Below are 72,089 nucleotides of genomic sequence, written 5' to 3' on the forward strand. Positions count from 1 at the left end.
ATATAGCCCCCATACAATAGGTACCTCCCGATTTTCGGTATTTTGAACGTTGTGGCCTCAATATTCCACCAAAACGGCTGAAATTTGGTATTTACCCCCAGTTTTTGTAAAAAAATTTATTCTTCTCACACGAATTGTCAAATTTTGTGGATCGATTTACTCGCTTTAGCGCAAATGTAGAGCGCTGATTTTTAAATTAGGAATTCTTAGCTGTATATGGAACGGGTATACGAAAAATTAGGTATGTATGTCTTCTGGAGGTTGAGCTATAGATGCCTAAATTATAACGAATATAGACGAACGAACAAAAATAAGTTACAAAAACAGGGGGTTAGTCTTCAATGTGACATAAAACTGTTCGCCAGAAATATGTCTGTACAGGTCCACGCTTTCATATTGCCCCATTTCTGACTAAAATTCGTTGGTATAGGTCCACGTTTCGATATAGCCCCCGTAGAACGGTACCTCACGATTTTCGTAATACTGAAGATTGTGACGTCAATATCCAACCGAAATGGCTGAAATTCGTTATTTCGTCTTCCAAGAGTTATAAAATATTCCAGAAGAGTATTATCAGTATAGGTCCACGTCTTCCTATATCCGTACTTCTTGATTTTCGGTATTTTTTAGTTTTAGCCACATTCTCTAACCGAAATATAGGAAATTTGGTATTTAGTCTTCTTTGAGCCTAAAAACTTTCCGTCAGAAATTTGTCGGTATAGATCGACGTTTTGAAATAGCCCCCATAGAATGGTGCCTCACATTGTTTTACCGTTCTTACATGTTTTTTGTTATTTTGTGGATTTTAGCTACATTTCTCGACCGAACTACCTGTAATTGGAAAACATCTCCTTTAGCGGCACCTGGCGAGGTGTATAGCATTTGAAATGTATACTCCCCGACATAAAGGCCTCGAAAATTCTTCTATGGACAAGTGCAAATCTCGGAAATAGGGGAAAAAATTCTTTTAATTTGTAAATTTTTCCATAAGTAGCAGGCCTCCGGCCGGAGATTTCAGTCTTTCTCCTATGGACAGGTGCAAATCTCGGGTATGGCAACAAAATACGTTTCCGGGACAAAAAGTATACATCGTTGGACTCAGAATAGAAAGAGCTCCTGTGGTGAAAAATTGTCTTTGTACCTTAGGTAGAAAGGACATTTAAGCCCTATAATTTGACATTTGAGATTCCAAGTGATCACATAACTTCTCTTTAAAAATTGTCAAGGTGGGTTCATGTTTTCATAATATACCCCATATAACGTCATCTCCAGATTTTAAGTACTTTCATATTTTTACCTGTAATTTAACATTTGAAGTTCCTTACGGCACCGCCCCAATTTCAGGTGTTCAGTAGTGCGATTCTATAACACAGTTTTTGAGTTACCGAAAAAATCGGTAAAATTAAAACGCAAACTTATGAAGGAAAAATTCAAATAAAAGTTGACAACATTCTTGCTATCGGTAAAACTTTACGACTACTTTTTATTCGTCGCTAACTTACCAAAAAATATCGTTAATTACCGAAATTATAAGCATTTTAATTTTACCGATTTTTGTCGGTAACTCAAAAAATGTGTTAGAGAATCGCACTACTGAAGTTTTTATCGACGTTTTAGGTCCACGTTAACTGTAGTATGACATTAGGGTTCACAGTGGTCAAAACAGAGATCCACCATCTTATCCAAAATATTTGAATCAACGATGTTTGATGATTAATTTTTTAAATTCCCGCTAATCCTTCAAAAAATATTTTAAAAAATTCTTACTAGTGGAACAGTTGCACCTTTTCCACTGTAGTCGATCTTTAAAAACATATTTGTTCAAAAATTGTGTCTGTTCTCCCCTTGAAAAATATTCTTTAAAAATCCAAAAATAGAACAGTAGCTCTTTGTTTTTTACTGACTTTTGGTCGTCTATAAAAACACTTTCGGATTGGAAATTAATGTGCGAGACAATTGTGGTTGTGTCTCCGACCTTACTTACTTATTTGGGACCAAAAAACTTGACCACGCCCACTTTTTTAAAATATGTTACATCTACAAAAGTACTGAACTGATTTTCTTTAAATTGTTAGGGAATGTACAGGGATGGCCCCCGAAACAAGCTACATATTTTATTGAATTTCAGAGAGGGCTCGGCATCTTCCCTATGCGATATTTTAAAAAAAAAAAACGCTATCTTTGCAAATAATACGAATGTACCGGTTTAAAAATTAACGAATTAATCTTTGAGGCCTAAAGACCCGACCACGCCTGCTTTTAAGTTTGTCATTCCGTTTGTAACACATCGAACCAATTATTTGCGACCATATAAAGTATATATATTCTTGATCAGGATAAAATTCTAAGACGATCTAGCCATGTCGTCTGTCCGTCCGTCTGTCCGTCTGTTGTAATGACTCTAGCGTCTTCAATAATTGAGATAGAGTGCTGAAATTTTGCACCCGAGGGTCTTTTTTCCATAGGCAGGTCAAGTTCGAAGATGGGCTATATCGGTCCACTCTTTGGTATAGCACCCATATAACGGTACCTCCGGATTTGAGGTAGTTTGACGTTCTTCGCCACATTTGCAGACCGAATTAGCTATAATTTGGCACTTAGGGTTCCTAGTGACCAACAAACTTATATCCCAAAGGATATGGGCATAGGTCCATGTTTTGGTATAGTCCCCATATAACGGTACTTCCCGATTTTCGGTATTTTGAGAATTTTAGCCACAATTTTTAACCGAACTATCTGCAATTTGACATTTGAAGTTCTCAGTAGTCATAAACATCTCCACGTGACATCGTCAACATAGGTCCATGTTTTGGTGTAGCCCCCATATATCGGTACCTCCCGATTTTCGGTATTTTGAGAATTTTAGCTACAAATTTTTAACCGAACTAGCTGTAATTTGCCATTTGAGGTTCTTAGTGGTCATGAAATATCTCCACCAAGCATCGTCAACATAGGTCCATGTTTTAGTATAGCCCCATATAACGGTACCTCCCGATTTTCGGTATTTTGAGCATTTTAGTTACAATTTTTAACCGAACTAGCTGTAATTTGCCATTTGAGGTTCTCAGTGGTCATTAAATATCCCTAACAAACATCGTCAACATAGGTCCATGTTTTGGTATAGCCCCCATATAACGGTACCTCCCGATTTTCGGTATTTTGAACATTTTAGTTACAATTTTTAACCGAACTAGCTTTAACTTGAGATTTGAGGTTCTCAGTGGTCATGAAACATCTCCACCAAACATCGTCAACATAGGTCCATGTTTTGGTATAGCCCCCATATAACGGTACCTCCCGATTTTCGGTATCTTGAGCATTTTAGTTACAATTTTTAACCGAACTAGCTGTAATTTGTCATTTGAGATTCTCATTGGTCGTTAATTATCCCCACCAAACATCGTCAACATAGGTCCATGTTTTGGTATAGCCCCCATATAACGGTACCTCCCAATTTTCGGTATTTTGAGAATTTATCTACAGTTTTTTTACCGAAATAGCTATAATTTGACATTTGAAGTTCTCAGTGGTCACGAAATATCTCCACCAAACATCGTCAACATAGGTCCATGTTTTGGTATAGCCCCCATTATAACGGTATCTCCCGATTTTCGGTATTTTGAGAATTTTAGCTGCAATTTTTAACCGAACTAGCTGTAATGGTCGGTATTTTGAGAATTTTAGCTACAATTTTGTCTATTCAAAAATAATCGTCAATATAGGTCCATGTTTTGGTATATCCACCCATATAACTGTACCTCCCGATTTTCGGGAATTTTCAGTGGTCACGAAATTTCTTCACTAAAATTCGTCAACATGGGTCCATTTTTGAGGGTCTACATTGTTTTGATGAAACTACCCTCAATTTGATTCTTGAAGTTCCCTGCAGCTATAAAACTTTTCCGCCGAAAAATTTGGTGAGTATATTATGAACCCCGAAGGACAGATCCGCCATGAGTCGAACATCCGCGTTATGGCGTGATGAAATTTTTGTTAGAGACCCTGTGGGCCATCAGGAATTACCGTTATATCTTTGTTCACTGTTGCTTAAGTGCTATACAAAAACAACAATAAACAAAGATATAATGCTAATTGATGATGGCTTACTGGGTCTCTTGCAAAAACTTCATCACGCCATAACGCTGAAGTTCGACTCACGGCGCATCTGTCCTTCGGGGTTTTTAATGTACACACACCAAGGGCTTTCATCTCCAAAAGGAATTATCTCTGCCCCAACATTTGTGTTCACAGTGTAATTTAAGCAATAGTGGGCGGAAGTAGGGTTCTATCCATTGTCGAAAAGTTGTTCCACCTAAAATTGTAAAAGGATCCTAATTATTCCATTTTAATTAAGATTATTTTATGGTGGGGGGTATAAAAAGTTCGGCCCGGCCGATCTTAACGACTTTTTACTTGTTTAAATATGTTATATCTCCATTACTACTGAAACAAATTCCAAAAGCTCAAGGTTGGCCGTTGTTATGTATACTATATGAATTTCGGAGGAGGTGGGGTGCCTTCCCACGTCTTTCTTTTAGACGCTATATATAAGAAAAAGCTATGATTATTTAAGTTTCAGCACAAATTTTGGGAGACAACACTAGGTACATATTTGGAGCGAAAATGCCTGACCAAGAGCTACTTCTGAAGGAAAATAACAGACGGCCGGGGAAAGAGGGTGGTTCGTTACAGTCCTTCCTTCCGACTCCACCTAAACGACAAAAAAGACAAAAGACAAAAATTTATATTGGGACTTCAGTAATGTGTAAAGATCTACTTTTGTTGGTAACAAAATTTTCATACATTTTGTTATTTTTAAACACATTCTCACTTTTTTAGTTTTTTTTTCTTCCAGCGAAACCTTAAAATTCCCAGAAAATCCACAAAATTTTCCAAACAAATGTTACCACAATATTACCACACTAACTGCTCTCTAGCCCCCAGACCACATACTAAGCCATAAAATTATGCTGTAAAATCTATGAAAGAATCTAGCACATCATACATCATGACCACATATAGTTTCCTAACTCTGGCGTAAATGAATAATTACCCTTGAATAAATCTTCTTATTTTATTGAGGCAAAATTCTACTTCTAAGAGAGTCCTAAAGTGTTTTAAATCCTTCAAAATGTGTCTAAGACTTGTAAATAATTACTTTATTTTCTGGCTGACTTCAGAAGAACTCCAACAGTTTTGCACTTGTCTTTAAGACGTTTCAAACGCCAAGCAAGCCACCAGGCAAACAAAAATAAACCACATTCACTTTTCGTAGGAAGGCCACACACAAAGAATTGGCAAACAAGCAGCATCGTAAAGGGATGCTGTGGTGAGCAGCTTCAAATGGACCAAACACGTAGCATCTAGAGTGGCAGGTATCAATCGCTCATTGTGTGCTCAATGGTGGTGATGAATAACTTTTGTTGTTGTTGCTGGAGCAAAGGCGATTGTTACCATTCAGCAAACCTGCTACAAATGCTTGGGTTTTACAACACATCATCATCCTCATCATCCCAGCTAAATTGTCAATTATGTTAGGTGTGCGAATTTCGTTCACTTGCTGTAGGACTCCCAGATGTACGTTAAAAAAAAAAACAAAACTCTAGTGGAGGGTGTCTAATAAATAATTACTTTACGGTTGTTATTGATTTCTCTGGGTGTCCAGCCAGACAGACATCTTTGTTAGGTTCTGATCTGAAATTAATTGCTACCCCTACGCCCATCCATCCTTCGGTGATGTTAGGTCACTGCTACACATTTTGTTTCCGCCGGAATTAAATGTGTTTAAATTAGATGTTATTTGAAGTCATTTTTTGAGGGATTATCTTTTTTCGCTCGCTTGTCTGTTGATCGTTTGATGAATGCCCTGAGATCTTTATTTGGTGAACGTGTGTGTGTGGCCACCCAGAAACGCCAAAAATTGAAACAGGAACAAATTAATACATCACAAAGATCACACAAAGAATATCGGCAAACGATATTTAATTTGTAAGGTGCAGACGGAAGTAATTGTTCAATTTAGGATGTTTGGAAAAAAGGATTTGGAAAAATAGGCAATTATGAAAGGAAATATGTTATGATGTCAATTTTAGCATGGACTATTTTCTGATATTAAAAAATAAAGTCAAATATCCTGCCAAATAAAAAAAAACACAAATTACAGTGGGCAACAAAATGGAGGTGAAAGTCTGGGACACGGAAAATTCCTCTTGGGGAAGAAAGGCCTTGGTGAGAATATTAAGAACCCTTATTAGCTTATTTTTGAGATGACATGTTTTCAGTCAACTCGAATGAGGATTATTTTCGTAGGGCACTTCGACCTTCTAACTTCTTTATTTTAGGAGCCGCTATAAAAGTACCATAAGATGACGTTTTTCAGCTTCGAAATGTTCTGCAAAAATGTCGCTCAGAAAATTTTAGTTACGGCTATCATTGACAACTAATGGACCTACAGTTAATCGCCGATTTGTAGAGAAGTTTTACATGGCTGAAATACTCAGGAAATGTCGCCAACATTACTGAGGGGTATTTTGCCACCGTTGAAAAGTGTTTTGATGTTGCCTGGCCGGGGAATCGAACCCACGGCCTTATGTGTGCAAGGCGGGTGTGCATACCATTGCACCACGGTGCCACCCAAGGTCATATCTCAGCCAATTTTGCTCCGATCGACTTGAAATTTTTTGCGGCTACCTGTACTTCAAAATAAGCCAATAACATATTTTCGATTTTTTGAAATTGACAAGTAGGGATAACCCCTTAATACGAGAAATATGGAAGTTCGTTAAGAGGAAATCCCTAAATAAGTTCATTGTCGACGAATGATGTTTTCATTACACGACTGTATAATAGGTCACAGGCCATTACAAACTTTTCATATCCCTCAACCATTTGAGTTGATTGATTTCTTAACAACAATCCTAATTTGAACGCCGAAAACAGCCTAAAATCACCCTCAAATAATCGATTCATTATTGAAAATCTTCTAACAAATAGTTAACAAAAAACACTCAAAGAAGCTCTAATGTCCAAAATCAACACCAACATACATCTAAACAGTTAACAATGAATCAAAGATTATTGAACAATAACTACCGCCTCTGTCTGATAAAGACCGCCTTAGAGGTGGCATGTTTTTCCAAGTGTGGAAATATCACAACAAGGGCCTCCCTTAAAGCTTCAACAAAACAAACAAAATTGTCATGGTCTCCCAAGCACAGTTGTTTGAATTGTTTTAATTATCACAACTAACAAAACAAAAAAACAGAAGAAGAAGACAAAAAAAAAACAACACCAAACATACAAAAACAAATAACTGAACAAAGCAAAAACTTATTTTAATTTAACACATCTTTTTTCGATGTGAATGCAACATTGATTTGAAGTTAACAACTTCAAAAAAGTTAACTTCAAACCAATGATGCTAATGATGACGATGATGAAATTACTTTAAACAACATCAACAACAACGATATCGGAAAAGCAACAAAACAACCTTCAAATCAAAATACGTCCAAAACAAACTGTTCAAATGTGAATTCTATTATTTAAGTGTGGATTGCTCATTTGATTTAATTTGGGTTTACGTTAGGAGGCTACTCAGGAGGCAACAGAAAAGTTAGCATTTTTAAAATGTGGAAATAATGACTACAAGACACCCTAATATCCAATAATGAGAGAAGGCCTTCTTCAGCTTTTCTGTCAATACAAAACCTACTTAATATCCTCTATAGACAGTGTACTTTTCAAGGTTTTCAACAAATAGAACACATTGTACAGATGCAGTGTTCCTGTTCTCTATAGGCAAAATATATAAAAAGACTGAAGTAAATTTCACTCGACTGTAGCAGGCCTTAAAAAGGTCTTCTGTCTACATACAATATATCCAAAAGATTTTTTGTTTGCAGATTACAAAATATATACCGCCAAAAGGAGTCCTTCCAAACGCTTTCAGTCAATAGACGACTTCCAAAGGTCTTCAATAAAAGTTATATTTAGGAAAGGGTCTATGGAAGCCAATATTCGAATATTTATCATGCAAAACGGTTTTAATGTTTTTCAAAGTATTCTCCAGCATATTTTATACACTTTTTTATGCGCTCAAGCCAATTATTGAAGCACTTTTTCCCTCCGATTCAGAAACAAATGATCATCACCAATTTCACGATTTGTCCTGTCAAACAGGCGCTGGTTTGAAACGATGTGTGAGAGCCCACATTGTCTTCTCTCGTTTATTTTTGAAATTCTCATTAGACTTCAGGCACACAAATTGTAGTGTGCCACTCAAAAGTAACGGTACTACGTTCCTCAAGTCGTGTAATATCCTCATGGTAAGTTTGGTCGAAGAAACAGGCGACCATTTGCTTTGAGTGGTTCTTCAATGAACAACTTTCGTAAGATTTGGCTCGCCTTCGAAAACCCCCACGGTCGATTGCTGTTTTGTTTCGGGCTTATGCGCATAGATCAAAGATTCGTCGATGACGATCTTATAAACGTCGATTGAAGCAACGTGATCGTATTTATTGACAATTTCGTTGCACAAATCGACAAGAGCCTCTTTTGAGGGATTGTCAAATTGTGCTGGATCAACCGAGAAAAAACCATTTTTGCGGCCAGGCGTTCATGCAATGTCAAATATTAGTTGGTGGAAGAAATGCCCAAGGATGCCTCTATTTCACGGTATATAATGATCTTGCGTTATCCGTTCACGCACGGCTTAATTTTTTTTCTGTCACAACGTACAAGATTTAATTTGATTGATGTTGTCTGTTCGTCCACGTCGAAAGTTGTGAAAAATGATCGGATGAAAATTATAATAAGTAAATTTCATTTTTTTCACTGTAAACAACACAAAACATGATTGTATGTCAACTGTCCTGAGTACGCCTACGCTTAAAACTGTCAATCTTTCAAAAAAACGTCATTCAAAGCACTCTTCATTTCAAAAGGTTCTCGCAACGCACCCTTTTCTTTATATGGGGCCTACCAAAACAAACCTTTTTCAGAAAGTATCTTGCGAAACATTCTTCCTTTAGGAGAGGGTTTATAGAAGTACCCTTTAGTTCAGATAGGGTCTGTAGAAGCATCCTTCCTTTCAGGAAGAAATGGGTCTAAATTTCTTTCAGAAATGATCTATAAACGGCACCCATTCCTTCAGAAGGGGTCTATAAATGGCACACTTTCTTTCAGAAAGGGTCTATAGGAGCACTTTTTCAGAAAGGGCCTATAGAAGCACCCTTACATTCATAAAGTGTCTATAGAACTACCCAATTCCTTCAGAAAGGGTCTATAGAAGTATCCTTTTTATTAGGTATGGTCTATAGAAGAAACCTTTCTTTCAGAAAGTGTCTATAGAAGCACTCTTTCTTTCCGAAAGGGTCTATAGAAGCGCCCTTTCTTTCAGAAAGGGTCTATAGAAGCACTCTTTCTTTAAGAAAGGGTCTATAGGTGCACCCTTTCTTTCAGAAAGGGTCTATAGGAGCACCCTTTCTTTCTAGAAGGGTCTATAGGAGCACCCTTTCTCTCAGAAAAGGTCTGTAGAAGCACCCATTTGTTCAGAAATGGTCTGTAGAAGCACCCTTTCTTTCAGAAAAAGGATCTATAGGTCTGTAGTCTATAGAAGCACCCTTTCTTTCTAGAAGGGTTTATAGGAGCACCCTTTCTTTCAGAAAGGGACTATAGGAGCACCCTTTCTTTCAGAAAGGGTTTATAGCAGCACCCTGTTTTTCAGAAAGGGTCTATAGGAGCTCCCTTTCTTTCAGAAAGGGTCTATAGGAGCACCCTTTCTTTTAGAAAGGGTCTATAGGAGCACCCTTTCTTTTAGAAAGGGTCTATAGGAGCACCCTTTCTTTTAGAAAGGGTCTATAGGAGCACCCTTTCTTTCAGAAAGGGTCTATAGAAAACCCTTTCTTTCAGAAATGGTCTTTAGGAGCACCCTTTCTTTCAGAAAGGGTCTATAGGAGCACCCTATCTTTCAGAAAGGGTCTATAGAAGCACCCTTTCTTTCAGAATGGGTCTATAGAAGCACCATTTCTTTCAGAAATGTTATATCGAAGTACCCTTTCTCTCAGAAACGGTCTATCGCAGCAACCTCTCTTTCAGTAATGGTCTATCGTAATTCTCTTTATTTCAGGAGTAGTCTATTGAAGTAGCCTGTCCTTCAGAAAGGGTCTTTCGAAATACCTTCTCTTCAGAAAGCATTTATCGAAGCACTTTTTCTATAAGAAAGGCTCTATTAAAGTACTCTTACTTTAACCAAGTAAAAAAGTATCAGTCGGCTTTGCCGACAGAGATATACCCTCAGCCTGTGTATATTGAAACAATTTTTTTTTTCAAAAAACGCAAGTATTTAGGGAGTTTTAAAAATTTTGGGCGTTTGAACTGACAAAAATGTTGATTAGGATTTAATATCAAAAGTTTTGCGGAGGAGATACTAAAAAGAATGGATCTCCAGCCACTACATATGGTACCATAGGGGTTCTTTAGAACTTCAGGGATGTTTGCTCAAGAATTGAGGCAGCAATGCAAGTTGCTTCAACAAAAATCAAAGTGATTCGAAAGCAGGTCTTAAAGTGAACATGTATCCGAAATTTTGAGTGGGAGGTACCGGATGGAGTGGACAAATATAGTCCATATTTGAACCTGATCTATATCTGGTAGATATATTAGGATGTGTAAAGTATGGACCAATTCGGCCACTCTCTTCAAGAGTTATTGTACGCACAATTTTTCCGAACATTTTTGAACTTTTGTGGGGGAGGTACCTGAAGGAGTGGACCGATATGGCTTATCTTCGAACTTAAACTATGTTTGGACAAAATATTACTAAGGCCAAACTTTGGACCGAATCGGCAGACCTGTTCGAGAGTTATTTTGCCCTCCAACCTCCTCACACGGTGTCATAGGGGTTTTTTGCAACTTTCAGGCTATTTTCTCAGGAAGTGTGGACTTGCCCCTTATGAAACTTATATCGTCGTATGGAGGGCAGTGAATACAAGTTGCTAAAGCAAAAATCAAAGCGATTCGAGAGATGTTCCTAAACAGAACTTTTCCAAAATTTTGTGTGGGAGGTACCCGGCGGAGTGGACCGATTGAGTCCATATTAAAACCTTATCTAAGTCTGGTACACGCTCCACGATGGGCAAAGTATGGACCAAATCGGTTACACCCTTCAAGAGTTATCGTACGTACAAATTTTCCGAACATTTTCGAACTTTTGTGGGAGAGGTACCGGAAGGAGTGGACCGATATAGCTCATCTTCGAACTTAAACTAAGTTTGGACAAAATATTACGAAAGCCAAAATTTGAACCGAATCGGTTCATCCCTTCGAGAGTTATCGTGCGCTCCAGCCAGCCAGACAGACGGACGGACATTGCTCAATCGACTCCAAATTGTCTGAAACACATTTCGTCCAAACATACTTGGGGTCTAAAACCATTATTTCGATGAGGCACATAGCCTAAAGGCTGAGGGTATAAAAAGGGTCTATTGAAGTATCCTTTCTTTCAGGGGTCTATCGAAGCACGCTTTATAAAAACATATTTCTTCTATTTTAGAAAGGGTTTATAGAAGTACCACCCTTTCTTTCAGAAAGGCTCTGTAGAAGCACCCTTTCTTTCGAAAAGGCTCTGTAGAAACCGCCTTTCTTTCAAGATGTGTCTATTAATGGCAATAAAGGGTCTATAGGAGCACCCTTTCTTTCAGAAAGGGTCTATAGGAGAACCCTTTCTTTTAGAAAGGGTCTACAGGAGCACCCTTTCTTTCAGAAAGGGTCTATAGGAGCACCCTTTCTTTCAGAAAGGGTCTATAGGAGGACCCTTTCTTTCAGAAGGGGTCTATAGGAGCACCCTTTCTTTCAAAAAGGGTCTATAGGAGCACCCTTTTATTCAGAAAGGGTCTATAGGAGAACATTTCTTTGGGAAAGGGTCTATAGGAGAACATTTCTTTGAGAAAGGGTCTATAGAAGCACCCTTTCTTTCTAGAAGGGTCTATAGGAGCACCCTTTCTTTGTAGAAGGGTCTATAGGAGCACCCTTTCTTTCTAGAACGGTCTATAGGAGCACCCTTTCTTTCTAGAAGGGTCTATAGGAGCACCCTTTCTTTCTAGAAGGGTCTATAGGAGCACCCTTTCTTTCTAGAAGGGTCTATAGGAGAACATTTCTTTGGGTAAGGGTCTATAGGAGAACATTTCTTTGAGAAAGGGTCTATAGAAGCACCCTTTCTTTCTAGAATTGTCTATAGGAGCACCCTTTCTTTCTAGAAGGGTCTATAGGAGCACCCTTTCTTTCTAGAAGGGTCTATAGGAGCACCCTTTCTTTCTAGAAGGGTCTATAGGAGCACCCTTTCTTTCTAGAAGGGTCTATAGGAGCACCTTTTAATCAGAAAGGGTCTATAGGAGAACATTTCTTTGGGAAAGGGTCTATAGGAGAACATTTCTTTGAGAAAGGGTCTATAGAAGCACCCTTTCTTTCTAGAAGGGTCTATAGGAGCACCCTTTTTTTCTACAAGGGTCTATATCAGCACCCTTTCTTTCTAGAAGGGTCTACAGAAGCACCCTCTTCTTTCAGAAGGTGTCTACAGAAGCACCCTTTCTTTCAGAAAGTGTCTACAGAAGCACCCTCTTCTTTCAGAAGGTGTCTACAGAAGCACCCTTTCTTTCAGAAAGTGTCTACAGAAGCACCCTTTCTTTCAGAAAGTGTCTACAGAAGCACCCTTTCTTTCAGAAAGTGTCTACAGAAGCACCCTTTCTTTCAGAAAGTGTCTACAGAAGCACCCTTTCTTTCAGAAAGTGTCTACAGAAGCACCCCTTCATTCAGAAAGTGTCTACAGAAGCTCCCTTACTTTTAGAAAGTGTCTACAGAGGCACCCTTTCTTTCAGAATGTGTCTACAGAAGCACCCTTTCTTTCAGAAAGTGTCTACAGAAGTACCCTTTCTTTCAGAAAGTGTCTACAGAGCACCCTTTCTATCCGAAAGGGTCTATAGTAGCACCCTTTCTTTCAGGAAGGGTGTATAGAAGCACTCTTTCTTTCAGAAAGGGTGTATAGAAGCACTCTTTCTTTCAGAAAGGGTGTATAGAAGCACTCTTTCTTTCAGAAAGGGTCTATAGTAGCACCATTTTTTCATAGAGAGTGTATAGAAGCACCCTTTCTTTCAGAAAGTGTCTACAGAAGCGTCCTTTCTTTCAGAAAGTGTCTACAGAAGCACCCTTTCTTGCAGAAAGTGTCTACAGAAGCACCCTTTCTTTCAGAAAGTGTCTATAGAAGCACCCTTTCTTTCAGAAAGTGTCTATAGAAGCACCCTTTCTTTCAGAAATTGTCTATAGAAGCACCCTTTCTTTCAGAAAGTGTATACAGAAGCATCCTTTCTTTCAGAAAGTGTCTATAAAAGCACCCTTTCTTTCAGAAAGTGTCTACAGAAGCACCCTTTCTTTCAGAAAGTGTCTATAGAAGCACCCTTTCTTCCAGAAAGGCTCTATCGAAGAACTCTTACTTTAAAAAAGGGTCAATCGAAGTATCCCTTTCTTCAGGGGTCTATCGAAGTACGCTTTTTTCAGAAAGGGTCTATCGATGTACGGTTTCTTACAGAAAGGGGTTCTTTCAGAAGTGGTCTATCGTAGAACCCTTTCTTTCAGGAGGGGTCTATCGAAGTACCCTGTCTTTCAGAAAGGGTCTATCTAGGCACCCCTTGTTTCAGGGAGGGTCTGTCGCAGCAACCTTTATTTCACAGAGGGTCTATCGAAGTACCCTCTCTTTCGGAAGGGGTCTATCGCAGCAACAGAACAGAAGGACTCCTAAGAGTTTCCTATTGTCTGTAGACTTTTGAAAAATCTTCGAACATTCTAAAGATATTTATGGACAGGAGATTTTCAAACCCTCTCGGGTCTTCTATGGACTGAAGGTCTTTTAAGGACAGAGGGACTTTTAAAAGTCTTTTATAGAGGGAAGACCATTTATGTTTATCTAATAAACGGAAGTAGTTCTAAAGGCGTTCTATGCTCAAACGGCCTTCTGCAGATATTTAACGTACAGAACACCATTTCAAAGACAGAATACCATTCAAATCTCAGTACTTTTATTCGAAAGGTTTTCGAACATTCTAGGGTATTTTTAGGTGCAGGAGAACTTCAAAATGTATTCTATAGTCAGAAGACCTTCTTACGTATTCTATGGACAGAAGGCTTTATTAAGTTCTTCCAAAGACAGAGGGACTTTTAAAAGCCATTTATGGAGGGAAGACCTTTAATGGTTTTCTAACGAAGGGAAGTAGTTTTAAAGGTCTTCTACACTCAAAAGTCCTTCTAAAGCTATTTTATCTACAGAACACAATTTCAAGGACAGAATACCTTCCAAAGCTCATTTTAAGATCTTCTATGATCTTCTTAAAGTCTTCAATGGACCGAGGACATTCGAAGAGTATTCTATGGACAGATTTAATGTCGTAGTAAAGGTCTACGATTGATTTAAAATGTTATACGAACTTCGGCAGAAGACAAAATACCTTATGGTTTACAAGAGAAAGGACCGAAATATATTCCCTGAAACTATATGTGTGTGAAACTGTAGATAAATATAAAGTATATATTCTTAATCAGTATAAAATTCTGAGTCGAAATAGTCATGTTCGTTTGTCGTTCTGTTGTAATCACTCTACCGTCCGCAATATTAGGGCTACATTTTTGTTACCGAATGTATTCTTTCCATAGGCAGGTCAAGTTCGAAGATGCCTTATTTCGGCTCACGCTTTGGTATAGCCCCCATAAACGGTACCAACCGATTTTCGGTATTTTTGAGGGTCTTATCTAAATTTTTTAACCGAACTGCCAGTTATTTAACATCAAAAGTTTCCAATGGTCACCAAATTTTTGCACAAAATTTGTCCACATAGGTCCACACCTTGATATAGACCTCATATAAAGGTGTCACCCGATTGAAGACATTTTTTGATACATTTCTTGATCTTATTTAGACATTTTGGTATCCATGGTCACAAAATATCTCCACCTAGAATGGACAGGAAGGAAAACTATCTAATATTTTATGGTGGAGGGTACAAAAAGTTCGGCTCGGCCAAACTTAAAGCTTTTTTATTTGTTTGATTTGAATTGTAATGACGAATATCTCAGTTGTGGTTGGGAGTTTTTCAACAAAACTGACCAATAATAAAGAAGACAATCTGAACTTTAAATTGATCTCAATTGCGTTGCCAAAAGTGGTCAAACACTGGAGATACAGAAAAGGCGCCCAGGTATCCCAATTTCCAATTTGTTGAATTTTATTTCCATGGCGGATATCTTCGCTTTGGTTGGACACACACCAAACTTCACTCACTGTAGGGTATAACTTGACACCTGGAAAATACTTTTAAACTAAGTGTTAATTTAATAAAGCAATAAGCTTAGTATCACCTTAAATGATTAAACAAACCCCCCATACTAACCACCAGTAACTCGCCTAACAAAAGTTATACGAAACCATCAATTATTTCATGGGAGCGTCTTTAAACTAAATCGAACAGAGATTGGTTAGCGGTAAACTAACAAAAAATAAAACAAAATAATCTGATTTGTTTGTTAACTGTAATGTCAATGTAACGAACGAAACGAAACGGAATTTCAGAGACATTGCAAAGTTCAAACTTTTAATTGTTCAGACATTGACGATCACTTCATTAGTTGATGTTATACAAGGTCTCTTTGGTGACTTGTTTGATTTTCTGTTGTTGTTGTTGTTTTTGTTTTTGCGCAATTTAAGCAATTGTCAAATTTCACATGCATGGTGTTAGATTCTGTGTTGTCTTCTCAAAAACAAACTAAAGAGGATGAGGATGGTGATATGATGATCATCAGGTGTTGGGATGATTGCAACATTCTTAGTTATCCAGTTTGTTATTTTTTTCTTGTCGCTAATGACTGGGGGGTCTATGGAGAGTTAGGTTTTGGTGTTTATGTAATTGGCAGATGTTATAAAGCAAGCAGCAATTGGTGATTACTTGGAAAAGAGAGGATTCAAATTGTTATGGATTTGTTAGGTAATTAAATTTATCTTAGGAGTAGAAAATCTCTGGCATAAGTAAGGAATATTCCAAATTTTATAACCACCTCGATTATTCCATAGATTTGTTGTTTCTATGGAGACTTGACTGCATCACAACTTTTCTCACAATTAAAGAATTTTTCCAATTGCTTACACACCTTCGTTAATTAAAACAATTTGTTTTTCCAATGATTCAATTATCACTTGCTTACGTTGCTCAATTACAATGAATAGCAGAGTTTGTTGCCTTATCTTTCAACAAAAAATCTAGTTTATTTCAAATGATTAGACGTTTATTTATGAAAGAGTCACTGTAAAGTGTGTGTAGATTTTTTTTTCTTAACAACAAGGAATTTCCTCCAATTATTATTAAATGTAATAATAAATTCCAAAGAATTTAGTTAGTTGAGGTTCAAAGGCATTGCTTGCAAACAGAGCAACAACAGCTTAACAGTTAACCCTTATAACTCTTGAATTGAAATCAAAACATTCAGCATTGACTGCAATACGTTCCGGCTGAAACTATTTAAAAATCTATCTAAATACGGCTATTAAAAAATTATGAACCGTCGAAGCTGTTTAAGGGTTAACAGAGTTTGCTTTAATTTATTTATTATTGTTGTTGCCACCTGAGTTCTATATTTGTTTCTGTTTTATTAATTTATTTTTTTGTTGCAAGTTATTGCACTTTTTTCACTGAAATGTTTATGGCTCATAACATTTTGTGAAATATAATGACAAAAACACTTAATTAGCTATGGAGTTTAGATTGTTAGTTTCATTAATTTTTTCTTTTTTTTTCTGTGAGATTTCACGTGTTTCTTACACTCTTTGCCATAATCTTTTAATTGATTAATGAAATCGAAATCGAATCACAAACAAAAAAAGTAAATGTGAATTATATCGAGTGAATGATATCACTGGTATTATATTTCACAATAATTAGTATGGAATGCTGGAAAATAATTTTTCACACCTTTCTAATTGAATTACTGGTAAGTTTGAGATTTCTATAAACGCCATAGAAATAAACCAGGGTGAATAAGAGCACCCTTTCTTACAGAAAGGGTTAATAAGAGCACCCTTTCTTACAGAAAGGGTTAATAAGAGCACCCTTTCTTACAGAAAGGGTTAATAAGAGCACCCTTTCTTACAGAAAGGGTTAATAAGAGCACCCTTTCTTACAGAAAGGGTTAATAAGAGCACCCTTTCTTACAGAAAGGGTTAATAAGAGCACCCTTTCTTACAGAAAGGGTTAATAAGAGCACCCTTTCTTACAGAAAGGGTTAATAAGAGCACCCTTTCTTACAGAAAGGGTTAATAAGAGCACCCTTTCTTACAGAAAGGGTTAATAAGAGCACCCTTTCTTACAGAAAGGGTTAATAAGAGCACCCTTTCTTACAGAAAGGGTTAATAAGAGCACCCTTTCTTACAGAAAGGGTTAATAAGAGCACCCTTTCTTACACCCTTTCTTACAGAAAGGGTTAATAAGAGCACCCTTTCTTACAGAAAGGGTTAATAAGAGCACCCTTTCTTACAGAAAGGGTTAATAAGAGCACCCTTTCTTACAGAAAGGGTTAATAAGAGCACCCTTTCTTACAGAAAGGGTTAATAAGAGCACCCTTTCTTACAGAAAGGGTTAATAAGAGCACCCTTTCTTACAGAAAGGGTTAATAAGAGCACCCTTTCTTACAGAAAGGGTTAATAAGAGCACCCTTTCTTACAGAAAGGGTTAATAAGAGCACCCTTTCTTACAGAAAGGGTTAATAAGAGCACCCTTTCTTACAGAAAGGGTTAATAAGAGCACCCTTTCTTACAGAAAGGGTTAATAAGAGCACCCTTTCTTACAGAAAGGGTTAATAAGAGCACCCTTTCTTACAGAAAGGGTTAATAAGAGCACCCTTTCTTACAGAAAGGGTTAATAAGAGCACCCTTTCTTAAAGAAAGGGTTAATAAGAGCACCCTTTCTTACAGAAAGGGTTAATAAGAGCACCCTTTCTTACAGAAAGGGTTAATAAGAGAACCCTTTCTTACAGAAAGGGTTAATAAGAGCACCCTTTCTTACAGAAAGGGTTAAAAAGAGCACCCTTTCTTACAGAAAGGGTTAAAAAGAGCACCCTTTCTTACAGAAAGGGTTAAAAAGAGCACCCTTTCTTACAGAAAGGGTTAATAAGAGCACCCTTTCTTACAGAAAGGGTTAATAAGAGCACCCTTTCTTACAGAAAGGGTTAATAAGAGCACCCTTTCTTACAGAAAGGGTTAATAAGAGCACCCTTTTTTACAGAAAGGGTTAAAAAGAGCACCCTTTCTTACAGAAAGGGTTAAAAAGAGCACCCTTTCTTACAGAAAGGGTTAAAAAAGAGCACCATTTCTCACAGAAAGGGTTAATAAGAGCACCCATTTTTAGAGAAAGAGTCAAAAGGAGCACCCCTTCTTCCGTAAAGGGAAAATAGGGACACCCTTTCTTCCAGAAAATGCCAATAGGATCACCCTTTCTTGCATTAAAGTCAATAGGATCACCCTTTATTTTTTAAAGGGTAAATAGAAGCACCATTTCTTCAAGAAGTTTCAATAGGAGCACCCTTTCTTCAAGAAGTTTCAATAGGAGTACCCTTTCTTCCAAAAGTTTCAATAGGAGCACCCTTTCTTCCAGAAAGGACTAATAAATGCCAATAGAGGCATCCTTTCTAAGAGAAAGGGTCAATACATGTATCCTTTTTTTCCAGCAAGGGTCAATACAGGCATCGTTTCTTAAGGGCCTTAAGAAGCACCCTTTCTTCCAGTAAGGTTCTAAAGGAGCACCCTTTCTTCCAGTAAGGTTCTAAAGGAGCACCCTTTCTTCCAGAACGGTTCTAAAGGAACACCCTTTCATCCAGAAAAGGTCTAAAAGAGCACCCTTTCATCCAGAAAAGGTCTAAAAGAGCAACCTTTCTTTCAGAAAGGGTCTAAAGAAGCACCCTTTCTTCCAGGAAGGGTCAATAGCAACCCTTCTTTCAGAAAGGCTCTACAGAAGCACCCTTTCTTCCAGATAGTGCCAATAGAATCACCCTTTCTTCCAAAAAGCCAATAGAAGCACAATTTCTTCCAGAAAAGATTCACAGAGGAACCTTTTCTTACAGAAAGGGTCTAAAGATGCACGCTTTCTTCCAGAAAGGGTCAATAGCAATCTTTCTTTCAAAAAGGGTCTACACTTTCATCCAGAAAGGACCTACAGAAACACTCTTTCTTCCAGAAAGGTTCTGCAGAAGCACCCTTCCTTCCAGAAGCACATTCCCTTTCCGAAAGAGTGTACAGAAGCACCCTTTCTTCCAGGAAGGATCTACAAAAGCACCCTTTCTACCAGGAAAGGTCTACAGAAGTACCCTACCTTTCAGAAAGCGTCTTCAGATTCACCCTTCCTTCCCGAAAGGGTCCACAGAAGTACCATACCTTCCGGAAAGGGGCTTTAGATGCACAATTTCTTCTAGAAAGCTTCTTCAGATTCGCCTTTTCTTCCAGATTGTGTCTACAGAAGCAAAGAAAGGGTCTGCAGATGCACCTTTCTTCCAGAAAGGGTCTAAAGATGCACCTTTCTTCCAGAAAGGGTCTAAAGATGCACCCTTTCTTCTAGAAAGGGTCTAAAGATGCACCTATTCTTCTAGAAAGGGTCTAAGAAAGCACGCTTCCTTCCAGACAGGGTCTAAAGATGCACCCTTCATTCCAGAAAGGTCAATAGCAATCTTTCCTTCAGAAAGGGTCTACAGAAGCAGACTTTCGTTCAGAAAGGGTGTACGGAAGCACCCTTTCTTCCATAAAGCGTCAAATGAATCTCCCTTTCTTCCAGAAAGTGTCAATAGAAGCACACTTTCTTTCAGAAAAGATCAACAGAAGCACGCTTCCTTCCAGAATGGGTCTAAAGATGCACCTTTTCTTTTAGAAGGGTCTAAGGAAGCACGTTTCCTTCCAGAAAGGCTCTAAAAAAGCACCCTTTCTTCCAGTAACGGCCTTAAGAAGCACAATTTCTTCCAGAGAGGGTCAACAGAAGCACCTTTTCTTCCAGAAAGGGTTAATAGATGCACCCTTTCATCCAGAAGATGTCTAAAGAAGCACCCTTTCATTCAGAAAAGGTCTAAGGAATCACTCCTTCAAACAGAAAGGGAAGCACCCATTCATCCAGAAAAAGTCTAAAGAAGCAACCTTCCTTCAAGAATTGTTTGTACCAGAATTGTCTAAAAATCACCTTTTCTTTCAGAAATTGACTATAGAAGCACCATTTCTTTCAGAAATTGACTATAGAAGCACCCTTTCTCACAGAAATTGACTATGGAGGCACCCTTTCTCACAGAAATTGACTATGGAGGCACCCTTTCTTGCAGAAAAGGGAAATAGAAGCACCCTTTCTTTGAGAAAGGGTCTATAGAGGCACTATTTCTTCCAGAAAGGGCCTACAGAAGCACCTTTACTTCCAGAATGGGTCTACAGAAGAACCCTTTTTTCAGATAGGGTCTATAGAAACAGCCTTTTTATCAGAATATGCCCCTTTATTCGTCAAGGTCTTCCTCCAAGGCATTGAAGCTAAAAAGGCCGATCTTTTTATTCCCTCCACCACGAACTACATTTAAGTAAATATGAACAATAGGGTTATTACTTTTTTTGCAAATATTAAAAATACCGTGTACAACATTAAAAACTACTATGAAATACTGTGCGATTTTTTTCACAATCGCAAAAAAAAATTCGCAACAAATGCGTTGAAGTTCAGTAACGCATTATTTAATTTTATTTGCTACAATGACATATACATATGCTTTTCGTAATAACCTATTTATAGTTTTAATCTAATTTAAAATCAATATCAAACCATTCTGGACCAATTTGTTATCAAATCGCGACGTTTCCGAGCATATAATGCACCTTTGGCAATATTGCAATTTTTTGTGTTTATTTATAAACTCGCGAATTTTATTGTTATATTTTTTTACCTATCGGGCAGTAGGATACGTGGTCATTTGCAACGAATTCGCGAAAGTTACGGACTGTTTTTAATGACTTTGCTGTGAGAATCGTGTTTGTTTTCTGTAAATATTTATTCAAACAAGGCAAGTTTAATTTTTAATTAACAGAACAATTTTAATAATTTAACTGAAACACGCGTTTTCGTTATCAGGACAACATTCCGCACATGGTACTGGCGCGGTATTTTGTTGTTTACAGCCCAGAAATTGCCAATAGAAGCATTCATTATTTCAACAGGGGTCTATAAAAGAACAATTTCCTTCAGTACGGTTCTATAGAGGCAACCATTCTTTCAGAAGGGGCCTTTAGAAACATCCTTTCCTTCAGAATGTGCCCGTCTATGAATTGATTACCTCAAGGTCTTCCTACAAGGCATTAAGGTCCAAAATGGACATTCATCTAAAGTAGACCGGCAAATAGCTAGTTCAAAAAAATTAAAACTTTAAAGGCCGTCAACTACGAATACATCTAACATCCTCCCCCTACTACTCCTGAAATCTTTTCTTTTCCTTCTAATACTGATTATTAATTTTAATCTTCAACCTAAATCTCTCTTTCAATCTCATTATTTCATCGATGATTAAGATGTTCACTTCTTGGTTGCCAGGGTAAGGGGTTACAAGTTTCTAAAATTTATAAAGAAAAAATTTTAACATATTTATAAATTAAAATTTAAAAACAATAAATCTTTACTCGTTTAACAAAAAATCGGAGAGGAAGAACCCAATAACAAATCTCCACTGAAACCATAAAACAAAAAAATGTAACAAAGTGTCACCTAACATTTGGTCAATACAATGGCATATTAACAAGTTGTTGTCACCGAGGTTTTTTTCTTTCAATTCTTTTCGGGGTGACTTGTTTAATTATGTATGGATGTAGGTATGTTTGTTCACCTATATATTGATCATGCCTGTTGTTGTTGTTGTTCTCACGGATTTAAAAATTAGTTTGATATCGATTGACCAAAACACCATGTAATGAATAGAAAACGGTCAACGCTTTGTCGTCCCATGGTCCACAAAAACTTGTGTAGCTGTTTTGCTGGAAATCTATTTTCGTTTTTCAATTTTTTACATCTATATTTTTTGGTTTCTAATTAAGAATGATAAATGGTTTCATTTGATATTATAAATCTTTTTTATAGCAGGTTTCTGTTCACCATACCTTATTACAACAACATTTCTTTCTTTCCTACTTGTCGTTTTACAAAAGCAAAACAAAAAACTCCCGCTCGTTTTGATTTCGTTATGTTATCATTGTCTACCATGAAGAAGATCTTTTAGTTTATCCAAAAAGAAGAAGAAACTGTGGGATTACCCAAAACAATGGCCTAAACTCCAACTGCTGTATCGGCTGCTGATGAGGCTGATGATTTTTCTTACTGCCCTGCTCTTGTTGTTTGTTGTTGATTGTTTGATGGGGTCATTCATTGTCTTTGGGGCTTCTTGATCTCGTGTCTTAGATATTCTTCTTTGCTTTCCTATTATGGACTGTTATTATTTAAATTCAGTGTGATTTCAGGGCTCTTCGTTTTTGTATTTAATTTTTGCTGTTGTTGTCGTTTTAGTATAACAGCTGATAAAGCGTTAAGCTGTGAAGAAAATTGATTTGAAATTAATGCAGGAATTTGTAACACCAACTAAATATTGTTTTAGCATTTGTGGTATTATGTTAGCACCAAATATGGATAGCATATGGAATTAAACAAAGAAATACTAATACAATATTTTTTATGAGGCATCTTTTATCGTTTGAACTTTTGTTACGATGTGAGCGTGATTTATTATATCGAATCAACAAAAACTGTAACTGATTTTGTTTCAAACCAAAAACATAGAAGAGTTTGTCATCTGAGGGGTTTCTGAGTTGATTTTAGTCTTTAAATAACGGCTGCTATCACAAATTCTCAATTGAAACTGGCATTTCCCATCTCGGAAGTATGTAATATGTCTCTTGAATGGGAGATATTTGTAAAGTTAAGAAGAACTGCTTCTAGAAAGCCCTTCTCCAAAATAACAGTGTGTTTGTGGATACAAGACCAATGAAGCACATGAATTATATAACCAACATAGTACATAGAGCGTGGTAGAATGGGTAAGGCGTCACAGTTATAGCTATAAACAATTAATACAGGGCTCAAGTGGCGCAGGAAGTATGAATTCTTAAGAACATTCTAGGACTATCACAGAAATAAACGGTTTTTAGGAATATACCCACATAGTACGGACTTTTACGAATATTTTCACGGTCTATAAGAGCTATAAGCGGCCATTTTTTTGGTCAGAGATATATGTGGATTTTTAAGTAATATTTGTAAATATCAGATTTGATTCTAATTTCGCATCTCATAATATTATGTCCAAACTTAAATCAAGCTCAAACATGGACCATATAGGTCAATTTCTTTGGAACTATAACTAATCGCTAAAATGGTGCAATCTATAATGATAACTCTTGAAGAGTCTATTTGCGACATAACGTTTTACGTCTTAATATCGTACAGGGAAAGTTTTCTATTTATAGAATTCCATTAGGAGGCCTGATAACTATAGAAGACTATTAAGAAGTCTGTAGAATACCTTCAGGCCGCATATCTACTGTAGACATTTGGGAGGTATTCTATATAAAGGAGACCTTTGGGAGGTTGTGTATCTACAGATGATTTTTGAGTGCTATTTGCTCTGTAGAAGACATTTTGGAAGTCTATAAAATAACTCTAGGTTGCCTTCCATCTATTGAAGACCTTTAGAAAGTTTTATATACAGAAGACGTTAAAGAGGCCTGTAGTGCGATTCTGTAACTCCTTAACGACAGAATTAACGACGAATGTCGGTAGTTAACGATAATTTTCGGTAAGTGCTATTCTGTAACAAGTTTTAACGATTTTTGTCGGTAAATTTTGTCGTTAATTACCGAAAATTATTGTTACGTTAACAACCAAAACGTTAGCTAATGCTCCAAAAGAATTCAAGTGTGGTACTGCTATATAAGACCTATGTATGTCTTAAACACTATCTTTCTAAGATGCTTTCGTTGGCCTTAATTTAGCATTGAGGCCAACACGTGAATAGTATTACTATAACCTACGTTGTTCTGTGATAATCTTATAGATTTAAACTCAGCATCACTAACAATCGGAATGCTAAAAGTGGATTTTCGAACTTTTCATACTCTCCGCTATGAAAAATTTCATTTAATGTGGGCGTGAATAGAATATGTGAATATATAAACTCAAATGACGGTATCGTGGATCCACGATCAATGAAGGGGCTTAATTCATGTCAAATACCAAAGCTCAATCAGCATATGGCGAAACTAGCTCTTTTTACACTGTTCTGAATTTCCATACAGAGCGCCACAACCCAAAATATGATCCCAACGGTTAATTAAACAAAATACAACTGCGCTTTTAAAAAAGATTAATGATGGTTTTATCACTTTTATTACTTTTTAAATCACACACACAATAAAAACATCTTAAGAAATGCTTCTTTACTGGCACCCATAGTCATCCAAAAGACACACATTTGAGACACATTCCTTCAAAAATCTGAATTGTTTCCTTCTTAAACGCTTTATGTTTTGTATGCGCGACGAAATAATGTTTTCAGCTTCAAAATATATTTTAATTAATATTAAAATATTATAATTGACATTTTTCTTTACATTGATATTCGTCGGTATGAGTTAACGATTTCTACAACATAAAGTTACAGAATAGCACATTCGTTAACTCAACCGAATATTTTCGTTAACTACCGATGTCGGTTCGTTATTAAAAAAAGTTACAGAATCGCACTACTGGTATAGAATAGCTTTAAAATAGCTTTGTTCCATTACTTTTTTAATGGTAACAAGTAAGAAAAGTCTATAGTCGGACGGAGCCGACCATGGGATACCCTATACCACTACCCCTGGACAATCGCTCTCCACGGAACTTCTTTTCAATGATTGTGAAAATTTAATTATCAAAATATCAGAGATGTAATGTATAATATTTATGACCAAAACCAAAAAGTTATCTAACATGACAAACACATTTTTGTAGCAGGAAAGGAAAATTTAGTTCGCACAAACTAAAATGTAATGAAACCCACTTATGTAGTACTACTACTTCCATTATTTAACCGCTATTGAAATTTTTACCAATTTCACATAAAAGTTTCATTCCATTTAACCCGCTAAGTATTATCTGATCTTCACGTTGGTTTGTACGCTTCTTCTTCATCATAAACTCAAACTTTGTTTAAAATTTTGCGGGGTATTATTTTGATCTAGAGCCGCTACAAAATTGGTTACAATTTTGTTTTTGGTCCATTTCATCCCCTGAACATTTCACGATCATCACCAAAAACTAATCATTTCCATTCTGGCCCGAACCCAACCTCCTTAAAAAAATCGTTACAATCGGTCCATAATTGCGGCCTTAAACTTGTTTACAATTTTTAATGGACGGACACACATCGTTTAATCGCTTTATCTCGTCGAGATATGAATTTTGGCATACCAAATAAGGGGTCTAGGACAAATATTTCGTGGTGTTACATAAACTTTTGGAGAGACAATATGTAATATGGGATAAAAATGTGGTTCTCTACACAGAACCCATTATACAGGCAGTAGGCCCGTTATCTAGCAAACACTTTATTTCAATTTACATCAGAGGAAAGGTCAGTAGTTTTTCCCATATGTAGGCTACTTTGCGAAATATATATGTCCTCAAGGAATTAAAATATCGACCAAACATAATTTTTTTATATTTTTCATACAAAAGTAATGGTCCATTTTACCCGCTAAAGAATATCAGATAATCTTTCAAAATTGTAGGCATCTTTTTCGACCTATATTCTTACCCGGTGCAAAATTTCGTAACTATTGATGTATAATTGCGACTTCTAGCGAGTTTATTATTACACTACAAACAAATAACGGAATATATTAGACTGTAACTCTGTTATCTGATCATGCACACCAACATAATTGGCATCAATTGAAAGGTCAAGCGTTCCACTTTCAAGTATATCTCACTTGTCCGGAATGTCACTTCCAGGAATTAAGATATAAACTGTATATTAAAAATTTTACACTTTTCACACAAAAGTTTTGGTCCATTTAACCCTCTAAATATTATCCGATCGCCATCTCAAATTGCAAGCTTCTCCTTTGTGATATACTCTTACCTTATTTAAAATTACGCGTTGATCGGACTTTTATTGAGACCTGCAGAAAATTGGATAAATATTATGTTTTTGGTCCATTTCACCCGCTAAAGATTTCACGATCATCACCAATAAGAATAGGGATCTATTCTGATCTGAACCCGACCTCCATATAAAATTTCGTGACGATCGGTCCATAATTGCGGCCTGGAGCGTGTTTACAATTTATAATGGACAGACGGACGGTCGGACGGACACACATCTCAAAATCGCTTTATCTCGTCGAGATATGAAGATTGGTATACCACATTGGGGGTCTCCGACGAATATTTCGCGGTGTTACATGAATTTTGACCAAAACCCTTTTCCACATTGTGGTATAGGGTATAAAAATCCCAGCAAAATAATTTGGAAGCAGTGCAATGTAGACTACTTCTATCACGGCATGTTTTGATGCAGTTCAAACGGAGTCATGAAAAAGGCACTCCATTCCTCACATTTTAACCGCTTTTGGATGCAATCCAAAGAATCACATCCATTTGCAGTTAAAATACAGTGCCAAGGGTCAGTTAAAATGCAGTGCCAAAGGGTTAGTTAAAATGCAGTGCTATGGAGTGCATCTTTCAGTAGTCACGCTCTTGTAAAAATCATGAGTGAAAATGCATAATTGGATGCACTTCCAGATTACTTGTACATATAATTTAACTGCATCTTTGGAGGCAAACATTTTGCTGGAATGGTAAAAGAGAAATCTGTAAAAATTGCTCAAAATCGCTCTTTCATGAACAGTTTTACCAGAAAAGTAAAGGAACAATAAAATGGTAGATCTGGTAGCAAAAAGAAACATACAAATTCAATTTTCTTCTTTTATTTCACAGTTTTTAATTTTGTTTCGCCGTTTTCTTCTGTTTATTGTTAGTTTTTTTTTCATTGTCAAATAAACGTGAAAAATATCGAAAAAATCAGTTCTACCATTTTTTACCTGAAGAAATTCGTCTGGTAGCCTGTGGTAGAAGAGAAAGGTATTCTTGCTCTCTCTCCTCTCTCACTCTCTTAAAAATGGCTTCCAGTTTTACCACTTTTTGGGGTAAAGGAACGCTTTGCAGATTAAAAATGGTAAAATTGGTAACCTCAGGTAAGTAAAGGAACACAACTAATGTCTTCTTCCATTTAAAGAAAACCGCTAGAAGATATTGAGAAACTCTTTTATCTGCAGATATTTAATATGTTTTCTATCTGTAACGGTTTAGGAGGTCATCTATATAATACAAGACCTTTGAGAGGTCTTATTTCTACAGAAGCTCTTTTATCTATTGGAATTCTTCTATGTATAGGAGAAATTTAAAAAGGATCTCCCTTAAGTACATTTAAAGAGCTCTTCGAAGATCGTTTCGAAATTGTCATGCATGGTAGTCATTGTGATTCTGATTACACCAATCTAACTATTTTCGAGGGCAATTCCATCCTTCCTGTTGTAATAACCCAAAAGCCATAAAAATTGCCTTGTTTCCCCGATGTAACATATTGGTCCATTCCTTTTGGTATATATTCTGCAAAAGTCTAACAATTTTGTGCGTTAATCCAGTGCAAGGCCACTTCTCGGATCATGTGGAATTTTTAATGGCGGGTAGTCGTTGTGACCATGATTACAAAACTTTCTGAAATGTTGAAATATTCCATTATTTGGGATCATTCCTTCATGCGCCTCTCGCACTGTAGTTTTTATACCCTCCAACATAATATGGAGGGTATAATTACATTTGTCATTCCGTTTGTATTCATCGGAGACCCTATAAAGTATATATATTCTTGATCAGGGTAAAATTCTAAGTCGATATAACCATGTCCGTCTGTTTTTCTGTATGTTGAAATGAAGATACATCTCGCAATTTTCAAGAAAGATCTTTGTAATTGGTATATATTACTCCTAAGATGTTTGGTACTGCAAATGGGCTATATCGGTCCACGTTTTGATATAGCCCCCATAAAACGGCACCACCCGATGTTCGATATTTTGAAGTTGTTAGCTTCATTATCAAACCGAAATGGCTGAAATTTGATACTTAGTCTTCGTTGAGAGTATAAAACTTTCCCCCAGAATTCTGTTGATATGGGTCCACGCCTTCATATAGCCCCCGTAGAACGGTACCTCCCGATTTTCGGTATTTTGAAGTTTCTGTCATCAATATTCCATCGAAATTGTTGAAATTTGGTATTTAGCCTTCACGTTGGAGGTAAAAATTTTTCCGACTGAAATTCGTCGGTAAAGGTCCACGTTTCGATATAGGCTCCATGGAACGGTACCTTACGATTTTCGTAAATCTGAGGGTTGTAACGTAAATATCACACCGAAATGACTGAAATATGTTACTTAATCGTTCATGGGGTTATAACTTTTTTCAGAAGAGAATTATCAGTAAAGGTCCACGTCTTCCTACATTCCCCATAGAAGCGTACATCTTGATTTTCGGTAAGTGTTACTCACATTATCTTACCGAAATATTGGAAGATTGGCATTTAGTCTTCTTGGAGTCTAACAACTTTCCGCCAGAAATTTGTCGCTATAGATCGAAGTTTAAATATAGCCCCCATAGAACGGTACCTCCCGGTATTTCGAAATTTCTGAAATTTGGTATTTAGTCTTCTTCATAAAAGAAAGGAAACTAATTGTTCCATTTTACTTCAATATAACTCGTGGTGGTGGGTATAACAAGTTCGGCCCGGCTGAACTTAATGCCGTTCTTTCTTGTTAATATTGTCTGTGATCTTTGTTACATGGCTATGACTTCATTCTCCGTACTTCTCTCTATAAGGCCCGTAATGTTCCTTAAACCCAACACTATATTTATCGTAGGGATATTAGTGATCTTTTGTCTGTCAGAGTCATGCAAAAAATTTTTCGCTGGAAACTTCAAAACCTTGTTTAGAAGCTCGCTTCTATTGGACAATACCCCTTGCGGTATGTATTCCAATTTTTTACCATATCTTCTGTGGCTTCTGATTGTATTTGCTTAGTTGCCCCGAACTTCGACAGGTCTCCATCCCTTGGTGTTTCTTGCATCTCCTCAGCAATGTTTGTCTTCACAAAATCCCAATGTTTTTTCGTTGTTGTTGTTGTTGCACCATATGGTGATTAGGATGGCTCTCGCAGTAACTACCGAGCAAGTACTGCAAGAATATTTGTCTAGTGGAAGAATATTTGTCTCCTCAGGCAGATGGTCCACTGAAGCCACGAGGATGCACTCTGATCCTATTTCAGTTCTCAAGGCGACATTCTGCCAGGTTTAAATATTCGCAGACCCAATTGTCGCCGCATAGCTTACTACTGACTGACGTATCGCGTTGTATGTGGTAAAAAATGTTTCTTTATCTGCACCCCAAGTGCTGCCGTCTAGGGACTTAAGGACCCTGTACCTACATCGACGTGAACATGACATTCAACCCTGTGCTTACCTCTGCAGTCCATGTGATGAACAGAGTGGCCGTAGATTTAGTGGTCAATATTTGAATGTTCATCGCGTGGAAAAAGGTAGTAAGATCTGTCAAATAGGAGTTCAGCTTTCACAAATGATATCAGGGATGGGGGTTCCTTTCGGGAACTCCCTGTTTCATTCTACGGCGCTTGGGTTTCTTGTTTTTGAATTCCACGTATGACTGGCGTTCCCAATTATAACTGATTAATCAAAGTTTCAAAATTGGCAGGAGGTAGTCAGCTCAATGTCCAGAAACAGCGTAGATTGCTTGAAAGCATCAAGTGCTTTTGATAAGCCGAGCATCACCAACACTGTCTTACGGCTTACTCTGGTTGACTTATATATACGGAGATAGCGTGCAGCGCTGTTGTCGTGCTGTCCGGCTTACGGAATCCATGCTGATAATCGGCAACATTGGGGAGGACTAAGGCCTCAAGCGAAATTGGTCTGTACGACTCAAATTTGCTGGCATCCCTGACCATTTGCCTGACTTCGGGAACGATATAGGTGGCTAGGTTCTTAACTTTAGTGAGATACTGCACTCCCGGCTCATCCAGCTGTATCAACATTGCCATGAAGATTCCATCAGAGCACAACGCTTTTAATGATTTAGCGTTCTTTGTGGCATTCGCAACATCCTTCATTATAAATTAGTAATTTCTCCTCTACAGGAAGAGACTCAATGCGACGCAGTACTCTTCTCTTTGTCCTGTCACTTCAAGGATGATCGACAAAGTGTCAATTAACATAACTTGCGCACCTGTTCGGTTCAGTCAGCGTAACGTCGTCAGACGTGACCGAGTTCCTTTCTTCTGACTTCACCGTTACCCACAATTAACTGAGTGGCCGTCACTTAAACAATTATGTGTTTGTGTTGGTATACTTTTTTCACCATTGGAGTGGCAATATATGCCGGGATGCCTGATCCGAGCTCTTTTGGTCCATGCAGGGACATGGATCTATTCCGTTTGCCAGACCCGTAGATGTAGAGAATGGGTGCAATTCAGATGCTGCTCAGGTCTTAGTCGCCTCAAGGACTACTCCGATGGTGCTGCTTACTGCGCCAGAGCTTCTCCCAGCGTGTCTCCAATTTTGTCGCCGGAATCGTCGTCTTCATCGGAATACGAGACACCCAAACAACAGAGGAAATGTAAGATTTCTGAGATTAAATTACAACGGTCTCCATAACAATGTCGCAACTCTTCAGATGATTTAGATGATAGATAGTGTCAGCTCCCTGAAACTGGGGTTGACACGACCTAGCTCATCACGCTCATTTTTGGTTTCACTTCGGGTATTCGACCAGTAGGTGGCGAGCGGCCACAATCACGGAACGTTCTTTCTGTTACCCAAACATCGGAATGGTTGGGAAGATCTAGGAACTCATAAAATCCTCTATTTCCTCGATCTTATCCCGGGGTTCATTGCGTTTTAATTGCAAAAATATTATTTTTAAGGGATTGGGAACAGCAACGGCTGGTGTTAAGTGCTGCACCAGCTGTTGTTTAGGAGGCTGGGGAGGAACTTATTCTGATGACCACGACTCACCTGGGTCTGTGTTCACGCACTAGCCATCAACATAGTTCCAGTCGTAGTCTCTCACATGGACAATCTAGGGCAACCAGAAGTTTGAGTTTGGTGGATGCGGATGTGACAAATTTTGTGGTATAAAGTCCCTCAAAAAATATTGTTTAAAAAATCCACGTTTTGTAGTCTAAAGTCCCTGTTTAAAAAAATCCATGTTTTATGGTCTAATGTCAAACGAAAAATATTGTTTAGAAAACCTAAGTGTTGTGGCTTAAATTCCCTCGAAAAATATTCTTTAGAAAACCTAAGTGTTGTGGCTTAAATTCCCTCGAAAAATATTCTTTAGAAAACCTAAGTGTTGTGGCTCAAAGTCCCTCGAAAAATATTCTTTAAAAAATCCACGTTTTGTACTCTAAAGTCCCTCGAAAAATATTCTTTAAAAAATCCACGTTTTGTACTCTAAAGTCCCTCGAAAAATATTCTTTAAAAAATCCACGTTTTGTACTCTAAAGTCCCTCGAAAAATATTCTTTAAAAAATCCACGTTTTGTACTCTAAAGTCCCTCGAAAAATATTCTTTAAAAAATCCACGTTTTGTACTCTAAAGTCCATCGAAAAATATTCTTTAAAAAATCCACGTTTTGTACTCTAAAGTCCCTCGAAAAATATTCTTTAAAAAATCCACGTTTTGTACTCTAAAGTCCCTCGAAAAATATTCTTTAAAAAATCCACGTTTTGTACTCTAAAGTCCCTCGAAAAATATTCTTTAAAAATCCACGTTTTGTACTCTAAAGTCCCTCGAAAAATATTCTTTAAAAAATCCACGTTTTGTACTTAAAAGTCCCTCGAAAAATATTCTTTAAAAAATCCACGTTTTGTACTCAAAAGTCCCTCGAAAAATATTCTTTAAAAAATCCACGTTTTGTACTCTAAAGTCCTTCGAAAAATATTCTTTAAAAAAATCCACGTTTTGTACTCTAAAGTCCCTCGAAAAATATTCTTTAAAAAATCCACGTTTTGTACTCTAAAGTCCCTCGAAAAAAAATTAAAAAAACACGTTTTGTGGTTTAAAAAAGTCCCTCGAAAAATATTATTTAAAAAATTGTGATCTAAATTCCCCTAAAAATAATATTGTTTAAAAATTTAGGTTTTGTGGTCGAAAGTCCCTCGAAAAATATTTTTTGAAAAATCCACGTATTGTGGTCTAAAGTCCCTCGAAAAATATTGTTTAAAAAATTCACGTATTGTGGTCTAAAGTCCTGGAAAAATATTGTATAAAAAATCCACGATTTGTGGTCTAAAGTCCCTCGAAAAATATTTTTTAAAAAATCCACGTATTGTGGTCTAAAGTCCTGGAAAAATATTGTTTAAAAAATCCACGTTTTGTGGTCTAAAGTCCCTCGAAAAATATTCTTTAAAAAATCCACGTTTTGTACTCTAAAGTCCCTCGAAAAATATTCTTTAAAAAATCCACGTTTTGTACTCTAAAGTCCCTCGAAAAATATTCTTAAAAAATCCACGTTTTGTACTCTAAAGTCCCTCGAAAAATATTCTTTAAAAAATCCACGTTTTGTACTCTAAAGTCCCTCGAAAAATATTCTTTAAAAAATCCACGTTTTGTACTCTAAAGTCCCTCGAAAAATATTCTTTAAAAAATCCACGTTTTGTACTCTAAAGTCCCACGAAAAATATTCTTAAAAAATCCACGTTTTGTACTCTAAAGTCCCTCGAAAAATATTCTTTAAAAAATCCACGTTTTGTACTCTAAAGTCCCTCGAAAAATATTCTTTAAAAAATCCACGTTTTGTACTCTAAAGTCCCTCGAAAAATATTCTTTAAAAAATCCACGTTTTGTACTCTAAAGTCCCTCGAAAAATATTCTTTAAAAAATCCACGTTTTGTACTCTAAAGTCCCTCGAAAAAAAATTAAAAAAACACGTTTTGTGGTTTAAAAAAGTCCCTCGAAAAATATTATTTAAAAAATTGTGATCTAAATTCCCCTAAAAATAATATTGTTTAAAAATTTAGGTTTTGTGGTCGAAAGTCCCTCGAAAAATATTTTTTGAAAAATCCACGTATTGTGGTCTAAAGTCCTGGCAAAATATTGTTTAAAAAATTCACGTATTGTGGTCTAAAGTCCTGGAAAAATATTGTATAAAAAATCCACGATTTGTGGTCTAAAGTCCCTCGAAAAATATTTTTTAAAAAATCCACGTATTGTGGTCTAAAGTCCTGGAAAAATATTGTTTAAAAAATCCACGTTTTGTGGTCTAAAGTCCCTCGAAAAATATTCTTTAAAAAATCCACGTTTTGTACTCTAAAGTCCCTCGAAAAATATTCTTTAAAAAATCCACGTTTTGTACTCTAAAGTCCCTCGAAAAATATTCTTTAAAAAATCCACGTTTTGTACTCTAAAGTCCCTCGAAAAATATTCTTTAAAAAATCCACGTTTTGTACTCTAAAGTCCCTCGAAAAATATTCTTTAAAAAATCCACGTTTTGTACTCTAAAGTCCCTCGAAAAATATTCTTTAAAAAATCCACGTTTTGTACTCTAAAGTCCCACGAAAAATATTCTTAAAAAATCCACGTTTTGTACTCTAAAGTCCCTCGAAAAATATTCTTTAAAAAAAATCCACGTTTTGTACTCTAAAGTCCCTCGAAAAATATTCTTTAAAAAATCCACGTTTTGTACTCTAAAGTCCCTCGAAAAATATTCTTTAAAAAATCCACGTTTTGTACTCTAAAGTCCCTCGAAAAATATTCTTTAAAAAATCCACGTTTTGTACTCTAAAGTCCCTCGAAAAATATTCTTTAAAAAATCCACGTTTTGTACTCTAAAGTCCCTCGAAAAATATTCTTTAAAAAATCCACGTTTTGTACTCTAAAGTCCCTCGAAAAATATTCTTTAAAAAATCCACGTTTTGTACTCTAAAGTCCCTCGAAAAATATTCTTTAAAAAATCCACGTTTTGTACTCTAAAGTCCCTCGAAAAATATTCTTTAAAAAATCCACGTTTTGTACTCAAAAGTCCGTCGAAAAATATTCTTTAAAAAATCCACGTTTTGTACTCTAAAGTCCCTCGAAAAATATTCTTTAAAAAATCCACGTTTTGTACTCAAAAGTCCCTCGAAAAATATTCTTTAAAAAATCCACGTTTTGTACTCAAAAGTCCGTCGAAAAATATTCTTTAAAAAATCCACGTTTTGTACTCTAAAGTCCCTCGAAAAATATTCTTTAAAAAATCCACGTTTTGTACTCTAAAGTCCCTCGAAAAATATTTTTTAAAAAATCCACGTATTGTGGTCTCAAGTCCTGGAAAAATATTGTATAAAAAATCCACGATTTGTGGTCTAAAGTCCATCGAAAAATGTTGTATAAAAAATTCACGTTTTGTGGTCTAAAGTCCTGGAAAAATATTGTATAAAAAATCCACGATTTGTGGTCTAAAGTCCATCGAAAAATGTTGTATAAAAAATTCACGTTTTGTGGTCTAAAGTCCCTCGAAAAATATTCTTTAAAAAATCCACGTTTTGTACTCTAAAGTCCCTCGAAAATATTCTTTAAAAAATCCACGTTTTGTACTCTAAAGTCCCTCGAAAAATATTCTTTAAAAAATTCACGTTTTGTGGTCTAAAGTCCTGGAAAAATATTGTATAAAAAATCCACGATTTGTGGTCTAAAGTCCATCGAAAAATGTTGTATAAAAAATTCACGTTTTGTGGTCTAAAGTCCCTCGAAAAATATTCTTTAAAAAATCCACGTTTTGTACTCTAAAGTCCCTCGAAAATATTCTTTAAAAAATCCACGTTTTGTACTCTAAAGTCCCTCGAAAAATATTCTTTAAAAAATTCACGTTTTGTACTCTAAAGTCCCTCGAAAAATATTCTTTAAAAAATCCACGTTTTGTACTCTAAAGTCCCTCGAAAAATATTCTTTAAAAAATCCACGTTTTGTACTCTAAAGTCCCTCGAAAAATATTCTTTAAAAAATCCACGTTTTGTACTCTAAAGTCCCTCGAAAAATATTCTTTAAAAAATCCACGTTTTGTACTCTAAAGTCCCTCGAAAAATATTCTTTAAAAAATTCACGTTTTGTACTCTAAAGTCCCTCGAAAAATATTCTTTAAAAAATCCACGTTTTGTACTCTAAAGTCCCTCGAAAAATATTCTTTAAAAAATCCACGTTTTGTACTCTAAAGTCCCTCGAAAAATATTCTTTAAAAAATCCACGTTTTGTACTCTAAAGTCCCTCGAAAAATATTCTTTAAAAAATCCACGTTTTGTACTCTAAAGTCCCTCGAAAAATATTCTTTAAAAATCCACGTTTTGTACTCTAAAGTCCCTCGAAAAATATTCTTTAAAAAATCCACGTTTTGTACTCTAAAGTCCCTCGAAAAATATTCTTTAAAAAATCCACGTTTTGTACTCTAAAGTCCCTCGAAAAATATTCTTTAAAAAATCCACGTTTTGTACTCTAAAGTCCCTCGAAAAATATTCTTTAAAAAATCCACGTTTTGTACTCTAAAGTCCCTCGAAAAATATTCTTTAAAAAATCCACGTTTTGTACTCTAAAGTCCCTCGAAAAATATTCTTTAAAAAATCCACGTTTTGTACTCTAAAGTCCCTCGAAAAATATTCTTTAAAAAATCCACGTTTTGTACTCTAAAGTCCCTCGAAAAATATTCTTTAAAAAATCCACGTTTTGTACTCTAAAGTCCCTCGAAAAATATTCTTTAAAAATCCACGTTTTGTACTCTAAAGTCCCTCGAAAAATATTCTTTAAAAAATCCACGTTTTGTACTCTAAAGTCCCTCGAAAAATATTCTTTAAAAAATTCACGTTTTGTACTCTAAAGTCCCTCGAAAAATATTCTTTAAAAAATTCACGTTTTGTACTCTAAAGTCCCTCGAAAAATATTCTTTAAAAAATCCACGTTTTGTACTCTAAAGTCCCTCGAAAAATATTCTTTAAAAAATCCACGTTTTGTACTCTAAAGTCCCTCGAAAAATATTCTTTAAAAAATCCACGTTTTGTACTCTAAAGTCCCTCGAAAAATATTCTTTAAAAAATCCACGTTTTGTACTCTAAAGTCCCTCGAAAAATATTCTTTAAAAAATCCACGTTTTGTACTCTAAAGTCCCTCGAAAAATATTCTTTAAAAATCCACGTTTTGTACTCTAAAGTCCCTCGAAAAATATTCTTTAAAAAATTCACGTTTTGTACTCTAAAGTCCCTCGAAAAATATTCTTTAAAAAATCCACGTTTTGTACTCTAAAGTCCCTCGAAAAATATTCTTTAAAAAATCCACGTTTTGTACTCTAAAGTCCCTCGAAAAATATTCTTTAAAAAATCCACGTTTTGTACTCTAAAGTCCCTCGAAAAATATTCTTTAAAAAATCCACGTTTTGTACTCTAAAGTCCCTCGAAAAATATTCTTTAAAAAATCCACGTTTTGTACTCTAAAGTCCCTCGAAAAATATTCTTTAAAAAATCCACGTTTTGTACTCTAAAGTCCCTCGAAAAATATTCTTTAAAAAATCCACGTTTTGTACTCTAAAGTCCCTCGAAAAATATTCTTTAAAAATCCACGTTTTGTACTCTAAAGTCCCTCGAAAAATATTCTTTAAAAAATCCACGTTTTGTACTCTAAAGTCCCTCGAAAAATATTCTTTAAAAAATCCACGTTTTGTACTCTAAAGTCCCTCGAAAAATGTTCTTTAAAAAATCCACGTTTTCTACTCTAAAGTCCCTCGAAAAATATTCTTTAAAAAATCTACGTATTGTACTCTAAAGTCCATCGAGAAATATTCTTTAAAAAATCCACGTTTTGTACTCTAAAGTCCCACGAAAAATATTCTTTAAAAAATCCACGTTTTGTACTCTAAAGTCCCACGAAAAATATTCTTTAAAAAATCCACGTTTTGTACTCTAAAGTCCCTCGAAAAATATTCTTTAAAAATCCACGTTTTGTACTCTAAAGTCCCTCGAAAAATATTCTTTAAAAAATCCACGTTTTGTACTCTAAAGTCCCTCGAAAAATATTCTTTAAAAAATCCACGTTTTCTACTCTAAAGTCCCTCGAAAAATATTCTTTAAAAAATCCACGTTTTGTACTCTAAAGTCCCACGAAAAATATTCTTTAAAAAATCCACGTTTTGTACTCTAAAGTCCCACGAAAAATATTCTTTAAAAAATCCACGTTTTGTAGTCTAAAGTCCCTCGAAAAATATTCTTTAAAAATCCACGTTTTGTACTCTAAAGTCCCTCGAAAATATTCTATAAAAAATCCACGTTTTGTACTCTAAAGTCCCTCGAAAATATTCTATAAAAAATCCACATTTTGTGCTCTAAAGTCCCTCGAAAAATATTCTTTAAAAAATCCACGTTTTGTACTCTAAAGTCCCTCGAAAAATATTCTTTAAAAAATCCACGTTTTGTACTCTAAAGTCCCTCGAAAAATATTCTTTAAAAAATCCACGTTTTGTACTCTAAAGTCCCTCGAAAAATATTCTTTAAAAAATCCACGTTTTGCACTCAAAAGTCCCTCGAAAAATATTATTTCAAAAATCCACGTTTTGTACTCTAAAGTCCCTCGAAAAATATTCTTTAAAAAATCGACGTTTTGTACTCTAAAGTCCCTCGAAAAATATTCTTTAAAAAATCCACGTTTTGTACTCTAAAGTCCCTCGAAAAATATTCTTTAAAAAATCCACGTTTTGTACTCTAAAGTCCCTCGAAAAATATTCTTTAAAAAATCCACGTTTTCTACTCTAAAGTCCCTCGAAAAATATTCTTTAAAAAATCCACGTATTGTACTCTAAAGTCCATCGAGAAATATTCTTTAAAAAATCCACGTTTTGTACTCTAAAGTCCCACGAAAAATATTGTTTAAAAAATCCACGTTTTGTACTCTAAAGTCCCACGAAAAATATTCTTTAAAAAATCCACGTTTTCTACTCTATAGTCCCTCGAAAAATATTCTTTAAAAATCCACGTTTTGTACTCTAAAGTCCCTCGAAAAATATTCTTTAAAAAATCCACGTTTTCTACTCTAAAGTCCCTCGAAAAATATTCTTTAAAAAATCCACGTTTTGTACTCTAAAGTCCCACGAAAAATATTCTTTAAAAAATCCACGTTTTGTAGTCTAAAGTCCCTCGAAAAATATTCTTTAAAAAATCCACGTCTTGCACTCAAAAGTCCCTCGAAAAATATTATTTAAAAAATCCACGTTTTGTACTCTAAAGTCCCTCGAAAAATATTCTTTAAAAAATCCACGTTTTGCTGTTTGAAGTCCCTCGAAAAAAAATTAAAAAACACGTTTTGTGGTTTAAAAAAGTCCCTCGAAAAATATTATTTAAAAATTGTGATCTAAATTCCCTTAAAAATAATATTGTTTAAAAATTTAGGTTTTGTGGTCGAAAGTCCCTCGAAAAATATTTTTTGAAAAATCCTCGTATTGTGGTCTAAAGTCCTGGCAAAATATTGTTTAAAAAATTCACGATTTGTGGTCTAAAGTCCCTCGAAAAATATTTTTTAAAAAATCCACGTATTGTGGTCTAAAGTCCTGGAAAAATATTTTTTAAAAAATCCACGTATTGTGGTCTAAAGTCCTGGAAAAATATTGTACAAAAAATCCACGATTTGTGGTCTAAAGTCCATCGAAAAATGTTGTATAAAAAATTCACGTTTTGTGGTCTAAAGTCCCTCAAAAAATATTGTTTAAAAAATCCACGTTTTGTGGTCTAAAGTCCCTCGAAAAATATTCTTTAAAAAATCCACGTTTTGTACTCAAAAGTCCTTCGAAAAATATTCTTTAAAAAATCCACGTTTTGTACTCAAAAGTCCCTCGAAAAATATTCTTTAAAAAATCCACGTTTTGTACTCTAAAGTCCCTCGAAAAATATTCTTTAAAAAATCCACGTTTTGTACTCTAAAGTCCCTCGAAAAATATTCTTTAAAAAATCCACGTTTTGTACACTAAAGTCCCTCGAAAAATATTCTTTAAAAAATCCACGTTTTGTACTCTAAAGTCCCTCGAAAAATATTCTTTAAAAAATCCACGTATTGTACTCTAAAGTCCATCGAAAAATATTCTTTAAAAAATCCACGTTTTGTACTCTAAAGTCCCTCGAAAAATATTCTTTAAAAAATCCACGTTTTGTACTCTAAAGTCCCTCGAAAAATATTCTTTAAAAAATCCACGTTTTGTGCTCTAAAGTCCCTCGAAAAATATTCTTTAATAAATCCACGTTTTGTACTCTAAAGTCCCTCGAAAAATATTCTTTAAAAAATCCACGTTTTGTACTCTAAAGTCCCTCGAAAAATATTCTTTAAAAAATCCACGTTTTCTACTCTAAAGTCCCTCGAAAAATATTCTTTAAAAAATCCACGTATTGTACTCTAAAGTCCATCGAAAAATATTCTTTAAAAAATCCACGTTTTGTACTCTAAAGTCCCACGAAAAATATTCTTTAAAAAATCCAAGTTTTGCTGTCTGAAGTCCCTCGAAAAAAAATTAAAAAAACACGTTTTGTGGTTTAAAAAAGTCCCTCGAAAAATATTATTTAAAAAATTGTGATCTAAATTCCCTCAAAAAAATATTGTTTAAAAATTTAGGTTTTGTGGTCGAAAGTCCCTCGAAAAATATTTTTTGAAAAATCCACGTATTGTGGTCTAAAGTCCTGGCAAAATATTGTTTAAAAAATTCACGATTTGTGGTCTAAAGTCCCTCAAAAAATATTTTTAAAAAATCCACGTTTTGTGGTTAAAAATCCCGCGAAAAATATTCTTTAAAATATTGTGATCCAAAGTCCCTCGAAAAACATTTTTTGAAAAATCCACGTTTTGGGGATAAAGTCCTGGAGAAATATTGTTTAAAAAATCCACCTTCAGTGGTCTTTTGTTGGCCTCAAAAATATTCTTTAAAAAATCCACGTTTTGTTGTCTTTTGTTGTATGAAAATATTCTTTAAAAAATCCATGTCTTGTGGTCTTTTGTTGTATGAAAATTATTCTTTAAAAAATCCCCGTTTTTTGGTCTTTTGTTGTATGAAAAATATTTTTTAATAAATTAGGTTTTGTGGTCTTTTGGTAGCCGAAAAATACCTCACGAATTTCGGTATTTGCCATTTGACGTTGAAAATTCGGCTCAGGCGAACTTAACGACTTTTTACTTGTTAATTTTCAATTCTTGATCTGCTTAGGTCTTGATCTCCCTATCGTTGGGCCTCAGATCTGTTTCTTTTTTGTTGCGAGCTTTGGAATGCTGTCGCTCACTTCGTATTTGTGTAGCTATTTTTGATCGAATTTGTGGTTTGGGTCTCTGAAGCCCGAGTTAATATTGACTTCCCTTCTGGTTCTAGCAGTACCTTCGACCACAAACTCCAAAGATGTTGATACTTTTGTGGGTGAGAACTGCTCACGATTGCTGGATTTCTGGATTAGAGGTCTTAGAAAATCTCATATCACCGTACTGGACATATCACAAATTATTTCCCTAGTTCAGAGCAAAAATCACACACGTATCCGGCAGTGAACGCGCTTGTCACCCTCGGGAAGTATGTGTCTAGAGCACATGAGCGTGGAACAAAGTTTGACTTTGTTGTCAAAAAAAACCAATGCGCCCTTTTAAAACTTAATCTTACTTGCGCCCATGTCCCGACCGAGGGATAAATAAAATAGTTTTGGTATCCTGATAATGACATTTAAGTTGTTTTTGGCGAATTTGATGACAAAATAATTTTGGACCAGCTGTCGAAAATTCGTTCTTAACTTTATGAGTCTGCCAGACTTCATTGGAGCTTAACAACACCTAAATCAACTACTTCATACACATTATGATAAATAGCTATAACAAAACTGAGTGACATAAAAACACCGGCTAGGAACACAACCTGGTTGCAGCTATTTGTAAATATGTAGCCACTTCCTCAAGTATTTACTTTGCTCAACGATTGCATTAGTATTTTTAACCTGATTTCTATTATCAATTAAAACTGTTATATGAACCCATTTACATTGAATAAATGTCATTATTGTGATATGATTTATGTCGAAAACGACATTATTATAACACAAATCGATTTGGGTTATCATATTTAATAAGACAGGCATTAAATGACAAAAACCAAAGCTAAAGACGACAATACCCATAACCAAAAATATACACAGTGAATAAAAAAACAAACAAATATGCAAAACTGACTGAATACGAATTCCTGGCCAAATTTGTTTAAACGATTCATTTAAAAGCATTTCATTTGAATTGAATTCATTGGATTTGTACACACAAAAAGGCAGGCAGACATTTCGCAGTGGCGTTGATCAGCGTGATGACGGTGATGATGATGATGACCACAATATTATTGACGAATAGATGACAACGTTTTTGACACTCAATTAATAATTTATTTCACGTTTTAGCGGTTTTTAGCCAAAAAAATAAAAGCGAAACAAACAAACGAACAATCGAACAAACAATTCATAAGTTTTTATTTTTGTTTAAAATGTAACGCTTTATTATTATAATTTTGTCTTGTCTCACTTGCGCAGGCAGGCACATTGTTGGTTGGTGCGGTTGGCTGCCGGGCATTATTGGCAGTAATATTCTGTTGTTCGCTCTGAATATGTATTACCAGCAATAATTGCTGACCATATTTAGTGCTTAAGTACGTATATTTGCCGGCCCATTTAAGACGTGAACGCCACAGCAGTGGCAGTAGAAGCAGCAGCAATAGCACCAGTGGCTGATGGCTGTTTCACGAAATGAGCTCATATTGCCATATTTATAACAAACCAAAAAAATAGCGCCCGATCAATGCGGGTCATTAACCACCACCACCGCCGAGCTACCACAGACATTCGCACATTGGCATTTAGACGTGAGTTTATTGAAATTATTGTTATTATTATTTCATATCCAATAAGTAAATTTTTTTCGGTTTTCGATGAGGGGATATAAATCTCTTCATTATGCTATGGTTTTCGTAACAAAAAGGTGTTGACCATAAGTATTAGCGATAAATTATTTAAGCCATCTACATGGGGAGTTAGGAGGGGGAGCAAGAGGTCTCGTTGTGTTCCCAAAAAACAAAACAAATCTATATTATAACATTTATGTACATTTTTTCCTGGGCTTGCGCGCTTAACAACAATTGAAGCCCCCCATAACTAGCTGAGGCGAGCTGATTCCTTATAGTCTTATTCAGGTGCGTAACAACAGTAGAACCAATTATGGCTTTTATAAATGACGCTGTGTGCCGCATATTAACAGGCCAACAAATGATGACCGAATCGCCAACTAACAGCAACAATTTTGGACAGCATTTATAATTTGTATCAGCAAACCAAACCAAATGAAAAAAAAACGCTATAGTTTAAAAGCGTGTTATGGCATAGGGTACATTACTTTAATATGCCATCAAAATGGACGAAAATAAAATTGTGATTTACTTTAACTACAATTATGTTGTTGTGTAAACCGTTGTTGTTTTAATTTGTTTTTGTGTCTGGTGTCATAGCCGGGCTTGTTTGCTACATATTTGGCTTGATAATAGTTTATGGCCTGAAAAATTTGTTACACAAAAAACAAACTTGACAAAAGACAAAATATTTTAACACTGTATTTGGACAATTTTGAAATGTCTAGAAACCTGACTTGTAGAGACATGAAAAGAATTCGAAATTAGTGTTGAATCTAATATTTAAGTAATAGATATGCTACAATGTAGCAAAGAAATATTTTTCTTATATTAAGATGTTGTTCGGAGAGCGCCAACTAGTAGACAAGTGGGAATTTTATTAAGCTTCAATTCAGAGAGAATTATTTTAAACTAAATTAAAAAATTGTAAATATAATTGCGGCAAAAATTAAATACTTAATACAAGTAATTTATAATAATTACTAATTCAACGATAAATTAAAGTAAAACAAAAGACTTGAGACAGAAGCACCAAATTATTTGTGAAATTCGTACGACATACGACCATGTGTTGGGGTTGTTTACAGTGGCTTGATTGAGACTAGGGATATCAAACGGGACAGGTTTTCAAAAATACCGAGATTCTGGATTTCAAAATTTCTTATCCTGGGTTTTTGGGATTTTTCGGGGCAATTTCGGGACTGCCGGATTCGTCGGGATTTGCCGCTATGGGGGTACTATGTAAAGTAAAATTAAATTTTTTATTGGATAATGAAATAAATTGTTGCACTTTAAATAGGAAAATATTATTTGAATAAAAATATAAAATAACAAGTAAACAAGTAAAAAAGTATCAGTCGGCCTTGGCGACAGAGATATACCCTCAGCCTGTGTATATTGAAACAATTTTTTCGGAAAAATCGACAAAAATGTTGATTAGGATTAAAGATCAAAAGTTTTGCGGAGGAGATACTAAAAGGAATGGATCGACATTGACCATTATGGAAGTGGATCTCCAGCCACTACATATGGTGCCATAGGAGGTCTTTACGGCCTTCGGGCTGATTGCTAAAGAAGTATGGAATTGCCCCCAAAAAAACTTTTACCATCGTAATTGAGGCAGCGAATGCAAGTTGCTTCAACAAAAATCAAAGTGGTTCGATATCAGGTCTTAAAGCGAACTTATCCGAAATTTTGTGTGGGAGGTACCGGAGGCAGTGGACAAATATAATCCATATTTGAACCTGATCTGGTAGATATATTAGGATGTGAAAAGTATGGACAAATTCGGCCACTCCCTTCAAGAGCTACAGTACGAACAATGTGTCCGAACATTTTTGAACTTTTGTGGTGGAGGTACCTGAAGGAGTGATAAGGCTAATCTTCAAACTTAAACTATGTTTGCACAAAATATTACTAAGGCCAAATTTTGGATCAAATCAACAGATCTGTTTGAGAGTTGTGTTGCACTCCAACCACCTCACACGGTCATAGGGGTTTTTTTGCAACTTTCAGGCTTTTTTCTCAGGAAGTGTGTACTTGCCCCTGATGAAACTGGTACCGTCGTATGGGGGGCAGTGAATACAAGTTGCTAAAACAAAAATCAAAGCAATTGGAGAGCTGGTCCTAAACTGACCTTATCCGAAATTTTGTGTGGGAGTTACCCGAAAAAGTGAAGGATCGATATGACTCATTTTCGAACTTAAAGTAAGTTTGTACAACATATTACGAAAGCCAAATTTTGGACCAATCTGTTCGAGAGTTATAGTGCGTTCCAGCCAGCCAGAAAGACGGACAGACAGACGGACGGACATGGCTAAATCAACTCCAAATTGTCTGAAACGAATTTCGTCCAAACACACTTGGGGTTCGATTTCGATTATTTCGATGAGGTACATTCTGCCCGTATTATATACACTTTAATGCCCTCGTTAGCGTAAATGCTGAGGGTATAAAAAGAAACTTAATATACTATGATGGAGGGTACAAAAAGTTTCCCGCCTGCTAATGTTTAGAGCAAACATTACCGCACTCAAAGGAAAATGCTTCGAGAGAAGAAATTCCAGGCACTACAGAAGAGAAAGATGGCTAAAAATCCACCATTTTGTGTAAAAGTATTCAAGGCACACAACAGGGACGAATTTTGTTTTGCAGAGATCGACGCCGGTAGAGAGCCCATTAAAGATATGGTCTAACAAGTAAAAAAGTATCAGTCGGCTTTGCCGACAGAGATATACCCTCATCCTATGAAATACTTTTTTCCCCCAAAAAAAATGTATTTAGGTGGGTTTTCAAAATTTTGGGCGTATGGACCGACAAAAGTATGGATAATATTAAAGCTCAACAATTTGAGGGGATAACGATAGATAGGGTTTTTTCTTATCACACTAGCCTACGAAAAACATAATATCGCTGTAAGCAGGGCCACCAGGAAAACCTTCGGTAAAAATGTCCAAAGGATCCTCGAACAGATCCTTAACCACACAAAAATGTTGAACATTTGTAAAGCACTCGCATTGTTGTAGTTATTGTTTTAATACATGTTTGTATGACATGTTTGTAAGCCAAAACTAATCTGCCTAACTAACAGAGGAACCGGTCACATAATTTAGAGGTTGTGTAGGTTCGATTCTTCGGCTTTTCCTTTTCACTTGCAAAAAATCTTCAATTATTCATCTGTAATGAGAAATTAATTAAACTACTCTGGTATGTCGTGACAGCTGACGATCCTCAGCTGTGTTAGATGTTGGATGTTCTCCGAGGACCGCATTCAAAAGATAGTCGTTTATGGCATCTGCGATTGCATCTATATGGATGATGTTTAAACCTGATCCCTGCTGTTTAAACCTGATCCCTCCTGACATCTCTGACTGGGGGGGGGGGTCCAATCCACCATCTGTCATGTTTAGCGACGTTACGCAGACTGATCCAAAGTTATTTTAATCTACATTTTGTCGAGCACCCAGCGATTGATAGGGCGAAGAGAAGAGAACTACGTCTCATAAGATCTCTTACTGTCGAGGAGGAACCACCACAATTTACAATGGGTTAGGAACGCCGATTATCCAAATCGTGCGGCCCTGATGGAATATCCATGGTAATTCTGAAACAGCTGGATTAGCCGGAAGTCTCTAACGGAAGACTGGAAAATGGGCAGAGTGGTCCCGCTTTTGAAGCCAGTAATGATTCTCCACACATATTAGCATGGGCGTAGCCAGGAATAGCTAGGAAGGGGCAGCTGAATCTACAAAACAGTTCATTTGTATGTAAAAAATTATAAATATTACGAAAAAACAAGCATTTGCCTTCTATAGTCCCTTTCTGAAAGAAGGATGCTTCTATAGTCCCTTTCTGAAAGAAAGGGTGCTTCTATAGTCCCTTTCTGAAAGAAAGGGTGCTTCTTTAGTCCCTTTCTGAAAGAAAGGGTGCTTCTATAGTCCCTTTCTGAAAGAAAGGGTGCTTCTATAGTCCCTTTCTGAACGAAAGGGTACTTCTATAGTCCCTTTCTGAAAGAAAGGGTGCTTCTATAGTCCCTTTCTGAAAGAAAGGGTGCTTCTATAGTCCCTTTCTGAAAGAAAGGGTACTTCTATAGTCCCTTTCTGAAAGAAAGGGTGCTTCTATAGTCCCTTTCTGAACGAAAGGGTACTTCTATAGTCCCTTTCTGAACGAAAGGGTACTTCTATAGTCCCTTTCTGAAAGAAAGGGTGCTTCTATAGTCCCTTTCTGAAAGAAAGGGTACTTCTATAGTCCCTTTCTGAAAGAAAGGGTGCTTCTATAGTCCCTTTCTGAAAGAAAGGGTGCTTCTATAGTCCCTTTCTGAAAGAATGATGCTTCTATAGTCCCTTTCTGAAAGAAAGGGTGCTTCTATAGTCCCTTTCTGAAAGAAGGATGCTTCTATAGTCCATTTCTGAAAGAAAGGGTGCTTCTATAGTCCCTTTCTGAAAGAAAGGGTGCTTCTATAGTCCCTTTCTGAACGAAAGGGTACTTCTATAGTCCCTTTCTTAAAGAAAGTGTGCTTCTATAGTCCCTTTCTGAAAGAAAGGGTGCTTCTATAGTCCCTTTCTGAAAGAAAGGGTGCTTCTATAGTCCCTTTCTGAAAGAAAGGGTGCTTCTATAGTCCCTTTCTGAAAGAAAGGGTGCTTCTATAGTCCCTTTCTGAAAGAAAGGATGCTTCTATAGTCCCTTTCTGAAGCCCCAGCATTCCTGGCTATTCCCAGGCATATTAGTCGAGGACTCGACCAGAACAAGCCGTGCGATGGAACAGTGATGGTGGCGCTCGACTTATCAAAAGCCTTTGATACTGTCAAGCACTCCACGCTGTTTTAGGACATTGACTACCATCCGACCAAGTTTGAAACCTTGGATAATCAATTATATATTATACATTGAGATCGTAACTAATGCGGATGATTGTACGATCATGACATCAGAGTACTTCCCTGATGTCTTTTGTGAGAGGCTGAACACCTACTGATCTTACCACCTTCTCCCACGCGAGGAATATGCAAATATCCGTAGGTCTCGGTGAAAACCCTGTAGCCAGAGTGGCAAAATTTAGCAGCATGAATGTCTATATCTCAGACGCTGTCTTCGTCAATAGTTGGGCGGCAAGGATCGGCGAGGACGAGGAAGCCAACAACAAGAACGAGGAGATCATGTCTGAGCAAAACTGGTAAAGGTGTCTAAAAAGCCGGTTTACTGTACGACGAACTATGGAGGATCTCAGAAGAGCTCTGATTCGCTACCATCGTTACTAGGTTAAACTGTGCCACAGCCGACACATGGTTTCAAACCTAAGAGAAATTGGACTCATTTTGGAAATACAAAGACTAAGGAAACGAAAATATGATTAAGCAAAGAAGAATTTCGAAGCTTTTAATGAAGTTATTTGAAGAAAGTTAACCTATTAGAGAAAGGAAAAGAATCAGCTACATACTTTCAGCTCATGGGTGTACAAAAAACAATAACTGGAGTAGTCTAGCTGAATGTACCATGGACAGATTCCTAATTTCAAAAATAAACAACATTTTCATAGGTGACGAAAGAAGTATTGGAAGAACCCAGCATAAATGTTTAGGCCCTCGTGGATATCATAAAAAGTTGTCCTAATTATTCATACATACATAGGTTAGAATAAGCCTGTTTATAATTGATACATTAATAGAAACTAAACATATCTTCATTCGCTCCAGAAGGGTTTTATTTACATCCAGTATTGTACATAGGAATTTAGTTTCAGGTAAGGCATTTAACAACATCAAATCCAGTTCCGATAGCAATAATTCGTCGAACTTAAGCTTCCTAGTGAATATAATAGTAATTATTTAATTATAGAACTCCTCTAAATTCCGGATATGCAAATTGGAACATCACCAGTAAAATTCCATTCGGCTTATATTATTCTGCAATCATAATTTCAATGAAATCATATCTGTTACAAATTAATCATGGGGATTGTCCCACCCCTTGCCAACGCTTCTAAGCTTGATGACGAGCTATAGGGCTTTTGGATACTATTTTGCTCCTTCTTTGTTTAATTATTTTTATTTATATTTGCTGAAACTCGCCTTAGTTCACCAAATTCCATAACACAGGTGGGGAGTTTTTTAAGCTCATCTTTTACAGGTCTAAAAATAACGCAAATTTGTGTATTTTAATTCATTCTGGTATTTTCACCGAACCAACAGTCATTTAGAAATCTTTTCGTTTTCGTTAAGTGAAAAGCCTTTCTTACTGAATTCCACTCCTTAGATTACGATAACAAAAAAAAATGTTTCGAACCTTCCTCTTCCAACTGAAATGTAATGGCATCCCTTACGTATTCCAAAATATGTACAAATCACCGATACAAAAAGATCTCATTATTTTGACAAGTGTTTTATTTCTCATATCCATTTAACACATCGGTCTGATAAATGTGAAACAATTTCTCTTTTTTACTACTAGGTAAAAAAAACCTCCGTTGATTTTTATCTCGTTTATCTTTTAAAAATAACTATAACTGATCTCAATTTCAATTACACTCTCACTCCCTTTACTCCTAAGCCAACCAACATCTATCACTTTCAAAATACATATTGAAATACAAATAAATGTACAGCGAAATGATTTATACAATGACTTATGATTTTGGTAGTGACCCTATCTATCATTGGTCAAAACATGCGTGGGAATTTATGAAAATGAAATTTCATCATTTACTTCTAACATCTAGCTGGCTGGCCTGGCCACACAAATGAAGGGGCAACTCTTTGTGGCCAATAATCAATTAACCAACAGTAACAGCAACAACAGCAGCAGCAGAAGTAAGACCTTTGAAGCTGTGCTGAGTTTGATTTGGTTTTTTATCATTGTGGTGCATCTCAGCATTGAGCAATGAAAAAATGGCTATGATTATGACGAACGGGGCTAAATCACCATTCACATTGTTCTCTCCTGACAAGGCAATAACATGCCAAACATCAAACATGTCGATTATCTGTGTTATACATTTGAATAGACGAGAAACATTGGTCAGTTAGGGAATCAAATACAAAAATATATTGAAACTAAACATAATTTAGAAAGTAAAGGTTTTGAAACTACATAAAAATTGAATTAGCCTGAAAGGGAGACCACAGCTGACAACATAAAAATCACGAATAAGTTGTCGAAAAAATTAGCTTATGATGATTAAACAAAAAAATGCTGAAACAAACACAGCCAACTGAAATGTGCAAAAATTACAAAAAAAAAAAATTATTGATTTTTTTCAAATCAGTTCTCATGATTTCAAATTAATACCCCTTTTTGTATAAAAGTATAACAAAAATTCATAGCACTGTGCAACAGAAACAATAATACTAAAAAATTTATAGCTTAAAAAGTGGGGTCTAGAATAGAATCAAATAATAAAAGACAAAGTATGGACGAACAAAGAACGGGTGACTTATAAATAGAAGAGCATCATAGGAGTGTTCTATATAATAGACAAGAAGAACACCGTAGGTGTCTTCTACAGAAGACCACCATAGGGGTCTCCTATACAATAGAAGACTACCAAAGGAGTGACAGTGTTAAAAAGAGAGGGTCTTTTGAAGCACCCTCTCTTCCAGAAAAAGTTTATAGAATCACCCTTTCCTTTACAAAGGGTCTATAGAAGCATCCTATCTTTCAGAAAGGGTTATAGATGTACCCTTTCTTTCAAAAATGGTTTGTAGGAGCAAGCTTTCTTTCAGAAATTGTCTATAGGAGCAAGCTTGCTTTCAGAAATTGCCCCTTTCCTTCATAAAGTGTCTCTAGAAGCACCCTTTATGAAAGAAATGGGCTATAGGAGCATTCTCTCTTTAAAAAAGGGTCTATAGATACACCCTTTCATTAAGAACGGGTCTTTAGAAGCACCATTTCTTTAAGAAAGGTTTTATAAAAGCACTCTTTTTTTAGAAAGGGTTATAGAAGGACCCTTTTGTTCATAAATGCTCTGCAGAATCACTTTTTCTTTCAGAAAGGGTCTTTAGAAGCACCTTTTCTTTTAAAAAAGGTCTTTAGAAGCACCCTTTCTTTTAAAAAAGGTCTTTAGAAGCACCCTTTCTTAAAGAAAGGGTCTTTAGAAGCACAATATTTTTAAGAAAGGCCCTATAAAAGCACATTTTTCTTTTAGAAAGGGTCTAGAGAAGGATCCTTTTGTTCATAAATGCTCTGTAGAAGCACTTTTTCTTTCAGAACGGGTCTATAATAGCACCCTTTCTTTCAGAAGGGGTCCATAAAAGCAACAAAACAAGCATCATTTCTTCCAGAAAGTTTATATAGCAGCACCCTTTCTTTCGGCATTATTTCATAAGCGTCCTTTAGAAGCACCCATTATTTCATTATGTTCCTATAGAAGCACCCATTATTTCATAAGGTTCCTATAGAAGCACCATTTCTTTCAAAAAGGTCCTATAGCAGCACCCTTTCTTTCATTAGTGGCCTATGGAAGTTCCTCTTTCCTCCATAAAATGTCTGTAGATGCACCCTTTCTTTCATCAAAGGTCTACAGAAGCACCATTTCTTTCAGAAAGGGTGTATAGAAGCACCCATCCTTTCATTTAGGGTCTATAGAAGCACCCTTTCTTTCATTAGTAATCTATGGAATCTCCTCTTTCTTCCATAAAGTGTCTACAGAAGCACCCTTTCTTTCAGAAAGGACCTTTCTTTAGGAAAGGGCCGTTCTGTTAGAAAGGGTCTATAGCAGCATCCTTTCTTTATTCCTAGAAAGGGTCTATAGAAGGGTCCATAGAAGCAACTTTTCTTTCAGAAAGGGTCTATTGAAGCATCCTTTTGTTCCTAAATGCTCTGTAGAAGCACTTTTTTTTCCAGAAAGGGTCCATAGATGCTATTTTTCTTCCAGAAAGGGTCCAAATAAGCACCCTTTCTTCCAGAAAAGGTCCAAATTAGCACCCTTTCTTCAACGAAGGGTCTATAGAAGCTTTCTTTCTTTCAAAAAGGTTCCATAGAAGCAGCCTTTCTTTCTTTCAAAAAGGTTCCATAGATGCACCCTTTCTTTCTTTCAAAAAGGTTCCATAGAAGCACCCTGTCTTCAACAAATCGTCTATAGAAGCACCCTTTCTTCCAGAAAGTTTCTATAGAAGCACCCTTTCTTCCAGAAAGGTTCTATAGAAGCAACTTTTCTTCCAGAAAGTTTCTATAAAAGGTTCTATAGAAGCACACTTTCTTTCAGAAAGGGTCCATAGAAGCAACTTTTCTTTAAGAAAGCGTCCATAGAAGCACACTTTCTTCAACAAAGGGTCTATAGAAGCGCCCTTTCTTCCAGATAGGTTCAATAGAAGCGCCCTTTCTTCCAGATAGGTTCAATAGAAGCACCCTGTCTTCTTTAAGAAAGGTTCTATAGAAGCAGCCTTTTTCAGAAAGGTTCTATAGAAGCACCCTTTTTTTCAGAAAGGTTCTATAGGAGCACCCTTTTTTTCAGAAAGGTTCTATAGAAGCAACCTCTTTTCAGAAAGGTTCCATAGAAGCACTCTTTCTTTCAGAAAGGGACCATAGAAGCACCCTTTCCTTCAGAAAGGGTCTATAGAAGCACCCTTTCTGCCAGAAAGGTTCTATAGAAGCACAATTCTTCTACATAGGGTAAATAGAAGCACCCTTTCTTCAACAAAGGGTCTATAGAAGCACCCTTTCTTCAACAAAGGGTCTATAGAAGCACCCTTTCTTCAACAAAAGGTCTATAGAAGCACCCTTTCTTCAACAAAAGGTCTATAGAAGCACCCTTTCTTCAACAAAAGGTCTATAGAAGCTCTCTTTCTTAAACAAAGGGTCTATAGAAGCACCCTTTCTTCAACAAAGGGTCTATAGAAGCACCTTTTCTTCAACAAAGGGTCTATAGAAGCATCCTTTCTTCAACAAAAGGTCTATAGAAGCACCCTTTCTTCAACAAAAGGTCTATAGAAGCTCTCTTTCTTAAACAAAGGGTCTATAGAAGCACCCTTTCTTTAACAAAGGGTCTATAGAAGCACCCTTTCTTCAACAAAGGGTCTATAGAACAGCGACGACCACAGAAATACAACCAAAGCGAAGACATGTATGGACGTATGAGTGAAAAAAGCAACAACCACATTATGTTTTTGTTTGTTTTCATTCATTTACACTGTACGTGAGAGAGAGAAGCAAATGCAAAAACAACTCAGTGGGCGCCCTCACTAGAAAGGGTCTTTAGAAGCACAATATTTTTAAGAAAGGCCCTATAAAAGCACATTTTTCTTTTAGAAAGGGTCTAGAGAAGGATCCTTTTGTTCATAAATGCTCTGTAGAAGCACTTTTTCTTTCAGAACGGGTCTATAATAGCACCCTTTCTTTCAGAAGGGGTCCATAAAAGCAACAAAACAAGCATCATTTCTTCCAGAAAGTTTATATAGCAGCACCCTTTCTTTCGGCATTATTTCATAAGCGTCCTTTAGAACCACCCATTATTTCATTATGTTCCTATAGAAGCACCCATTATTTCATAAGGTTCCTATAGAAGCACCATTTCTTTCAAAAAGGTCCTATAGCAGCACCCTTTCTTTCATTAGTGGCTTATGGAAGTTCCTCTTTCCTCCATAAAATGTCTGTAGATGCACCCTTTCTTTCATCAAAGGTCTACAGAAGCACCATTTCTTTCAGAAAGGGTGTATAGAAGCACCCATCCTTTCATTTAGGGTCTATAGAAGCACCCTTTCTTTCATTAGTAATCTATGGAATCTCCTCTTTCTTCCATAAAGTGTCTACAGAAGCACCCTTTCTTTCAGAAAGGACCTTTCTTTAGGAAAGGGTCGTTCTGTTAGAAAGGGTCTATAGCAGCATCCTTTCTTTATTCCTAGAAAGGGTCTATAGAAGGGTCCATAGAAGCAACTTTTCTTTCAGAAAGGGTCTATTGAAGCATCCTTTTGTTCCTAAATGCTCTGTAGAAGCACTTTTTTTCCAGAAGGGGTCCATAGATGCAATTTTTCTTCCAGAAAGGGTCCAAATAAGCACCCTTTCTTTCTTTCTTTCTTTCTTTCTTTCTTTCTTTCTCTCTTTCTTTCTTTCTTTCTTTCTTTCTTTGTTTCTTTCCTTTTTTCTTTCTTTCTTTCTTTCTTTCTTTCTTTCTTTCTTTCTTTCTTTCTTTCAAAAAGGTTCCATAGAAGCACCCTTTATTTCTTTCAAAAAGGTTCCATAGAAGCACCCTTTATTTCTTTCAAAAAGGTTCCATAGAAGCACCCTTTCTTTCTTTCAAAAAGGTTCCATAGAAGCACCCTTTCTTTCTTTCACAAAGGTTCCATAGAAGCACCCTTTATTTTTTCAAAAAGGTTCCATGGAAGCGACCTTTCTTTCTTTCAAAAAGGTTCCATAGAAGCAGCCTTTCTTTCTTTCAAAAAGGTTCCATAGATGCACCCTTTCTTTCTTTCAAAAAGGTTCCATAGAAGCACCCTGTCTTCAACAAATCGTCTATAGAAGCACCCTTTCTTCCAGAAAGGTTCTATAGAAGCAACTTTTCTTCCAGAAAGTTTCTATAAAAGGTTCTATAGAAGCACACTTTCTTTCAGAAAGGGTCCATAGAAGCAACTTTTCTTTAAGAAAGCGTCCATAGAAGCACACTTTCTTCAACAAAGGGTCTATAGAAGCGCCCTTTCTTCCAGATAGGTTCAATAGAAGCACCCTGTCTTCTTTAAGAAAGGTTCTATAGAAGCAGCCTTTTTCAGAAAGGTTCTATAGGAGCACCCTTTTTTTCAGAAAGGTTCTATAGAAGCACCCTTTTTTCAGAAAGGTTCTATAGAAGCAACCTCTTTTCAGAAAGGTTCCATAGAAGCACTCTTTCTTTCAGAAAGGGACCATAGAAGCACCCTTTCCTTCAGAAAGGGTCTATAGAAGCACCCTTTCTGCCAGAAAGGTTCTATAGAAGCACAATTCTTCTACATAGGGTCTATAGAAGCACCCTTTCTTCAACAAAGGGTCTATAGAAGCACCCTTTCTTCAACAAAGGGTCTATAGAAGCACCCTTTCTTCAACAAAAGGTCTATAGAAGCACCCTTTCTTCAACAAAAGGTCTATAGAAGCTCTCTTTCTTAAACAAAGGGTCTATAGAAGCACCCTTTCTTCAACAAAGGGTCTATAGAAGCACCTTTTCTTCAACAAAGGGTCTATAGAAGCATCCTTTCTTCAACAAAAGGTCTATAGAAGCACCCTTTCTTCAACAAAAGGTCTATAGAAGCTCTCTTTCTTAAACAAAGGGTCTATAGAAGCACCCTTTCTTTAACAAAGGGTCTATAGAAGCACCCTTTCTTCAACAAAGGGTCTATAGAACAGCGACGACCACAGAAATACAACCAAAGCGAAGACATGTATGGACGTATGAGTGAAAAAAGCAACAACCACATTATGTTTTTGTTTGTTTTCATTCATTTACACTGTACGTGAGAGAGAGAAGCAAATGCAAAAACAACTCAGTGGGCGCCCTCACTATACGATCTAAGCAAAGAAGCTCGTCCCTGCTATAGAAGCACCCTTTCTTCAACAAAGGGTCTATAGAAGCACCCTTTCTTCAACAAAGGGTCTATAGAAGCACCCTTTCTTCGGGAAAGGTTCTATAGAAGCACCCTTTTTTTAGAAAGGTTCTATAGAAGCACCCTTTTTTTAGAAAGGTTCTATAGAAGCACCCTTTTTTTAGAAAGGTTCCATAGAAGCACCCTTTTTCAGAAAGGTTCCATAGAAGCACCCTTTCTGCCAGAAAGGGTCTATAGAAGCACCCTTTCTGCCAGAAAGATTCTATAGTTTTGTTATACAGCTATCAAACCGATCAAATTTGAAGCAAACAACCAACAACAAAAATGTACCTCAGATCTCAATAAACATCTTTCTGGAATATACGAACTCTGTAGAAACGGATCTTAATGGTAAAAATAGCAAAACAATTGCGATTTTTATCCTCTTTTCTCGACTTCCGCTCCATAGATACTTAACCGTTCAAAATTCAAGAAAACAATCAACTAGAATAGTGTAGCGAAGGCACCCATAAACAACTTTCTGGAACATGCGAAATGTCTATGAACGGTTCTTAATGGTAAAAATGGCAAAACACTTTTGAAAATATTCAATATTTACAATATTTAACAAAACTTGGAAAAAAATTTAAAAGAAATTGGACCATGGCAACTTTGACCTTGCAGATGAAGTTTCATGAATTATATGTGTTCACAATTTTTATTCTTTAAGACAAGAGCTACAAGAGGCAAAGTGCCTCTGAGATTAATTCAAATTTCCTAACGGTTTGGAAGTTATAGTCCTGACTAAATGACCCTTTTTACATCAAAGGCTCAAACCTTTGGAGGCCTTTAACCGCGAAATTTTATGAGATACGGCGAGACACGTGTCCTCTCTTTTTTGGTCTTCTATCACGTTGCGGTGTCAGAATATGGTTAATAATTTTCGTGTTGCACAGTGTTATTAAGGATCTATAGAAGAAACCTTTCTTTAATAAGAGGTCTATGGAAGCTCCTCTGTCTTCCATAAAGGCTCTGTGGAAGCACCCTTTCTTTCATTAAAGGTCTATAGAAGCACCCTTTCTTTCACTGTGAGTCTATAGAAGCAGCCTTTCTAAAAGTAGCTCCCTTTATTTCTGAATAAAAGATCACATTGGGTGTTTTTACAGAATGTTGCAATTTTGCAAAATATTAAATTTTGTTGTCCTGTGTAATCATTAAGCTAATTTTGAATAGGCCTTTTGTGAATGGCCAATTTGGGATATATTTAAGGGAATTAAGTGATGTTTTGATGTCGAACAAAACGCTTCATTCCAACCATCCATCCATCATCTTTATTAAATAATTGATGTTTAAATGTTGAAAAATCTGCTTTTTGCCATGTGTGGAATACACACTTACACACATGTGAGTGAACCTTATTCGCTTTTCAAATAAAATCCACAGGAATCATCAAAAGGAAAAGTAACAATGTTAAATTCTTCAGCAATCACATCACATGATTGACATCCATATGAGGTTAACAACACATTTGGGCGGTGAAGTGTGAAATAAATTTCAGTTTTTTGGGAGAAGTGATGCCAATAGATGGATAGCTTGGAAAGCGTAAATGTTTTAGTAGAAAATGAGCTTCTTTTGTCTTCTCATATTGTATAAAGTTTTTGTGAATCGGATTTCATCCAAATACACTTGGGGCCTAACCATTTCTTCGGTTAGGCACATTTTTATCGTATCAATGTGCAGGTACACTAAGTAGTGCAACAGCTAACGGTATAAAATGTTAACACCCATATATCGGGAGGTATGGACTTCCTCTCCAAAAACTCGATATATCGTTTTAACCCAAGTACTAAGGACAACCTATGATCAAAATTTCAACCCGAGCCAAGAGGTGGACCTTAACGTCAACTGTTCCAAATGCGTTTCCCAAATCTTTAAGCTTTCCTAAATAAAAATCTATTCCTATAACTCTCCCATTAAACACACTTAACAATAGTGTGAATCATACCTATTTCATCTTAAATCCATCATTTTTAACCCATATTCCCTGATAAGAAGCCTTCGTTTTACCACAATAAATAAAGTGAACTGAAACTACGACAAATACACAACAAAATAAATGAATGAATGAAATGTTGAACATCATTAAACCTTTCGTTGTTATCTCCCGACCATTGTATTCATTTCATTTCAATTCAATTCATTTTGTTTTCTTCCTTGATGCACACCAAAACCCAACAAATATCGAAACAGGAAAGAAGAGCAGAGGAAGAAGAGGAAATAAAGCACGTTTAAACCCCCTAAAATTGGACAAACAACAACAATACAGTTTAACAAATGTTGCATATTCTTTAACACAAAACCTTCATCTTCCCTTCCCTCCACCAAAAACTGTCCACCATTTTTTTCTTTCCAACAATTTGAAGCAAACAGTTCAACCAATCAATGATATTTGATTGATCGTTTTGTAGTCTTGTTGAAATGATAAGCATACACTTGAGCCAATTTATAACAAAACAATACAAGTAACAACAATAACAACAACACCAACAACCAAGGCTTTATGGTGTAGACAATTTGTTAAGCCAAAGAGGCATCTCTGTAAAATAAGTGTGTAGAAAGAAAAAAAAAAACTGACAGTACAAATGCATTATCAGAGTACCGCCGCCTTCGTAGCACATCCTTTTTCATCATTTTGTTGTTGTTCTTGCATTGTAGATGATCCATCCATCCATTACTATATGGCAAGGGGCTGACCATTTCATATCACAATTGGACAGACCCCAGGAGAGAAAGCCCTTCATCGTCGCATTGTGCTTCATGTTTTAAAAGTTGAGTTCACAACAACAACAAAATGAAGAGGAATGTCGACATGTAATCAAAGGCGGAAATTACTTTAAATTGACAACATTTGTAACAGCCACACAATCAGAAAAGGAAATGTAACAGACACATACATACGTACATAAAGCCCTTTATCATCACTGGTTGATGGTATTTTGTCGGAATTGTTTTTTTGCTTTAGAGTGAAAATTATAACAGTGTTCTTAAGTTAACAAAAATAAAGACATTTCTATAAAATTTTTTCTCCTTTAATCCTGGCCTAGACTTTCTCCCAGAAAGTGCCTTTCCCAAGAAATTGTATATAACATCACCCCTTCTTCCTGGTCTATCAAAGCAGCCTATCTACCAGTAATAGTATATAGAAGTTCCTTTTCCTCCTGAAAGGATTTACAGAAGCAACCATTCTTCCAGAAAATGTCTACAGAGGCACACATTCTTTAAGACAATAGACTCTGTCACCCCTTCTTCTCCTAAATGGTACGTAAATGTACCCTTTCTTCCACAACATGCCCATAAAAGCAGTCTTTCTTCCAGAAGGAGGACATAAAAGCACACATTCTTGCAGAATGGGCCCATAAAAGCACACTTCCCTGCAGAAAAGGTTTATAGAAGAATCCTTTCTTCCAGAAAGGGAAGTACCATTTATTTCAGAAATTGTCTATCGAATCACCCTTTCATTCATAAAGGGTATAAAACACCCTTTCGACCGGAAGGCGTCTAGAGAAACCTTTGTTTCGAAAGGGCTCTATAGAAGCACCCTCTCTTTTAGAACGTTTCTAAAGAAGCTCCCTTTAGTCCAGAAAGGGTCGATAAAAAAACATTCCGTCCAGCATGAAAGGAAACTTTCGTCCATAAAGGCTTTAAAAAAGCACCTGTTCGCCAAGAAGGGTCTACATAAGAACCCTTTTGTTCAGAAGTGGTCTAAAAAAGCACAATTTTTCCAAGAAAGGGTCTAAAAAGCACCCTTTTGTCCAGAAAGGGTCTTTAGAAGCACGCTTTCGTCCAGAAGGGATCTATAGTAGCACCCTTTTGTACAAAAAAGTTCGTTAAAAGGGTCTAAAGAAGACCCCTTCTGCAAGGAAGGGTGCTTCTTTAGACCCCTTCTGCAAGGAAGGGTGCTTCTTTAGACCCCTTCTGCAAGGAAGGGTGCTTCAGTATACAGTTTCTGGAAGAAAGGGTGCTTCGTCAGACACTTTCTGGAAGAAAGGGTCTAAAGAAGCACACTTTCTTACAGTAAGGGTCTAAAGATGCACCCTTTCTTGCAGAAAGGGTTTAAAGATGCACCATTTCTTGCAGAAAGGGTTTAAAGATGCACCCTTTCTTGCAGAAAGGGTTTAAAGATGCACCCTTTCTTGCAGAAAGGGTTTAAAGATGCAACCTTTCTTGCAGAAAGGGTTTAAAGATGCACCCTTTCTTGCAGAAAAGGTTTAAAGATGCACCCTTTCTTGCAGAAACTTTCTGGAAGAAAGGGTCTAAAGAAGCACACTTTCTTACAGTAAGGGTCTAAAGATGCACCCTTTCTTGCAGAAAGGGTTTAAAGATGCACCCTTTCTTGTAGAATGGGTCTAAAGAAGCACATTTTCTTACAGTAAGGGTCTAAAGATGCATCCTTTCTTGCGAAAAGGGTCTAAAAATGCACCCTTTCTTGCAGAAAGGGTCTAAATAAGCACCGTTTCTTGTAGAAAGAGTCTAAAGAATCACCCTTTCTTGCAGAAAGGGTCTAAAGATGCATTCTTTCTTGCCGAAAGGGTCTAAAGATGCACCCTTTCTTGCAGAAAGGGTCTAAATAAGCACCGTTTCTTGTAGAAAGGGTCTACAGAATCACCCCTTCTTGCAGAAAGGGTCTAAAGATGCATTCTTTCTTTCAGAAAGGGTCTAAAGATGCATTCTTTCTTTCTTTCAGAAAGGGTCTACAGAATCACCCCTTCTTGCAGAAAAGGTTTAAAGATGCACCCTTTCTTGCAGAAAGGGTTTAAAGATGCACCCTTTCTTGTAGAATGGGTCTAAAGAAGCACATTTTCTTACAGTAAGGGTCTAAAGATGCATCCGTTCTTGCAGAAAGGGTCTAAAGATGCATCCTTTCTTGCAAAAAGGGTCTAAATAAGCACCGTTTCTTGTAGAAAGGGTCTACAGAATCACCCCTTCTTGCAGAAACGGTCTAAAGATGCATTTTTTCTTTCAGAAAGGGTCTAAAGATGCATTCTTTCTTGCAGAAAGGGTCTACAGATGCACCCTTTCTTGTAGAAAGGGTCTAAATAAGCACCCTTTCTTATAGAAAGGGTCTAAATAAGCACCCTTTCTTATAGAAAGGGTCTAAATAAGCACCCTTTCTTATAGAAAGGGTCTAAATAAGCACCCTTTCTTATAGAAAGGGTCTAAATAAGCACCATTTCTTATAGAAAGGGTCTAAATAAGCACCCTTTCTTATAGAAAGGGTCTAAATAAGCACCCTTTCTTATAGAAAGGGTCTAAATAAGCACCCTTTCTTAAAGAAAGGGTCTAAATAAGCACCCTTTCTTATAGAAAGGGTATAAATAAGCACCCTTCCTTATAGAAAGGGTGTAAAGATGCATCCTTTCTTGCAGAAAGGGTCTAAATAAGCACCCTTTCTTATAGAAAGGGTCTAAATAAGCACCCTTTCTTATAGAAAGGGTTTAAAGAAGCACCATTTCTTGCAGAAAGGGTCTAAGAAGCTCCCTTTCTTGCAGAAAGGGTCTAAAGAAGCAACCTTTTTTGCAGAAAGGATCTAAATAAGCATCCTTTCTTGAAGAAAGGATCTAAATAAGGATCCTTTCTTGTAGAAAGGGTCCAAAGAAGCACCCTTTCTTGCAGAAAGGGTCTAAAGATGCACCCTTTCTTGCAGAAAAGGTCTAGAGAAGCACCCTTTCTTGCAGAAAAGGTCTTGAGAAGCACCCTTTCTTGCAGAAAAGGTCTAGAGAAGCACCCTTTTATTGCAGAAAGGATCTAAAGAAGCACATTCTCTTACAGTAAGGGTCTAAAGATGCATCCTTTCTCGCAAAAAGGGTCTAAAGATGCACCCTTTCTTGCAGAAAAGGTCTAAAGAAGCACCCTTTCAGAAGGTGTCAAAAGAAGCACACTTTTTTCCAAAAAGGTCTATGAAAGCAACCTTTTCTTCCTGAATGGTCTACAGAACATTCATTTAGAAAGTGTCGAAAGAAGTACACTTTCTTTCAAAAGGGGTCTATAGAAGCACCCTTTCTTGCAGAAAGAGTCTGTAGAGATCCCTTTCTTGCAGAAGGGTATATAGAATCACCCATATTTGCAGAAAGGGTCTATAGTAGAGCCTTTTCTTGCAGAAAAGGTTCACTAAAGCACCCTTTCTTGCAAAAAGGGTCTATAGAAGCACCCTTTTGTCCAGAAAGAGTCTATAGAATTACCCTTTTGTTAAGAAAGGGTTCTTATATACCCTTTTGTTCAGACACTCTTTTGTCCAGAAGGGGTCTATATGAGAAAACTTTCGTTCAGGAAGGGTATTTAGAAACAACCTTCCTTTCAGAAAGGGTCTATAAAACCACTCCGCTGTGAACGGAAGGGTCTATAGAAGCACTTTTTCCTTCAGAAAGGGTCAATAGAAGAACCCTTTCGTCCGGAAAGGTTCTATAAATGCACCCTTTTGTGTAGAAGGGGTCTATAGAAGCAGCCCTTTGTCCAGAAAGGGTCTATAGACGCATCCTTTCGTCCAGAAAGGGTCATATAAAGAACATTTTATATAGAAAGGGTGTATTAAAGGAACATTTTGTAAAGAAAGGGCCTATTATAGGAACATTTTGTAAATAAATTTTCTAAAGAAGGACTCTTTTGTCTAGAAGGGATATATAGAATCACATTTTCGTCCATAAAGGGTCTATAAAAACACTTCCCTGTCTTTCAGAAATTGCCTGAAAAATCACAATTTTGTCCAGAAAGGGTCTATAGAAGTATCCTTTCTTCCAGAAAGTGCCTACAGGAGTTTCCTTTCTTTCATTAAGGTCTACAGAAGCGCCCTTTTATTCTGAAAGGTTTGAAAGATGCATTCCCTATTTACGAAAAATATTAAGAAATTCCTTTCATTCAGCAAGGGTCTATAGCAACATTCATTCGTTCATATTGGGTATATAGATAGAAGCGTCCTTTCTTTCAGAGAGGGTCTGTAGAAACACCTTTTCTTTCAGAATGGGTCTAGAGGACACCATTTCTGGTATACCACATATGATTATATGGTACACCACATCCCGTCATACCAATACTTCGTGTTGAAAGCCAAAGATCCAAATCCATATGTGAATATGCCACAGTTCTTCACTTACAATACAGACCACATGGTTTCACATCGGTCATATATTCAGATGAAATACCATAGGTCTTTAAAGCGAAAAGCCTGAACGAATACTGCAGGTCTAAACATTTAATACCACATTCCTTCTTATTAAAAACCATAAATCTTCGGGTCCTCAGGTCTTTTATGAGAACACTTAAATCCTTACCAATAAGAACGGATTTTCAGAAGAAAGTTATAGTAGTTGGAAATGGGAATAAAAACCACAGTTTATACACAAATAAGCACATATGAAATTAATTTAAATAAATTCAGAAATTTGTTAGGAAAAAATCCCCCAAAATTGTGTTTTATAATCTGATATTTTGACACAACGAAACAATCTATAATTAACAAGTTCAAAGATTAATCATAGAATAATTACTATAGCAGATCTTTTATTCTAAAACAATTCTTAATAATTATGAGTCTAATCTTTTATAAAACTAAACAACAACCTGTGACTGATTGTTATCACATCAAAGAATCAAAGGATGACATAGACTATAAAAATAGATTAGATAAAATTCAATACCAAGAAAAAGTGAATTTCTGTTTCTATTTGAAAAAGAAATCGAAGATGTTTAATGATGGATAGCGACAAAAAAATTGAGCTATTAATATGGTATTGTGTTTAATTTGGCAAAAGCAGAGAATTAGTTTCTTAAATAACAAAAACAAGAGCTTTAATAAAAAATCACTTTTTTTGTTATTTTTCTGTTGATTTCTTAGCATGAAAACAAAAATTAATTATAATGAAATTAATCAATGTCAATATATGACAAATACTGCTTACACACATGGACGAACGAGCGAACCAGTTTCGGGAGATATATTAAGGGTAAACATATTTTGATGAAATCTAATAACACAAATCTAATGGCATGTGTTGTCTGTTGTCTGGTCTGGTGTGCTGATATATGAAATTAGTTTGGAGATTTTGGTGGCGTTGGTGTTATTTTCATTGTGATCATTAAATCAATCCAATAGCATTCCCTTCCCCTGGCCACCCCCCAACACCAATTGGTCTAATATGCAAATATTTGGAGGTTGTTTTTTTTTGTCTCGTTGTTTTAGAGTTTTTTTTTTGTCCAACATGAAAATGTATGCCCCAGGCCACTTGCGGCGGGTTTGGTTGACGTTAGACACGACAACCCAAACCTTAAGAGGCCGTTATTTGCAAAAGGTTTTTTGTGTTTGTTGGATTGAGAGGTGCGTGTTTGAACTGTTTTAATGTGTTATGTTATGTTTTCCATCTATCATGATATTCATCATCTTTAGGCGATTAACCATTACACGAATGGATGGATGGACTCGTATGCAAATCATCAATATCAGCAGCATCATCGGTATCATTATCATTGGTGTCCTCATCATCTATTTTTTTTTTGCTGCTTTTGGTCTGTTTTAGCACTTCTTGTATAGATCATGGAGATCATTGATCTCAATTTTGCGTGTTCACTCCTAAAACAAAAACAAACAAAAATAATAATAAGAAGAAACTCACAACATATTTCAATATCATCAACAACAGTTTTCATGCCTTCATTCACCTTAAAAGCGGGGGGCTATATAGCGACCAGATGTCATAGACCATAGACGACATTTTGTGCTGTGCAAATAACCTTTTGGACGAATCAAATTCAATGTTATGTTATTTTTAAAACGAATATTTGATGAGTTCAGTTTCAGTTGTTCAGTTTCAAATGCCCCTAAGGGCAATATTTATATTCAAATTTCATTGTGATTTTGATATCACATGAACAGCTATGTTTGATATTTTAAAATTATTTTTTCTGCCTCATTATGTTTAGCTGAAAGATAAGAAACCGAATCAAAATAATTTTCTTTATAAGAAAAAAATTGCAAAGAAACATGTTTTGTTATTGCCCTGAAAATTTATATTTAAAAACATAACTAATTTGCGTTTTAAGCATTCCAAAATCCATAATCAGGTGTTGTAAAGATTAATGACTTTCGTGAAATTCTTCATATGGCATGTGGATAAGATCGAATATTGTTAATTTTCGAATGAGCTTTGCGGTTTTTAGTAGAAAGAACGAATTAGAATTAAACTGAAAATAATTTTAAGTTTGATAAATGAGGTCATCTTAGATATATTGACTTATTGCCTTATGATAGAAGGTTATCTACAAGACACATGTAAAAGTGTAGTAGATAAGGTTAAAAGTAGAATCATTGGAAATGAGATCAGATCCAAGGGACATGATTTGTTCTTAAAAGCTGAGTACTTATACATTTAAAATACTCCTAAAGTAATTACCACAAAAATTTCACACCTCTCAGATCAGAGCTCTTCAGAAATAACATGAGTTCAAGGGAAAAAAGCAACTGATGAGAATGAGTGCTTCCGCCCGTAGTAATCAATTTCATTACTAACTGTTAAACATATCTATCTATATTAATAAAAGAGTAAAGTGACTGACTGACTGACTTAATGATTCATCAACGCCCAGACCAAACGGCTGAAGCTAGAATCTTGAAATTTTGGGTGAGGGTCAGTCTTGGTCCGAAGGTGTCAAATAAGGCTGGGTTTTTGGAAATTCGAACTGGAAGGGTACGAAAAGTACTAAATGGTACTAAATTTGGTACAATTACGATTTGGGCGAACGGATAGAGCTGGAATCCTGAAATTTGAATTAAGGCTGCTGTTAGAGATTAGAATGGAAGTAGTTTTGAAAATTCGTACTTATGGGTACGAAAAGTACTAAATGGTACTAAATTTGGTACAATTACGATTTGGGCGAACGGATGGAGCTGAATTAGGGCTGCTATTAGAGATTAGAATGGAAGTAGTTTTGAAAATTCGTACTTATGGGTACGACAAGTACTAAATTTTGTACAATTTGGATTTAAGTTGAACGGATAGACCTGGAATCCTGAAATTGTGAATTGAGGCTACAGTTGAAGGGTAGAATGGAAGTAGTTTTGAAAACTCGTACTTATGGGTACGAAAAGTACTAAGTGGTACTAAATTTGGAAAATTTACGATTTGGGCGAACGGATGGAGCAGGAATCCTGAAATTTTGAACTAAGGCTACTGTTGGAGAGTAGAACGAAAGTAGTTTTGAAAATTCGTACTTATAGGTACGAAAAGTACCAAATGATACTATATTTTGTACAATTATGATTTATGCGAACGAATAGAGCTGGAATCCTGAAATTTGAATTAGAGCTGATGCTAGAGAGTAGAATGGAAGTAGTTTTGAAAATTCGTACTTATGGGTAAGAAAAGTACTAAATGGTACTAAATTTTGTACAATTTGTATTTAGTTTGAGCGGACAGAGCTGGAATCCTGAAATTTTGAATTAAGGCTGCAGGTGGAGGGCAGTAGTAGTGGAAGTAGTTTTGAAAACTCGTACTTATGGGTACGAAAAGTACTAAATGGTACTAAATTTGGTACAGTTACGATTTGGGCGAACGGATAGAGCTGGAATCCTGAAATTTTAATTAAGGCAGCTGTTAGAGAGTAGAATGGAAGCAGTTTTGAAAATTCGTACTTATGGGTACGAAAAGTACTAAATGGTACTAAATATGGTACAATGACGATTTGGGCGAACGGATAAAGCTGGAATCCTGAAATTTGAATTAAGGCAGCTGTTAGAGAGTAGAATGGAAGCAGTTTTGAAAATTCGTACTTATGGGTACGACAAGTACTAAATGGTACTAAATTTTGTACAATTACGATTTTGGCGAACGGATGGAGCTGGAATCCTGAAATTTTGAACTAAGACTACTGATGGAGAGTAGAACGGAAGTAGTTTTAAAAATTTGTACTTATGGGTACGAAAAGTACTAAATGATACTAAATATGGTACAATGACGATTTGGGCGAACGGATAGAGCTGGAATCCTGAAAATTGAATTAAGGCTGCTATTAGAGAGTAGAATGGACGCAGTTTTGAAAATTCGTACTTATGGGTACGAAAAGTACTAAATGGTACTAAATATGGTACAATGACGATTTGGGCGAACGGATAGAGCTGGAATCCTGAAATTTGAATTAGGCTGATTTTAGAGAGTAGAATGGAAGTAGTTTTGAAAATTCGTACTTATGGGTACGACAAGTACAAATGGTACTAAATTTTGTACAATTTGGATTTAGGTTGAGCGGATAGAGCTGGAATCCTGAAATTTTGAATTAAGGCTGCAGTTGGAGGGTAGAATGGAAGTAGTTTTGAAAACTCGTACTTATGGGTACGAAAAGTACTAAATGGTACTAAATTTGGTACAATTACGATTTGGGCGAACGCATGGAGCTGGAATCCTGCAATTTTGAACTAAGGCTACTGTGGGAGAGTAGAACGGAAGTAGTTTTGAAAATTCGTACTTATGGGTACGAAAAGTACTAAATGGTACAATGACGATTTGGGCGAACGGATAGAGCTGGAATCCTGAAAATTTAATTAAGGCTGCTATTATAGAGTAGAATGGACGCAGTTTTGAAAATTCGTACATATGGGTAGGACAAGTACTAAATGGTACTAAATTTTATACAATTTGGATTTAGATTGAACTGATAGAGCTGGAATCCTGAAATTTTGAATTAAGATTGATGTTGTAGTATGGGATGGAGATAGTTTGGAAATTCGTTCTTATGGGTTATGAAAAGTAATAAATTTGGTACAATTAAGATTTGGGTCATCATCATCATCATTTGAGCTGAACTTCTGAAATTTGGAATAAAAATTGCTGCTGGAGTGTAAGATTGGCTACTGTTGGATTTTAGAATGGAAGTTGTTTAGAAAATTCGTACTTAAATTCGCACTTAAGGTTACGAAAAGTACTACTTACTTACTTACTTACTTAGCTGGCCTTTTACAGAACATTTGTTCCATAAGCCAAACTAAGAAAAAATCTCCAATCCTCTCTGTTTGCTGCTGTATTTTCCCAATCTGGGATATGTAGCTTTGTGATATCTCGTTTCACTTGTTCGCTCCACACGCAGAGAAAAAATATTTTTCGCTTTTGTTGGAACACAAATATATGTTTTGGTTCCAAAAATGTATTTGTTTTGTTCAAACATTGTAATCCAAATCCAAAAATACCATCTTTTGTTCCAAACATAGAAAACAAAAACAACTTTCGAATTTCCGCAATATTGTTAAAATCGTTAACAATACCGATTGTAGGAACTATCATAATCTAATTTTGTTTACAAAAAGTATTGTCAATACAGAAAACCAGCCCAGAAATTTTTGATTTGAGTGCATATACTTCTCATATACACTTTTCGCATAACTTGGATATAAATGTCGCGTATAATATTGCAATCATTGATGAACACAATACATGGTTTGCTGCATTGGCTGACAACAAAGACAAACAAAAAGCCACAAGAACCCACCACAACATAAGGAATAATTAAACACCATAACAAACATGAAAAGGAAAGAAGAATGAAACAAAACAGAAACAAAAAAAAACAAGAGTCTCACAATTACATACACACAAAAACAAAGGTAAAGGCAGCATGTCATACAAACACACCACAACTCACCAAAATTGTTTTTTTCAACACGGCATCGAATAGCGAGAGAAGAGAAACAAATTTTCGAAGAAAAGAGAGAAATATTGTTCAGTTGACACAAACTATTTTTGGATTTACAATACTACATGAGGAATCCAACAATATGTTAACAATACATATTTTGCTCTTGGAATATTGTTGGATCAAACATATTTTTTTCTCTGCGTGCAACGAAGCTTTGGCCTTCCAGATCTGCGAGAACCTCCATGCGGCCCGTATTTATACGCCTTTTTAGCTGGTTCATCATCACTCATTCTTATAACATGGCCTAGCCATCGCAATCGTTGTATCTCGATTCGTTCAACTATATTGATGTCATTGTATAGTTGATACAGCTCGATGTTCATACGACGCCGATATTCGCCGTCAACACAGATTGGCCCGTAGATCTTTCGAAGAATTTTTCTCTCAAACACACAAAGCACTGCCTTATCTGCTTGAGCAAGTACCCATGCTTCGGAACCATACATTAGCACGGGTAGTATCAGTGTTTTGTACAGTGTTATTTTTGTTTGACGAGAGGTGGCTTTATTCCTAAACTGCTTACTCAGCCCAAAGTAGCATCTGTTAGCCAACACTATTCTTCTTCGTATTTCACAACTGATGTTATTTGTTGTGTTTATGGCGGTGCCGAGGTAGACGAAGTCCTTTACTACCTCAAAATTATAGGTACCAACATTCACAGATGGTGCGGTGTTTATGGACATATTACGCGTCGATACCATCAACTTTGTTTTTACGCCGTTTACTGCCAGACCAACTTTAGCAGATTCTCTTTCGACTTTTGCAAAGGTGTCAGTTACTTCCTTTACCGATCGACCCATGATGTCAATGTCGTCGGCATAAGCCAGTAACATGTGGCTGTTCTTGTATATCGTTCCATTTCTTTTGACCTTCGCGTCTCGTATGACCTTTTCCAGCAGGATGTTGAATAGATCACACGACAGGCCGTCTCCTTGTCTGAAACCTCTTTTGGTAGTAAACTCTTCGGAGAGGTTCTTTCCAATTTTAACTGAGGATCTCGTCTCAGTTAATGTCATTCTACAAAGTCGAATGAGCTTTGCAGGAATACCAAAATCAGACATTGCTTGGAACACCTTTGAACGTATAGGGCTGTCGAATGCTGCTTTATAATCGACGAAAAGATGGAAGGTGTCGATCTGCATTTCTTGGGTCTTTTCCAGGATTTGTCTCAAGGTAAATATCTGGTCAATGGTGGATTTGCCAGGTCTAAAGCCGCACTGATAGGGTCCAATAATTTCATTGACCATAGGCTTTAGTCTCTCACACAATATGCCAGATACTATCTTATATGCAATAGGGAGCAGACTTATGCCCCTATAATTGGAGCACACAGTCTTATCACCCTTCTTGTGGACTGGACATAGGATACTCAGGTTCCAATCGTCGGGTACTCGTTCTTCCTGCCAGATGGTGCTAACTAGCTGATGAATACACCTTATCAGCGTGTCGCCTCCGGTTTTGAACAGCTCGGCTGGTAAGCCATCGGCTCCTGCTGCCTTATTATTCTTCAACTGATTTATTGCTGTCTTTACCTCATCTTGGCTGGGCGGTATACATTCAATACCATCTTCTGGGATTGGGACTGTGGTATCTTCGTCGTCTTCGCTGCTATTGGATACCAACAGATTTGAAAAATGTTCTTTCCATATCCTGAGTACACTATCTGTATCAGTTACCAAATTACCTTGCTGGTCTCTACAGGAGGATGTGCCTGTACCAAAGCCATCAGTTTGATGCTTGACTCTTTGGTAGAATTTTCGGACTTCATTCTGGCTCCTGTACATCTCGATTTTTTCACACTCCCGCTTTTCCATCTCTCTCTTTTTCCTGCGGAAAAGACGTTTCTCCTTTCTCACGATATCTCTCTCGTGCGCTACGGATTGTAAAGGAGCCCTATATGCCGCATTTTTCTCTTCGGTAGCGGCACGACACTCCTGATCATACCATGGATTCCTTGGTGGAGGTCTCTGGTATCCAAGTATGGATTTTGCGGCTGTTTGCATAGAGTGGGCAATATTTGCGCTGATATATTATCGGGATGAGGAGTGCTTTGATTAAGCAATTGGGCTAGTTGAGTGGAATATGCTGTGGCTATCTGTTGTGATTGCAGCTTACCGATGTCTAAAACCATACAATTACAATGAATACAGGAAATAACAAACGGCCCTCAGTCTCCGGCAATTCGAGGGTGCTAAGAATCCCCGGAGGTAAAACCAAACTAAACATAGGAACGTGGAATGTCAGAAGTCTTTACGAACTTGGGAAATTGGACAATACCATAAACGAGATGAAAAGGTTACAGATAGATGTGTTGGGCATTAGTGAAACTTGGTGGACGGAATATGGAGAATTTGTATCTCATGATATAAAAGTTTATCACTCCGGAAACCCGGAAGGAATTCATAGAAGAGGTGTCGCAATTCTGATCAAGAACAAAATAGCTGCCAGCGTCGCTGGATGGGTTCCAATATCAGATAGGGTCATGATGGTGAAAATATCTGGAAAACCAATTAATATAAACATAATACAAGTTTATGCACCCACCTCTGATAGCAATAACGACGAAATAGAACAGTTCTACAACGACTTGGAAAAATTGTTGAAAATGACAAAACCGCACGACATCACAATAATCCAAGGGGATTTTAATGCCAAAGTCGGGCAAGAAGTAACAGCTGAAGTTACAGGCAAATTCGGACTGGGAAAACGGAATGAAAGAGGAGAGAAATTGATTCAGTTTTGCCAAGAATATAAATACAAAATCACCAATACATTATTTTGTCTTCACCCTAGGCGACTTTATACGTGGAAATCACCTCAGGATAATAATGGCAACATAGTAAGAAACCAAATAGACTACATTTTGATAAATAAGAGGTACTGTACGTGTGTGTCAAAATGTTCTACCTATCCTGGTGCTGATGTCCCCTCAGACCATAACCTTTTAATGTGCAATTTAAGAATTAAACTTGCTACCACTCGCAAGAAAAAGCCGGAACCAAGAATCAATATTGAAAAACTGAATGACCCATTAACGAAACAAACGATAAAGGAACAATTAAATGCCGACCTCACTGAAATAAATGCAACAATATGTAATGTCGAGAACCTATGGAACCAAGTGAAAAAATCCATAAAAGATGTCACAAAAAATATAATCGGAACCAACATGCGCAAAAAAGAAGATCCATGGATAACGGATGAAATTCGAGCACTTCGGAAAGAAAGAAGTAAACACAGAAATGTAAACTATGAAAGATATTGGGAGATAAACCAAGAAATTAAAATCGCAACACGTGCTGCAAAAAATGAGCAAATAAATAAGCAATGTCAGGAAATTGAACGACTTAAAATACTTCATGACGACTTCAATCTCCACAAAAAATCAAAAGAGACATCTGGTATTTATCCAAAGAGATCGTCAACATTTATCTACAATGATAATAAAGTAGCAATTTATGAAACTGCAGAAAAGAAAAAACTATGGGAAGAATATATTAAGCAATTATTTATCGATCACCAACGAACATCCTTATCCAACTCTGGGGATGAAATTAATTTTACAGGGACACCCATTACTGAGAATGAATTACAACTAGCTATTATGTCAATGAAGGATAAAAAGGCAATGGGTCCAGACGAAATACCTGCCGAGGTACTTAAGTTAATAGACGAAAATAACACCAAGCTTCTTTTAAAATTATTCAACAATATATATAAAACAGGACAATATCCCCAAGATTGGCTCAAATCAACATTTATTACAATACCCAAGAAAAATAATGCGAAGACCTGCAGCGACTATAGACTAATAAGTCTAATGAGCCACGCTCTTAAAATATTTTTAAAAATAATACATAGACGAATCTATTCGATCTGCGAAGCACACATGGGACAAACACAATTTGGATTCAAGGAAGGCATGGGGACACGAGAAGCGTTACTAGCTGTACAAGTATTAATACAAAATTGTCGAGAGGTACAAAAAGATGTATTCTTATGTTTCGTAGACTACGAAAAAGCGTTCGATACGGTAAATCATGATAAATTGATAGAGATCCTACTTTCAATCGGATTGGAAGACAGTGACATAAACTGCATTAAAAACCTATACTGGAAACAGATAGCAAACATTCAAGTAGATAATGAATTAACTGACGATGTTCCAATTTCAAGAGGTGTAAGACAAGACTGCATATTGTCCCCTCTTTTATTTAACATATATTCCGAGAAAATATTCGAAGAATCTGTACGTGGAAAGAATATTGGTATCCAACTAAACAACACCTTAATAAATAACATACGCTATGCTGATGACACCGTATTAGTAGCAAGCAGCATAGCTGGACTACAAAAATTAATAGACGCAGTAACACAAAATAGCGAAATATACGGATTAAAAATCAACGTTAAGAAAACAAAATATATGGTAGTAAGCAGGAATCATGCCGACAATAATACGCCACTAAAGATAAATAACGATGAAATAGAGCGAGTGACAACCTACAAATACCTCGGTATTCAAATCAACGATAAATGGGACATATCAAGAGAAATTAAATGCCGAATAGAAATGGCAAGAAACAATTTTTTCAAACATAACAAAGTTTTACTTAGCCACGACATAAGTCTTACTACAAAAATACGATTTGTAAAATGTTACATATGGTCCGTTTTATTGTACTCTGCGGAAACATGGACTTTGAAAGCTGTAGATGAAAAAAGACTGAACTCGTTTGAAATATGGATATATCGTCGAATTTTAAAGATCCCATG

Source organism: Musca autumnalis, unplaced genomic scaffold (assembly GCF_047663935.1).
Source record: "Musca autumnalis isolate F117 unplaced genomic scaffold, ASM4766393v1 scaffold_4, whole genome shotgun sequence".
In the NCBI taxonomy this organism is placed as follows: Eukaryota; Metazoa; Arthropoda; class Insecta; order Diptera; family Muscidae; genus Musca; species Musca autumnalis.